Genomic DNA, 72,089 nt, shown 5'->3' on the forward strand with positions numbered 1-72,089 from the left:
TTGGGGGGGGGGGGAGTTGGCTCAAAGGGTCTCGTAGATCCCCCAAATCTGTTTGTGTCCATCATTAAAAGGTCATTTTTCTAGCAAAAAGGTGACAATTGAATGTTTAAATGGGTTGCATCTTCTTGCCTAAATACTTACATCACAAATATTATTAACATAATTTCATCTAGTTTCACCTAATTTTGGAAGCTAAGCAGGATTGGTCTAGCCTCCAGGCAATAATAGTAATCTCTTGGAGAAATTAGGGGTGGCTCTACTACACTCCTGGGATTTACAGTTTGGTAAGGCACAAGCACTCTTTGACAGAGGAGGCATTGAGTCATGGCAATTAAAGTGGTGTTAGCAAAGGCAAAGGTTTTCCTTTGGCATTATGTCTAAGCCGTGTACGACTCTGGGGGTTGGTGCGCATCTCCACTTCTAAGCCAAAGAGCCGGCATTGTCCATAGACACCTCCAAGGTCATGTGGCCGGCATGACTGCATGGAGCGCCGTTACCTTCCTGCCGGAGTGGTACCTATTGATCTACTCACATTTGCATGTTTTCAAACTGCTAGGTTAGCAGAAGCTGGTGCTAATAGTGGGAGCTTACCCCACTTCCCAGATTCAAACTTGCAGTCGGACAGCAAGTTCATCAGCTCAGCGGTTTAATCTGCTGCGCCCCAGGGGCTCAAAGTAGTGTTAAACTTTATTAATTTTACAGTTTAGATGAACCCTAGGAAACAACCCTGCCCAAAACTCTGGAAAGCTTTGGCTAGCCAGAGTTTGCAGCAATGGCTAGGAGCGTTCAGTGTAAGATAGCTTCCTGTATTTGTAAAAAAAAAAACAAAAAACAAAACCCAAACCCATTTCTCAAAACAAGAAAAAAAAATGAAACAGTTTAAATATGGCTTTTTGGCATATTTGGCAGTTAAAGAGAAGCAAGGCCATAAAACTGACTTCTGCTGATCTTCCCAAAGTTGTCCACCTCTGATATAGGAATTGCTAGTCTGGGAACACAGTCTTCCTGGAGGTCTTCAACTTTTAACTGGATGGGAAAAAGGGATCATTTTAATGCAGGTGCTCTAAATTTTACTATACTTTGAATGTGTTCACAATTAATACCTTAACTGAATTGTTTTAAATAGTTTTAAAATGTTTGTACATTGTTTTAGCTATATTTTGTTCTAGCTTGTATTTTAAACTGATATGGGTTCCATATTGAGAAAAAGGTGGGATATACAAATTAATTAACTAATTAAATGAATAAAAAATTATATTTTGTGGAAACATATAATGTCCAAAGGGTACCTAAGTGTGAAATCATGCAGGCATTTGATGGCACTCATACCAGGAGAGGAAAAATGGTAGCCTAACGTATATCCTTGACAGCAACATTTGTTCATCCCATTGATTTGGTGAAAGGTCAAAGACTATGTTTCATATTTTGTTTTTGTTTCTTACATAAAAATATTGCTGGAACCGCCCTTCTCTTCATCCATTCAATGCACGTATGTTGATATTACATAGGTTCTGTTATAAAAGCATCATCGTAACTTCAAGCCACCCAAGCCTGAATTTAAAACACTGTTTCTGCTATAAGAACTTTATAGTCTTCCTGTTTTTGTACTGTAGAAACAGAGAATGGGAGGGGAACAGGCCAAACTATTAGACATCTCTTTCCCACAGTCTCCCTGTGTACATAACACTAATGTTCATGATCTCTGGTACATACCAATAGAAGGCTCGCCCTCCACATTTTCAAGTGACACCCTCTGACATCAATTTCCCCACATAAAACTTGAAGCCAGCTACAAAATTTACATGAGTTTATTAACACAACACTATGGCTGTGGGGGAGGGGGAGGGGGGTATCAGTCAGTAAAACTCTGTGGGTTCCTGAAAGCTGTTTTGGCGTTAATCCACATTTTCTTCCTGTTTGGCTCTGCAGAGTCCCTATGATGATAAACCTTTCACCATGTGATTAGTGGTTTTAGGTATTTACAGCATATATTTTATTGCAGTATAGTACAATTTTAAAACATAGCTAGGGAAGAGAGATACAGTTTGTTTATATCCATGAGAGATTCTAGATGACTTAAGGAAAATATCAGACCCGATCCCTTGGGTGGAAGAAAAACTGTTCAATTGGACAAGCCTGACAACTAGGGTTCACGTCTCCAGACCTTGGATTACTATCATAACAGAGTCTACAGTGTTAGTATAGAGTAAGCCAAAATGCACATGAGACATATTGCTGGCATACAGGAGCTCTTTTGTCGTTCACATACCGTTTCATGCTGGGTGGGAAGAATACCAAAATTATTGGCTAGGAATTACTTAAAGACAGCAACTGAATGTACTAGCCTTTATGTACAGGTAGATATAGACATGTTCTCGACTGTCAATTGATTGATCACTTAATATATTGGATATAGACAACAAAGCATTTGAATTTGGACCAGCGCTCTACAGCTAAAAAACACTAGCTTAATGATATTACTACTGAATAGATTCTCTAAATCTTCAACATCTAGCAATGGCACTTCCTTTGTGACCTTCTTTTCTTGACAAGGCATGTCAGTGTCATACTGTACAGGTCCCTCATAGAGCTGATGAGTATAAGGAAAAATGATGGTCCTTATCCCATAATAACAGCAGACCAATCTGAAGCTGGATCTACACTGCCATAGAATCTATTTTCTTGAATACAGGTTATCTGCTTTGAACTGGATTATATGAGTCTATATTGCCATATACTCCAATTCATAGCAGATAATCTGGATTAACAAACTGAATTCTATGGCAGTGTAGATGGGGCATGAATTGGACCTGATTGAAGCTATCCAGACAGTCAAGAAGCTCTGAAAAGTCATGACCTTGCCCAAAGTGGGGCAAAGCCAGTTTAACCCTTGAAAACCTGAAGGACAGCCAGAAGTCAATACAAGATGAGACTGAGTTTGATTGCCCATGTAGATGCATCCATAGATCTAGGGTGCATTTACAGTGTAGGCTAATGAAGTGTGAAACCACTTTAACTGCCATGGCTCAATGCTATGGAATCATGGGAGTTATTGCTTTGCAAGATCTTTAGCCTTTTCTGCCAAAGCGTGCTTCTGCCTCACCAAACTACAGCTCCCATGATTCCATAGCACCGAGCCATGGTATGTAAAGGTGTATCCAACTGCAGTAATTCTGCAGTGCAGATACACCCTATGCCCACTTCCTCAGAAGCATGGAGCAATGGCTTAGGAGGTGGTATGTGTGAATAGCCACAGAATGATGAGGTGACAGTTTAAATGGTGGTTCCTGAGGGACACAGATGGACAGAAAGATGTTGCTAAAGTTAGGACGTGTGGATAACTATATGGATGGTGGAGGGAGCATTGAACTGAATATAGGATTTGGTACTGTCTGGAATTTCACTGAATGCTTTGGGACATGGACATGCCTTTTATGAATAAGGAGGGACTCCCATACAGTCAGCCCTCTAGTCCACAGATTCTGCATCCATGGATTCTATTACTAGATTTTTTTTAAATGCAAAAAAGCAAGCCTTGATTTTGCCATTTTATATAAGGGGCACCATCTTGCTATGCCATTATGTATAACAAAATTTGGGCATCCATGAGTTTTGGAATCCATTGGGGATACTAGAACCAAACCAAGGGCCCACTTGCATGTTTCTATTTGAATAGGGGATATTAAAACCTTCTAGCTTCTGTCTTCCAGGGTGCAAGAAAGTACTTCTTCATACAGCATGTAAACATATAAACCTTTGAATTAACTAGTTAGCACAAGATGTTGTGATGACCACCAACATAGATGACTTTAAAATGGGATTAGACGAACTCATGAAGGAATAGGACCACCAATGTCTGCCTACAAATCATGGTGGCTATATTTGCTTTAACAATCAGAGCCAGCCTGTCTCTGAGTATCAGTTGCAGAACAATAACAGCAGAAGAATTTGTTTTTATTCTTCATGTCCGGTTTGTGGGTTTCCCATAGAAATTTGGTTGGCCACTATAGCAAAAAGGATGCCTTTTGCTCTGATTCATTAGGGCTCTTTTATAGTCTTGGGAGGAGATATTAGATGAGTGGTTGCTTTTGGGTGGGACATCGTGCTGAATATTTTTACTGATGTTGTAATCTTTTTTGCCCTTTCATATATTACATTTTAAGTTCTGCTTTTCACTATATTATATTTCTTTTCCCCTTCAAATACATCAGTGGAAACCAATCTTGGGAAGTGAGTTCTGCAAGGACAACGGAGTTGAGAACAGCTGTGTCTTTCTATCAAACAAACAATATTTTCATTGATGGGTTAACAGGAGAAAAAAAATATTCAAAATCGTATTAGTTGTGACAAACTGACTTCTATGTCGTAAGGAAGTAAGCAAGCTCTGGTTTTTAGTTTGAACTTCTAAATTTACCCATCAAGGGTTCTGATCTCTATCCTGCAAATAGGTTTAGGACCTTGACTAACTCCTTTAAAGTTTGAACTAAAACCTGGAGTAGATTCACCACTGCACATCATTAAGATTCTGCATGATACCTTACAATATGTATTACATACGGTATAGACTCCATCTAAATATTAGTGGTATCCATATCTATACAGTGGGCTCTTGGTATTGCTGGAATTTGGTTCCAGGACCACCATGGATACCAAAATCTGTGAATGCTCAAGTTTCAGTATATATAATGGCATAATAAAATGATGATAAAATCAAGATTTGGTTTTCGTTTTATTTTTCTTCACTATCTTCAAGCCATGGATGATTGTATCCATGGTTGTGGAATTTGTGGATATAGGAGGCTGAATGTATAGCCTATTATTATAATTACTTTATTCACCCCATTCTCACCCCTCTCACTTTTAGTGGTTTGCTATTTATTATATCTCACACATCAGCTAGAAAGCAACCCCAGCTAAATATTTCATTTATGTGGAAACACATAAGACCAGCATTTATCGGTGCACCTCTGTTCATTCTAAGATTTTCACTTGAACTATTTTATCTGACAATTTTCTAGTTCACCAGCGGGCATCTGTTATTAACCTACAGGTAATGAGGAAAAGCCAGGGAATTATCATCTGTCTGCTCTTGTGATTGTGGGATTGCTACTCACAAAACATACTGTAAATTTCTCCTTGAGAAATTATTAGATGTTCATGCTGAGAGAAAATCAATTCATTTTCAGAAGAACAGGTAAGGAGACTACACCAGCAGTTTTGGAAAAGGATGATTATGGTTTTACCCTTTCACATCTAACTGCAAGCCAGTCTTTAACTCAGACAGTGCACAGACATAATTGATTGGAGTGTATGTTGGTTTCTCATAAGTGCAGAACATCTCCAAAAGAAATAGTCTTTCATTGGTATTGATTCCCAGGTTATTGCTGCTCTCACAAGCTGGAAAGATGGGATAAAGATGAAATATTCAGCCCTGCTAGTGACAAAAGAAGAACAAGGAACGTTCCAAGAAACACAGCTTAATTCATTATAGGCTGGTTCCCAAGTAAAAGTGAAGAAGTAGTCAGGAAGGTCTTCCTCTAAAACAGAGTTTCTCAAACTGTGCTCCTCCAGGTAATAGTAATAAATGTATTGATTAGTATCACAAAGGCTTGATAAAACATGCTTACACACCATATAGTAAATTAAATAAAACACTTATAACAATACAGTAAATAGATATGATAAAACTGAATATATACATCATGTTTCCATATCACCCCTACAATTTACCCTGATCAGCCCCACATATGTGGTTCTCAGATGTTATTATTATTATTATTGAACTTTGGAATATTTATATGTATTATCATTATCATTACCATATTTATTTATGCTTTACCTCTCCCCCCCCCCCCCCAAAGGGGACTCAAAATGGCTGTGTAAGGCAAGTTTTGACAATATCATGTGTATTGGTGGTAGCTGAGAATAAATTGAGAATTTCAAAGTTTAAAAAATACAATTTCATTGCATGGATATCTCGCAATTGCTTAGCAATCTCTTTACTTTACATTTTCTTACTATCTATCCCCTTTTTGTCCTGCCTGAAACATTACTCCTAAACACCATTAACATAGGGTAGGCTTAAGGGGCACTGTCATAGAAGTTGATTCTAGAAGTTCACCAGTATTGGATGATATTTCTATCTCTGCTGTGTTCTCTGTTCTGATGTTATGGGACAGGATCAGACTAACCTTACAGGCAACATGCTCTTTATAAACAGAAAACCTTTTAAATGATTTTTTTTTGCAAAATTATAAAACTGTATTTTCAAAGGATGAATAATTAAAAATGATTTAACTACTGATTAACGACAATCACTCACCTCACATAAGGCTATCCTCCTTTCTTCACAACCGTGGACAGCGAGTAGAGAGGAGAGGCCTGGTCTCCGAAAGGTCCCCTCTACTTTGTAGGGTTCCTCAGGGGGCCATTCTCTCCCCTCTGTTGTTTAACATCTATATGCAACCACTTGCTCAGCTGGTCCGAGATTTCGGGCTTGAGTGTTATCAATATGCTGACGACACTCAGCTTGCGTTAAAGATGGAAGGCCGACCGGATTCTGTACCCGACAATTTTCATCAGTGCCTCGAGGCTGTTACTGGATGGTTGCGTTCCAGCAGATTGAGGGTGAATCCAGCAAAGACGGAGATCCTATGGCTGGGTCGACTGGGCAGCGGAGATATCCAGTTGCCAACCCTGAATGGTGAAGCACTACACCCGTCTTCACTGGTAAAGAGTCTGGGAGTCCTCTTGGACCCTTCACTGACGATGGAGGCCCAGGTCTCCGCCATTAGCAAAACCACCTTTTTTCATCTTCGGCAGGCTAGACGGCTAGCCCCCTATCTGTCTAGGGACGACCTAGCTACGGTGATCCAAGCTACGGTCATCTCAAGACTGGACTACTGTAGTGCTCTTTACATTGGCCTTCCTGTGTCGGTGATCCGGAAGCTCAGATTGGTGCAAAATGCAGCTGCTCGGCTCCTTACGGGAGTCCCGATGAGATGCCACATAATACCAATCTTACTGCAGCTGCACTGGTTACCAATTGAGCACTGGATCACTTTCAAAGTGATGGTACTTACCTTTAAGGCCTTACATGGTCTAAGGCCGATGTACCTGAGGGACCGCCTCACCCCCTACAAACCCCAGAGATCCCTCCGTTCTGAGGACCAAGACCTATTGGAAGTCCCCAGTTTTAAGACCTTGCGTCTAACAACAACTAGACACAGAGCCTTTTCAGCAGTGGCACCATCTCTCTGGAACACTGCCACCTGAAGTTCGTGCCTTACGGGACTTATCAGCCTTTCGCAGGGCATGTAAGACACACCTGTTTCGGCAGGCTTTTGATTTCTGTTATTGATGTTTTTAAAAGATGCTTTTAGGATATTTTAAAGATGTTTTAAAGATATTTTTAAATGCTTAGATTTTAGCCGGTTCTTGTAAGCCGCTTCGAGCTCTAGGGGAGTGGCGGAACATAAGTTTGAATAATAAATAAATAAATAAAATCAAAGTTACACTTATCTGGGAAGCAAAATTTTACCAATGTGATGAAAATGACTATAGCTCTGAATTCAGTTCAACTGAAAGTCCTTGCTATTCCAATATATTATTCCAATAAAGCATTGGTTCTCAACCTGGGGGTCCCCAGATGTTTGGCTTCAACTCCCTGAAATCCTAACAGCTGGTAAACTGGCTGGGATTTCTGGGAGTTGTAGAACAAAACACCTGGGGACCCACAGGTTGAGAACCACTGCAATTATGTTTCTCGCCATTCCAGTATATTCCAAGAAAAGACACAAACCCAACAGGATACATAGTAAATAAAATGCAGCCAAAACTGCATAGATGCCATTATCACAATTATTTTGGAAAAGCATATTTTTGCCCTTTTGATAGAATCATTATGCTCATTGCTCATGTTATAGGACTCAGGATCTAAATTTCAGATAAAGAATGCAATAGGAATGGGAAGTTCGTGTAATAAGAAATAGTCCTTCATATGTTCTTGACAATGTAGTGCAATTTGAACTGCACTCAATGCACTCACCTTCTAGATGGATAGAAAAATAGTAGTCTTCTTGATAGTCACTGGAAAACCAGTGTTCCAGGATCCAAAATCCATGCATGCTGAAGTCCCATTTATACAATGACATAGTAAAATAGTGCCTCTTATATAAAACGTCAAAATCAAGGTTTCTTTTTTGGATTCTGACAAAAAAATCCATCTGTGAGTGGTGGAATACAAGGAAGCAGAATTTGTGGATATGGAAGGTTGACTATAACAGCTTTTCTCTTGGAGTCTACCTCCTATCTGAATTTGACAACCATAACATTTTCATGTGGATTTGGGACTGATTGGCAAACATTGACTTTATTCGGGAAAACTGCAGAAATTATAAGGAAAGTAGGTGGTGCTAGTGAAGCTTTCGTTCTATTCAAATCATAGGAAAAATCAACCTTGACTATAGGTGCATCTGCACTGCAGACGTAATGCAGTCTGAGATCACTTAACTGCCATGGCTCAAGCTATGGGTGTTCTGGGAGTTGTAGTTTTACCAGACCTTTTACCTTCTCTATCAAATAGTGCTGGTGTTTCACCAAACCACAACTCCAACGATTCCATAGCATTGAGGCATGGCAGTTAAAGTGGTGTCAAACTGGATTAATTCTGTAATGTAGATGCACCCTATGGCAGCTAAATTCTGTAGTATTCTCTCTCGCTCTCTCTCTCTCACGCACACACACACACACACACAGATAAACATGCATGCATACAAAATGGGACAGTCATTGTCAGGGCCGGCCCAAGGTAATTTTCAAGTGTAGGCGAACTGAATTTTGGCGCCTCCCCCCAAACCAATCACTGAAAAATAAAAGTGTTGGATAAGTGAAAATGTTGGATAATAAGGAGGGATTAAAGAAAATCCTAAATAAAGAACAACACTCTGAAAACAGGGGAAATCCAGACAGGAAACAATCAGGGCCAGCTAACACCTCCCAACCAAGGATGCCTCCAGGGAGGAAGCAGCCAGGCTTTGAATCTGCAAGGCCTTTAAATGCTAATCAAGCTGGCCAATTGCAACATTCACACTAGCCTCAAACAGACAAGTGTTCTTTCTCCCACCCTGGACTTTCCACAGATATATAAACCCCACTTACCTAGCTTCCAACAGAACCTCTGAGGATGCCTGCCATAGATGTGGGTGAAATGTCAGGAGAGAATGCTTCTGGAACATGGCCAGGCAGCCCGGAGATCTGGCCTCGAGGGAGAAGGCCAGAACAGGCCGAGCCTGGGCGGAGGCCATGCCTGGGCGGAGTTGCCTCAATGGCACTCCCAAGAGGATGGCGCCTCAGGCAACTGCCTAGTTCGCCTAATGGTTGAACCGCCCCTGATCATTGTGGAAAGGGACGGATGTTTAATCCCTTTAGAAGCCCACAGGGTTAAAAGTTCATTTTGTTAAGGGTGCTTCAATTGTTTAGGAAGATAAAGATTTCCATGTCATCTAGGCATGGATTTGATTATCTCTTAGCTGGACTCCTTCCTTGTTTGGATGAGTTACTTATTTTCAAGTTATATGTGCATATTAGTTAAAATAATTTTTCATTCATATTAACTCCTGTTTTCAATTTAGAATTTTGAAATATAGCTTCATATGTTATAACCAAGAAGGCTGGAGGTTATTTTACCACATGATGTTTTATATTGTGTTCTTTTAAAGGTATCCTGTGTGACCCTTTACATATGGAAATGCTACAAGGACTACTCTGTCTACATAGCTTTCTGACAGCACTGGGCAGGAACTTAATCACATCAGGAAAAAAAACCTGCAATTCCCAGGCAGTGTTCCCCATGTTGTTGGAATAGCTGCAAAATAAAATCTGAGAATACTACAGTATATTAGAAAAATCTCTAGACTCTTAATGTGGAGTAAGGACAGTATGGGAACAGAGAATATTTAAAAGTGTAAAAGAAGCTGCATTCTGATTACTCTTTCATCATCTCCAAACAACTTGCCAGTTCTAGCACTCAGCCGCAACATCTCCTTCCAAAGATTTCACGTTTCCCATTATTATCTTGCTCCTGCATGCAATGACAAATGATTATTGTATTCCTCATTGGATGGGGAAAAATCTCCACACTATTCTCCTTGTATCCAAACATAATATACTTGTTGCTGATGAATTAGCAGAATATAATTTTTGCACACCCAAACACATTTTCTGCACAAAACTCAGATTTTCTTTACACACGAAAGACTGTTGTCTGTGGAAAAAACTGGTTGTTTTGTTTTTTTGCACAGAATATTTGCTGTTTGCACAGAAAAAGCCGCAGACATTTCTCTGCTTGAAAATTCTTCTGCAACATGTTAGGATGTTGAATATTGGGGGAAGGTGTAAAAAGTCTCACTGCATTCTTCCTAATGGGAGTTTCTTGTTATCAGGAAACCTATTTTGATGTAGAAATGAGTAATTGGAAATAGTATCCCTGCCATGCATCACCACAAATATTTTAAAATAACTATTGCAGGACTATGGTGGTGAAGCATAGCTCCTCCAGGTCCAGTTCATCATATTTTCAAGTAGGGCTGAGAAAGGCATCTGTTTGAAACTGAGGAGCCAACATACATGTCCCAGCAACATTTCTGTATGAGACCAATTCAAGACATTATAGTCCTCAAGGTGGAGTTGCAAATGGCACACTTCTCAAAATCATGATGTGCAGTAGCTAATGGAAATCAAGTAATTCCATTATTTTTTTGCGACAAAACAAATCTAGAAATATATTTTTCTTATTTCTTGCCCATACAAATGCAACAACAACATTATATTATTTATTTTAATCTAATCATGTTATGCTTTTTCATATCACTCCAAATCAGCTGGCTGAGTCAGCCATACCTTTAAACTGGTAAGACAAGGGATAAGAGCACCAGGAAGGCACTGTTGACTCTGCAGTTGAGGATACATAGATACTGGGATATAGCTACAGGGGCAAATGAGGGCAAATAAGAATTCAAATCACCACAAGTGAAATTTTCCTCAATTCTCAAAATTTTCTAGTATCTCAAAGAGTGGGACATTGAAAATCAGTATAATCTGCTATGTCAAGAAAAAACTCTGTCTATCAAAAAGTAAAACAAAATCTTAGGTGAAGAGCAGGGACAGCCAAATAATGTTTACATTATATATCATCAGTCAGTAGGACTGTGCAAAATTCTTGTTAGTCATTGTAAGTTAGATCAAATTCATTAAATTTGTACTTATGATGCAATATCCAACATGTGAGCATGACCCATACCAAAAACTTAAGAATTGAAACTTACCCAATATTTTTTTGTTTGAATTTTGTAACCCTCTGAAGCCTCCCAAAGTCAGTTTAATTTTCAGCACAAGCAAGCAAAGCAAAGTCAAAAAGGTTGCAATTTCTCTTTAAATTAATGGCCTCTTGTCATTAGAAGAGGGAAGCAGCAGGGAGAAAGCAGAGTTCATTGGGAAAGAGACTGAGAAAGCACAGAATTCTGGGAAATGTAGCTTGGGAAGGCAAGGAGCCCTATGTTAGAGAATTCAAAAGGCCCTGCCCTAAACTACATTTCCCAGAATTCTGCTCAGCATCAGAAAGCCCCAATCAGGATAGGGGAGAGAGTTGTCCCTCCGTAGCAGCAGCCAGCCAGAAATTCAATAAATTGTTGAATCTGCAAACAGGAGGACTGACTGATACTTCTAGTAAGTAAATCTCTGTGCTGGGCTGGGAAGAAACCCCTAAATGAAAGTCCTGTTGGTTAATATGAGAGACATTCAATGAGATAGCTGTTGTAGCTTTTAAAAAATATTTTTGTCAAAATTTTTAAAATTCCCTAAAATCAGTAAATGCATACATGTGGCGAATGATCTCCTGCTATTTTGTGCCATTGTATAGAAAATTCAAGGAGATAGCTCTTGTAGTTGGCTTATTTTAAAAAAGTTGTTTATAAAAATTTTGAAAATTCCCCAAAAGTCTGTGGATTAGTGAAACATTCCAAAATTTGATGGGCTAACAGTGGTGAATGTGTTCTACCATTGTAACATGTTTCACCCCAATACCTGTAAAAATGAGGGAGAAAGGAGCCCATGAAATTTCCCCACTTGCACAATTAATATAACAAAAAAGTAATGAAATTTCATTACTGTCGTTATAGCAATGAAATTTTCACTAACGATGCTTTAGAAATACTTTAGAAATGAAATGCTTGTTTCCTCTAATTTTGTAATGAATTTTGGAAAAAAATCATTGATCGCACAGCCCTATCAGTCAAGGTGTTTGTTTACTCTCCAAAGTCTGTTTACATTTTTTCGTGTTAGGAGCAACTTGAGAAACTGCAAGTTGCTTCTGATGTGGGAGAATTGGCTGTCTGCAAGGACTTTGCCCAGGGAATGCCTGGGTGTTGAATGTTTTTACCATCCTTGTGGGAAACTTCTCTCATGTCCCTGCATGAAGCTGGAACTGACAGTGGGAGTTTATCCAATTCCTGGTTTGGATTCGAATAGGCAACCTTCAGGTCAGCAACCCAACCTTCAAGTCGGCGGTCTGCCGGAACAAGGATTTAACCCATTGTGCCACCAGGGCCTCCTGCATTTTACATGAGTGACTGTGAATCATGGCAAATCTGTTCTGTTTTCTTTCTTGTTCAAATTCTGACAGTTTGGGACAATGTTGGAAAAACACAGTCTTATCTCCAATTAAATGCAATCTTCACCCATCTCTAGAGCATGGTCAAATTTCAGTTTTGTTTGTTTTTCACCTTTAAATTTTGCAAAATTTTACAAAATCTTGATTTTGAAACAACAAACAAAGTAAAATTAAATTTTCATCTACTTCTACAAACTGTGCAAAGTTGAAAGTTCCCCTAAATATGATGACAATTTGTCCACAGAATGTTAACTGTTCAGGGCTGTTCATCTAGCCCAGCCCAGCCCAGGAAATTAAATTTGTTTCGCTTCCTGTCCAAACATGAGAGATTACTCTAAATCACCAGGAATTGTATCACAGAATTGGGAGGAACCTCGATGTTCATCTAGTTTAACTCCATGAGAAAGCTGGATGTCAAATACAATAATAGTCACACCTGCTATGCCAAAAACACTCTCTTTCAAAAAAGAAGCAGCGATCCATCATTTATTTGAAAACCACAAAGTACAGAAAGTGCACTATCTTTTGAAGCAATATCTTCCACAGCTTGTATATTTAGGAAGTTCTAAATCCCCTTTTTCTTGTGACATTTTGCCCATTGGTTTGGATCCAAACCTCTGAAACAACAAAAAAACTTATTTGCACTATCATCTATATGTCAGCATTTCAAATATATATTTTCATATCACTTTTTAAATGCTTTTTCTCCAGGCTGGTGGGCAGGCAGCTGCACTCACCAGATAGTATCTATGACACTCCAGTCTTGAACAGCATTAGCAACTCTTTAGAGTTCCTAGTACCCAACTAAAGGTGTGGTAAAATACTGTCCATTTTCATTCAAATCTGGAAGAAAATAGTTTGTGTCAAAGGCATACAATATGGAAATGGAGTGTCAATTGTACTTGTGTGTGTCACTGTTTGAGGGAGATAGAACAGTGAAGAAAATGTAAGACATTCAGACGCATAGGCAAGGCATATGTTGTGTAACTCACCACAAAAGCCAGGAGCTAGTTAGTTTATTTATTACCCATACTACTACTACTACTACTACTACTACTACTACTACTGCTAAAATCCTAAAGTGCAAAAATAAAATAAAACTAGAATTATGTGCCTAAACTCTATTGCCCTCATCTTGCTTTCAAGTATAAAGTAAGATTGGCATCCCTACTCTGGAACACAGTGTAGAAATATTAAAAGATTCCAACATCTCTATCCAACATGGCATTTTTTTCTGAGGTATGCTTTGTAGAATACAGAGATTAGATATATTTGACTAGCATGCTGCTTCAGAAAACCTATCAGTTTTTTACAGATGCAAATGACTCAAAGGGACAAGGAACATCAGAGCATGCTTAAGGTAGCAAAAGTAAGGAAACGCTGTAGCAGTTTGTTTTTGCCTATACCAACTGGAAAGGTGTATCTTAAAAGGTGGAACAACAGAGGATTAATTGGGAGTGTCCTCCCAAATTAGAATAGTTGGAAGGTATGAAAGCCTCCAAAACCTATGTAAATCCTCAAATAGCTGAATTCTACCTGTACACATTACTGCTGTAATCAGAGAGGAGGGGACCATGTTTGACTGCAATTCCAGTATAAGGTTGCTAGGTCAGGATTGCCCCAAGCCCTGAGGTTTAGACCTTTGACTCAATACCTTAGACCTTGAGATGAGCCCTAGTGATAGCCTTGTGGAATACATCAGGAGAGGAATTTTCCAGGGCGGCTCACTGTCACCACTGCTGTTCATCATTGCAATGGTCCTTCTGTCAGTAATTCTACAGAAAACAAACCTGGGCTACCAAACAGCAAGAAATTCACCAAAAAATTCCCACTTGCTATACATGGATGATCTAAAGCTTTACGGAAAATCAAAAACAGAAATCCAATCACTGACCAACACAGTCAGAATCTTCAGCACTGACATCAGTATGGAGTTTGGCCTAGATAAATGCGCCAAAGTGGCATTAAAGAAAAGGAAAATTACTCACAACAAGGGCATAGAGATGCCAAATGGACAAACCATAAAGTGCAATCAGCCTGAAGCCTATAAATATCTGGGCATACTACAGTTGGAAAATATCAAGCATGGGCATGTGAAAAATGTGGTCAGCAAAGAATATATCCAAAGAGTCAGAAAGGTTTTGAAGAGCAAATTAAATGGCGGAAATACGATCAAGGCTATCAACACCTGGGCCATCCCCGTCATTAGATACACTGCTGGAATTGTGAACTGGACACAAGAAGAGCTAGATGATCTGGACAGAAAGATAAGAAAATGGATGACAATCCACTACTCATTACACACGCATAGTGATGTCGACAGACTTTACCTGCCCAGAAAATCAGAAGGCAGAGGGTTTCTGCAAGTGAAACAAACGGTAGAGGAAGAAAAACATGCCCTGGCAGATTATGTGAAAGGCAGTCAAGAACCAACATTGAGGGAAGTCAACAGTAGTAAACTGCTTCAAGTGCAAAAGACCAAGACTGAATACCGTAAAAACACAATCCAGAGCAGAAGAGAAAATTGGCAAAAGAAGGCTCCCAATGGACAGTTCCTGGGAAAAATCAAGAGTCAAATTGACAAAGAAAAAACATGACTGTGGCTCACAAATGGAACTTTGAAAAAGGAGACGGAGGGCCTGATTCTGGCAGCCCAAGAACAAGTAATTAGAACCAATGCCATCAAAGCCAAAATTGAAAAGTCGACAACAGTTCCCAAATGTAGACTCTGCAAGGAAGCAGATGAAACAATAGATCACGTCCTCAGTTTCTGCAAGAAGATCGCACAGACAGACTACAAGCAGAGATATAACGCCGTTGCTCAAATGATTCATTGGAACTTGTGTCACAAATACCATCTGCCTGCGATGGTATTTGTGGGATCACAAGCCGGAAAAAGTTACAGAGAATGAGCATGTCAAGCTACTCTGGGACTTCCAAATTCAGACAGACAGGGTTTTGGAGCACAATACTCCTGACCTCACAATTGTGTTAAAGGATAAAATATGGATTGTCGATGTCGCAATCCCAGGTGACGGCAGGATTGAGGAGAAACAACTGGAAAAGTTGACACGATATGAGGATTTAAAGATCGAACTACAAAGACTCTGGCACAAGCCAGTCAAGGTGGTCCCAGTGGTGATCGGCACACTGGGTGCAATGCCTAAAGGCCTTGGCCTGCACTTAAACACAATCGGCGCTAACCATCTGCCAGCTGCAGAAGGCCACCTTACTGGGATCTGCACGCATTATTCGCTGATACATCACACAGTCCTAGACACTTGAGAAGTGTCCGACGTGTGATCCAATTCAACAGCCAGCAGAGTGTCTGCTGTGGACTCATCTTGTTGTGTTTCAAATAATAATAATAATTGGAGTGGTTCACATGGAGATCGAGCCCAAAAATCAAACAAATAAAAGCAGAACACAATAACAACATATAAAATTAAAATAATTAACAATAAAAACCTTCATAAAATACATCAGCGGATATCAGAACAAAAGGTGGAACTATTAAAAATATGAAGGGAAGGTAGGCATGAAATGAGGGGGTTGTCAGAAAATTAAGCGAATGGAATAAGAAATCGTTTTGGACCTCTTCACACCGGCTTTTTTTCAGCAGCAGGGGCAGGTTTTTGGCAGTTTTGCCACGAACCCCGACAGCTCCCATCACACCCTGGAGAAGTACTTCCAGGGTGGCTCCATGGCAAAATTGGCACTAAACCCCTGCCACTACCGAAAAATTGCTAGTGGTGCACAACGGGAGGCTTCCATCCTTCCATAAGGAAATATGGGTTTAGCAGGCTTAAAGAGGCTTCCCACCATGTGATGAGGTAGGGGGAAGCTGGGATGGTGTGGGGTGACAGGTCCCCACTCCCCCTGGGGGGGGGGGGCTGCCAGGATCACAGTGATTTGTGGTGATGCTAGGCGATTCCAGTGGCGAGTGTGAAGAAGTCCTTAATCTAGTCTACTTACTTCTAGCGAGATGGTGGATGCAGACAGAGGCGGTTCAACCGCCAGCTGAACTAGGCACTTGCCTGTGGCGCAATTCTGTTCTGGGCGCAGTTGAGGCGCTCCCGGGTGCGTGCGTGTGTGTGCACGCGCACCTCGGCCTCCTCTCGGCAGGATCCTTCCCTCCATGCCTCCTTCCATGCCTCCCTCTCTGGCTTCCTGCCCCCTTTGGCCCTCCGCCCCGTCCCCGCCTCTCTCTCTCTGTGCACTCCTCCTCCTGAGTTTGGAAAGGCTGCCTAGCTGAGCTGAAGTCCAGGCTGCTGGGGCTTGCCTCCTGGAGATGCTTTGGAGGGCGCTGGGGCAAAGGAGCCTCGCTGAAGCTCTGGGCGGGCGCCCTTTGGGACAAAGCAGTGCCTCTCTTCCCCCGTTTGGCACCAGATGAGAGCCAGGTTGGCCTCCTTGGACCTGCTTCGGCTTCCCTCCCCTTTGCCTTTACAGCCGGAGAGCCAGGGCTGCCTGCACATGCAAAATGGAAAGGCCGGGTGGATCTCTCCTACTTGCTCAGGATGGGCTCCCATTGGCTATTTGGCGCTGTTTCAGCCGATACTGGCCAATGGGAGCTCTCCTTCCTTTTCTCCCTCCCTCCCTCGCCCGTGCCTGGAAGCCACGCCCCCTCCTGTTGCTTTCCTCCATTAGCAGCAGCCAGGTGAGCAACGCGCGCCCTGCGAGGTAGGCTAGAAATTTAGAGCAGGATTTAAAACTGCTTTTTATTTGTGGGTTGCTGTGAGTTTTCCAGGCTGTGTGGCCATGTCGGGAGGCATTGTCTTCTGGCGTTTCGCCCATGGGGCAGGCATCCTCGGGGATTGTGAGGTCTGTTGGAAACTAGGCAAGTGGGGTTTATATATCTATGGAAGGTCCAGGGTGAGAGACAGAACTCTTGTCTGCTTGAGGCAAGTGTGAATGTTGGAATTGGCCAGCTCGATGAGCATTGAATAGCCTTGCAGCTTCAAAGCCTGGCAGCTTCCTGCTTTTTATTAATTTATTTATATCCCTCTCCTGGCGTTTTACCCACATCTATGACAGGAAGAGCCAGCTAATACTTCCCAACAAAGGATTCCCCTAGGCATGAAGCAGCCAGCCTTTGAAGCTGCAAGGCTGCAAAGCTGCAAAGCCATTCAGTGCTAATCAATCTGGCCAATGGCAACATTCCCACTTGCCTCCAACAGTTCTTCTACCCTGGACATCATTCCACAGGTATATATACGCTCCACTTGCCCCCACCCTCTCTGATTGACTTTGCAGCTGCAAGGCCATTCAATGCTAATCAAGGTGGCCAGTTGCAACATTCACACATGCCTCCAACAGACAAGAGTTCTTTCTCCCACACTGGACATTATTCCATACTTATATAAACCATTGAAAATCAACAAAACCTGGCAACCACCATCAAAACACTTTAAAACCAGGACAGTGAATAAAGAGCAACACACAGAAAACAGAGAAATTGCAGACAGGCAACAATCAGGGCCAGCTAACACCACCCAACAAAGTATTACCCCAGGGAGGAATAAGCCAGGCTTTCAGGCTCCAAGGCCACTAAGTGCTAATCAGGGTGACCAATTGACTATGCCACAGCAACTGGCTAGTAGAATCATAAAATGTTAAAATTAGAAGGGACCTTAATGGCCATCACATTCAACCGCATTTACACACGTAAAGCATTCCTGAAAGATGACCATCTTTCCCCAAAGATGGAAAGTCCACAACAGTCCCATACAATCAATTCCACTATCACACAGAATACAAACATTATTCCTAATATTTAGGTGCTTCATTTCCTAGTTTTAGGTGAGATTAGGTCATTGTACCTTCAAGCCATTCCTAACTTATGGCAATCCAATCACAGGGGTTGCTTGGCAAGACTTGTTCAAAGAGAGGATGCTGCTGCTTTCCTCAGAGGCTGAGAGAGTGTGACTTACCAAAGGTCACCTAATGGGCTTCCATAGCACAGCAAAGAATTTGAACCCAGGTCTCAAGAGCCATCGTTCAATGCTCAAACCACTACACTGCTGTTTTAGGCTTGATAATGGCCCCTTCTGCACTGCCATATAAAATCCAGATCATCTGCTTTGAACTGGATTATATGGCAGTATGGACTCAGATAATCCAGTTCAAAGCAGATAATGTGGATTATCTGCTTTGATAATCTTATATGGGAGTGTAGAAGGCCCCTTCTACACTGCCATATAAAATCCAGATCGTCTGCTTTGAACTGGATTATATGGCAGTATGGACTCAGATAATCCAGTTCAAAGCAGATAATGTGGATTATCTACTTTGATAATCTTATATGGGAGTGTAGAAGGCCCCTTCTACACTGCCATATAAAATCCAGATCGTCTGCTTTGAACTGGATTATATGGCAGTGTGGACTCAGATAATCCAGTTCAAAGCAGATAACGTGGATTATCTGCTTTGATAATTTTATATGGGAGCAATTGGTGTGTGTGGGGAGGGGCAGCACCAAAATTCGGGGGGGTGGGGCGCCAAAATTCTGTTTGCCTACTCTTGAAAATTATGTAGAGCCGGCTCTGGATGCAGAGTGGAGTGGAGAATGAGTCCTGATACCACAATGACTGGGAGGCAAGAAATAAGTTAACTAAAGTATTTGTAAGTTGTAGCAACAGACCAGTTAATCCTTGGACATTATAGTAAACTGCTGTTCTATCTCAGTTAGAAATTTGCATATGGCTCTTTTCATTTGCCTGGAGTTGAGATCACCACAAGTAAGGAATTTTTACCCTTGTTTCCCACCTGGAGATGGTCCATGAAAACTGAAGGCTCTGGGCCAAAGACTGAGATCTGGCAATCGTATTCTACTCATGTGTGAAAATTTACCCTTTGCCCATCCTGGCTGTATAGCAAAGAGGTTTATACTTCAACAACTAAAGCGACACCTGTTTCCTAGATTGGAAGGAGAGCTGTGTTGTCAATCCAGGGTGTTGGCCACTTAAGTGTAAAGTTGCATCCCACAAAGCAGATGTCAGTTCCTGTCTTGAGAATGAAGATGACTATTCCATGTTACCCTCATCTTTTCTAATTTTTTTTGTCTAACCTCTTCAGTCACAGCGTTCTCTCCCATCCATGCTATCCTGTTTCCTGCTATTCTCTCTCATTACACTGAAGTGTGGGCTTGAATGAAAGAAAACAACAGGCCCATCCGGACTGTGGCTACTGACCTTGACTCGCCTTTCCTAAAAAAAAATGTGGGGAGGACTAAAAATAGTGCATCATTCTAAAACAGGATAACATTCAACCCACAGGCCTTTTGGGTGTGGGAACCTGAAAAGCTTTCCATTGCCAGTGGAGTCTGTAGCATTCTTGACAAAATTAATATATGGATAAATGAAACAAAACCACCTAACATGCTGTGCATTCTGCTGCAAGTCTCAAATTGTAGCATGCGCCTTGAGCCCTGAATCCCAAGTCTCAGCAAGCACTACAGATGATCAATTAGAGATATTTCATAGATCTGTGCTCATGCCTTTTATTCTCATTGTGGCCTTCAACAGGTCCTCTCTTCTTTCAAATGAATGTTACTGACTGCACATGATGTATAGGGTGGTTGGATGTCTGTGTGGGATGAGATGAAGTAGAAAGCAGCATAGTCAGGTGGCTTTGAACAGCAGCATCTAAAGAGGTTCTGGAACTTTTTCTGTATCCTCTTTCATTCCACCCACTAAAAACAGGTGGCTGACAGGACAACAACAGAAACTGCTCAGACAAGTTTAAAATTCTCAGAAGGCATTTTTAAAGCATGATTTGCTTAGGGTCACCATAAGTCAGAAACAAATTGAAGACACACAACAATAATGTACTTCAATATATCTTTGAAATAGAGCACACTTGTTTCAACTTTTAGGTCACATGGATGTGCCTATCTAGATAATATATTCTCTATCTGGCTACCCTTAGCATATTAAAAATCTTATATCTAGAAATTTTGTCAGCAAAATAGAAATCATTAGTAAAGTCAAAGCTGGTGAAAGAAAAAAAATCTGTCTTTTTTGAAGAAGGGTCTCTAGAAGGCTCAAAATGTTTTTGTTTACTTATGCAAGACTTCTCCATCTAGGTTGTTTCATTTCACATTTTACACAGAATGTTTGCTGAAAAAGAATGCTGTTCTTTTTTGTGTGCTACAGGAACCTATCTCTATTCTTTTTATGTCGTTTCTTCTTCTGGTACCCATCCATCTGTTAAAGACCAGAAACGGATCTGCTTCATCTTTATCAATGTGGTGAGAATAGATACAGTTGAATTTAAATAAGAAGGTAAAAAACACACCAAAGATGCTATGTTTTAATGGCTCTTATAGCATGAACATTCATGGAAGGCCAATGGCTCAGGCGCTTTAGAGACAATAGCTATAGTTGATCCAATGCTGCAGCTGGACAAGTTTTTGAATTCCCTCGGAAAGAGGGGGTATGGGATGGCCATTGTTCTTCCAGTGACACCATTTCCTATTTCTCAGGGTGCAATAGTTGGTCTTTTAGTTGCTGTTTGTAGCTTGGAATTTAATTTCACTCAACCCAAGTTAAGGAAGAGGACAAATATGCTGGAAATCCTTCCGTTTCCGTTAAGTGGCCCCAAATAATTTTCTTGTATTTTCTCCCCTTTACAATACCATTTCAGAGAGAAGGAACAGAGAGAAGGGGGAAAGCTCCTGACAATAAAATATATTCTCCTTTGTGCATTCAACAGGAGAAAGGCAATTGCTTCAAGATGCCTTTATATATGGCCAAAGCTGGCCTTTATGTTTCCAAAGCAACAGGAAGTGAACCTTTGAACAATAACTAATCACCGGAGGTTCCTCGCCTCCCAAACAGATGCTTATCTGCTTCTCCCAGGCTACCAGATGAGGCTTCCGGAGTTGGTAGAACATTCAGACAGATTCGTTCCTTTGCATGTGCGTGCGCGCGTGCGCACACACACACACACACACACACACACACACACACCTAGGCCCACCATGTGACAGTTGTTCAGTTGGTGACTATTTTTAGAACTATTTATCAGTAAGATTTCTTTTTAAAAACTTCCAGAGGGAAAGCTGCAGATGTTGGAAATGTTACTTTTTTTGGACTGGAATTTCTGGGAAATTCTGGAGTTACAACTCCCCAAAGTAACTTTTCCAAACTCAGGGTAATTGTTTCTGTGGTAAAGAGACAAAAGTCTCTTTAGTGACTTGGCTGTATCTACACTACAGAATGAACACAGCACTGGCATTGCTTTCATAGATGCCAGGTCAGATGAATGGATGCAATCCTAAATACATTTACAACAACAACTACTACAACAGTAAAAACTTTGTTTATATTCCACCCTATCTCCCCGAGGGGACTCAGGACATTAAATCCCACTGAACTTATATCTGAATGACCAGGTTTAGTGACATGTTACATGGCACTGAAGGCCTTTTGGAAAAGCAGAATAAGCATAATCTCCAAGTACAGTAGAGTCTCACTTATCCAACACTCGCTTATCCAACATTCTGGATTATCCAACACATTTTTGTAGTCAATGTTTTCAATATATTGTAATATTTTGGTGCTAAATTCGTAAATACAGTAATTACAACATAACATTACTGCGTATTGAACTACTTTTTCTGTCAAATTTGTTGTATAACATGATGTTTTGGTGCTTAATTTGTAAAATAACCTAATTTGATGTTTAATAGGCTCTTCCTTAATGCCTCCTTATTATCCAACATATTCGCTTATCCAACATTCTGCCGGCCCATTTATGTTGGATAAGTGAGACTCTACTGTACTTGCAATAACTTGGCAATCACATCTAAAGCAATGCACAGGGCTGCAGCTGAAGCTCATCTTGCAGCAAGAGACTGTCCATATCTGGATCTGATCCAAAACAAACTGATCTACTATCTCATCACAAGGGCAAAATTGCCCATCCTATGACAGTTTGATCAAAAACATCTGGGGACCCCAGGTTGAGAACCATTGCTCTATATTGACTGGGTCACCCAAAAGGGCAATTGTATTCTCCAGGACAGAAAACTGCAGAACCAAAGTGCTGTAACCTTTCTTAATTTGTGCATTTTTCCTTATTAATCACACTTTGCAACCCTGGCTAGGCTACACTTTCATGTTAATTGGTCACACATCTCTCAATTTTCATTTGTGAAATATTGGAAACTTTGGGGTGTAGCTAATGAAAATTTATGTTAGGTTCCTTCTACACAGCCAAATAAAAATCCAAATTATCTGCTTTGAACTGGATTATATGCCAGTGTAGACTCATAAAATCCAGTTCAAAGCAGATAATGTGGATCATCTGCTTTGACAATCTGGATTATATGGCAAGATAGAAGGGGCTTTAGTTTCCCATATGGTTTCTTTGTTGTGTTAGTACATGCATTTGTGACGTATGGCCTACAGGACGTATGCAATCCAAAGGGATTTTTAAAAATTTAAAATGTTAGAGAGTTTTTGTTTAATTGTGTTCTTGAAGGCCTCTAGGAATTGTGGTTTTGTTAAAATGGACCATGTAGTTCTCAACCCACCAAGAAATGAAAGAATTCACGTTCAGACTAATCAGATGTTTTTTCCACTATATTGTTCTTGCACTTTGTAGCAGAGGACAACCACACTAGATGCTAAGATTCAATTTGCCATCCAGGCCACAGGATGCTGCCCATCCCATGGAAGAAACAATATATAGCCTAAGTAACAGCCATCAGACAAGATCATCTCTATTTCAATAAAGATATGCCATTAGAAGTATCGCATTAATCCATGAGCTACTGGAAAAATCAAGAATGTGACACAGATAAAGGAAATATTTTGAGCAAAATAGCACCAATTCATTCTTTCTTGCTCTAGCTGTGACTATCACTGATGACTCTAGCTCTGAAAAATAAAGGAAATATTTAGTGTATGAATCATTTCCCAGAGACAATAACCAAGAGTACATATCTGTCTCTTTGGATCTCGCTCTCCACCTCCATTTTAAAAAAAAATCTCTCTCTCTCTTTTTTTTAAAAAAAACCCTAAAAAATCTCTTTGCATCTTCTAGGACAGTGGTTCTTGGTCTGGATCCTCCCCTGTGGCCACTCCTGGGAGTGCAGGACTCCAGTGGTTGTGCCCGCAGGTTCATTGGAACACGCAAGCCCCCTCACCACGCCAAGATGACAATCCATCAAGGAGGAAATCCACTTATAAACCCACTTCATACCTTCTTCTACAACACTCAAGAAAGTATTTAAATTGGTGTGACTCTGGTAATGGCAACATAAGTCACCAATAAGAATTTGGATTGGGTTTTCAGGCTGAATAATAGGGAGGATTTTTGTTTGTACAACAACAATTATTTTTAATGCAAGTTCTTGGACCAAAGATACTTAGAATCTCTGTCCATACTTTGATTACTGGGAACTGCATTCATCCTGAATGTCTGATATGTATGTTTTGAATAAAAATCTTAGGATTGGCAGTAGATCTACAATAGAACCTCCACAAATAAAGAGAAGAAAGGCCAGATTTAGTCAAAGCCTGCCCACCAAAGGTCAAGTCTAAAGGTGCTAGGAGTTAGAGATTGGTTTACATGGAGTCCAAGATGAAAAGAAGGGCAACTAGAGACAAGGGAAGACAAAGATTAACTGGTTAGGGAAAGTTTCCTAATAATTTATTGGTACATTTGGAAGGTGTCAGAGCCCCATTAACCTGGTTGGCTTCATTGACTGCTCTCTAATGCCTCACTGTCCAAAGTACTTAACTATAATAAACAGCAGCACAACAAAACATCAATAAAAATCATTAAAGCATAAGCTTCATAATTTAGCACATGGCGTAGCCTCTCCATACTTGATGTGCAGATTGTTGACTGCGATTTATTCCACCCATTTATGGTTGTCGCAACGATGGCATGTACAAGATTTATTACTGAGATATTCCATCCATCAACACTCCAACTGTTATAAATGGACAGTTAGTACCAGAGATAGATGCTCAGTATTTAATTTAACCTTAATTTTCAATAAATGGGATGTTTGCCACTCCATATATTTTAAATATTTTTAATTGGCAATTTTCATTAAGATTTAAATAGTAGCATATTGACAAGTGTCTTGTAGTTGACAAACAATAGATTTTGACTCAAATGTATGATGTTCAAATGTCATTGTTAATATGAACCCATTAAAAGTGGATCTAAATGTCATATGTTACAGTATGGAGAAAAATAATTCTGAATTGGAACAGAAACAAATAATGACCACAGATTGACCGTGATATATGGGTGGAACAACTCTGGGTCCAGGACTAGGATAAGAAAAAGTGCGGACTAGGATAAGAAAAAGTTGGACACTTAAAGCTTTCACAGTATTAAATGGCTCAGGAGGCTGACGTGTTGTTTGATAAGTGTTTTCATCTCGTAACTTTGTCATCACTACTGAAATTATTTGCTTTCTTTCATAACATTGGTTTCTCCATAGATATTCTTGATTCATATCCCAGGAACTGGGTGTGTGCTTGTGTAGCAGCTGATATCATCTAAAGATCTCCTGTAAACGAAAACGCCTCATCTTGCATATTTTTTTTTTAGAAATTCTCAATATATTTATTTAACACATGACAATAATCTATTTCACTGACTAACTTTAATAATAATTTCCAGTTATTTTTTCCTAACCAGATATTAACCTCATGCCTTTGTTTTTTTTTAACCTACAGCTTACCAAGATATATGATACTGCTGAAAATGATGTGACAAAATCATTGACTCTGTTTTATACACTTGGGGTGAAGAACTTCAGACTGCAGTCAAATCCCCTCCTATGGCCCTAAATCCACAATAATCCCACCTGCTTGGTAGTTTTTAAAAAGATTTGGTTTGTTCAGTCCCGCCTCCCTTCTAACAAGTGGAAATGCCTGCTTAAAGTTTAGTTATTGGCAGTGAGTGCTCAAAGTATGTTTGTATTATTGGTTTCATCATTTTCCTTTGACTCTGTCTGCAACTGGGAAGAGGTATCTGAGAACTTCTTTGTAACTGAATTTGGCCTTTGTGCTGAAAAAATATTCTCCCCCCCCCTCCCCCTGGTTTAAAAACAAAGAACAAATTCAGTTTATTTGGGCAACAGAATCTGCTGCTTTGGACCAGCCCTGGATTTTGCCTTGGTGCTCACTAGAGCTTTGCAAAAATCTGGATGTAGGTCGTAGGTCATGATTTGGTAAATCTGTATTTATGATCCATGTTACGAAGCCAGCGCCATGCTCCTCCCCCAAATAAATAAAAACAGCCATCAGTGGAGATTTCATAAGAAGTTCATTAGTTTTGTAAGCTGCAGCGAGTCAGCTTCTTCTTCTACTGAGTGGCGCAGGCAAACTTGGTATGTTACATGCTCTCCTCAGCCTATCACTGCTGAGGGAGAGGGCAAGGGAGGAGGTACTCCTCGTGTTTCCTTTAAATACAGGAGCCACGTTGCCTGTGTTGCCATTGCGAGCGAGCTGGGAGAGAGGTGGAGATCTAGGGTAGAGAGACAGCGACTAAGTAGTTAGTGGATAGTAGCTAGGCGCTGAATTTGTCCATTCTCGAAGACCTTTGCATTGTGCCATGCAAGCTTAGTTTGCCTCAGCTTAGGATTCCTTTTAGGATCGCCACAGCAGAGTTTATTAGCCTTTTAGGATAATTTTTCTTTTCATGTATGTATTTACATTTAGGATTCATGCTGGGGAGTTGGGGGGTTTCCATTCATTTTTTCCCCTTTGGGTTTCTTTAATTTAAAATTCTACAATCTCTTTTCTTTATTTTAGTCTATTTCAGTTGTATTTTAATTCTAGTCTGGTCTTCTTGCTTTCCTTTCTATTCATTTTAAAAGTATTATTCAGTTCTGCAAAGTGCAGTGTATATGTGTGGCACTTTAATAAATCCTGAGTGCCCAGAGTGCTACTGATGTTGCTCTTGATTTTTTTGAGGGAAACTTTTTAAAATCCCCTAAAAATCAGTAGATGTTTGAATCTTTCTGAAATTTGATGGGCCTTATGCTCTGGCTATGTTGTGTCATTGTAGAGAAATTCAAGGGGATGGCTCTTGTAGTTTACTTTTAAAATGTCGTTTGTAAAAACTTTAAAATTTCCTGAAAATCTGTGGATGAGTGAAACATTCTGAAATTTGGGGAACTTACAGTGGTAAATGTGTGCTGCAGTTGTAGCAAGTCTCATTTTGATAGCTCCAGGAATTGAGAGGGAGAAAAGCCTTATTAGTGTCCCCATTGGTGCGAATGGGCGAATAATGTAACAAACAACTTTTGGAACTTTGTATTAGATACAACATGGCAATAGCAAGAACAGAGCTCTCAGTGTCCAGTGAGACTGAAAACAGTTTGGCCCCATTGGACAGTCATCTTTACCATGTTAGTTGCTTGTCATTGTAGCGGCAGCTATGGCTCTTCAAAGAACCTGGACCCATTGCTCGGTGCCTTTGCTGATGTGAGCAAAGGCAGCCATGTGACTCAAAGGGGGGCAGGGAGAAAGGAAGGGGCAATCCCTTCCCTTGTCCAAATCATACAGACATTTTTCCTTACCCCAGCAAGGACAATAAGTGATGGTCATAAGATCTTTAAAGCTACAGGGCCATCACTTGCTAAGGTTAACTGCTATGGTGACAAGCAATGAACAAATTAAATGTGACTGTCTAAGATGGAGCCCCTGATAGCACAGCGGATTAAACTGCTGAGTTGCTGAACTTGCTGACTGAAAGGTTGATGGTTCAAATCTAGGGAGCAGAGTGAGCTCCCGCTGTTAGCCCCCTCTTTTGCTAACCTAGCAGATCGAAAACAATAGGCACCGCTCCGGTGGGAAGGTAACGATGGTCCATGCAGTCATGTTGGCCGCATGACCTTGGAGGTGTCTACGGACAACACCAGCTCTTCGGCTTAGAAATGGAGATGAGCACCAACCCCCACAGTCAGACACAACTAGACTTGATATCGGGGAAAACCTTTACCTTTACCTTAAGATGGCTGAACTGCATTCAACCTCACTGGACAGTGAGGACTCTGCTCCCACAACTACTGCAATTCATGAACAGAGTAGTGTAAACATAGAGGCAGATTCCAGGGCTGGTCAGAAGCAACAGATTTTGGTGGGCCATGTAGATGTGCCCCTAACGATCATAACTTGAAGAATTATTTTGATTTTTTTTTTAAAGAGAGGGGGGAAAAATTTAGTATCACCCTGTACTCATTGTGCCACCAAGTGCAGGCTAACCAGAATAGTGGTAGTGGCCTGTGTGATCAGTTGGGCTGGTTTCAATTCAGAACCAGCCCAGATGTTCATACTACTCTAAACAGTGGAATGCTCCAGAGCTTTGAAGAAGCTCTGAAGCACAATCTGACCTTGACTAATGCCGCATACAATCATTTTAAGCCAATGTGCCCTAGGTTGGGGACAAGATGACTCCTTGCATCATGTAAGCACATGGTGCTGATTATCACTCTCTTAAGGTTATAGTGCCCATGTAGATATGTCCAAAGTAACCAAATGGCAGTTTCTACACCAAAGGAGGAGTTAATAGCAAGCTTTGCAGAACCCCAGGTTTTGTACATATGTTCTGAATGCTAGAGTGGGAAGACCTAAACTGTGTGTGTGTATAGGAGCACCTCAGTGACCCAATGAGGATGGAATATATACCAGTAATTGGGGATAGAATGTTGATGGTGGGCAGTAGGTTATGGAGGGTTGAATGTCCTGGAAAATATTCATGATGGCTGTAGCCTTGAAAAGACTCCACATTTCAGTATTTTGTTTCAGGGCTTACTCTTCTACTCACTTTGAAAACAGACCTTTCTTGGGATGAAGCAAAAAGTTATGCTAAATTGGTCGCTTGCTGTTTTCTTTATTAATAGCAAATGCCTCCTCTGACTTTTTATCAGGACTGCAATTCCCTAAATTTAAAAAAGTTACTTTTGAACTATAGCCCTCCAGAATTTCAGGACAGTTGGGAGCGATTAGAGAACAATAGTTTAAAATGTTTTATACCACCTATTTTTCTCTCCACCAGTGAGATTGTGGGGGGAATAACTTAAACCAAAAAATGTGACCAATATCAGGTTTATTCAGTGATTGAAAATTACTCCCCTTTCTACACTGTAAATAGTGGCACAAAGCCTAATTCTGGCAATGGCAATGTAGAATGCGGGAATGGCAATTGTGGGCATAATTTATTGCAACAAAATTAACACAATCTCACATTCCTTCTGAGAAAAATATTTACTCTACACCAATAATTTTTCATATGAACAATGAACCAGGGTCAGCAATACATAGGAAGTATATTGTACCAGCCACCTAGGTTTCATTTTCTGGGGCTGTGCTCTTCTTTCTGCGGTTTGGTAGTGTTAGAATGAGGATTATATGATACAATACTTCCCTCTTGTGGCAGGTATTGCTATTATTTCAGTTTTCACTATAAAAGGACTCATTAGGCAGCTTTCCACAAGTGGCCACAAGAAGGCACGATATTAAAATCACCTGATCACCAATGAAATTAATTTGGTTCTAGCTTTGTTCAGCTTCATGATCTTACCTTGGAAGGCTTCTTGTATTTAATCATGACTAAAAAAGCTTTCAGTGATAGGGAATATTATGTTAACGTTCTACTTTATTTGAATCCTATTGTTATTTCCAACCATAAGAGACTCGTTGCTTCAATGGGATTTATCTATGTGTTAACTCACAATGCAACAATTGACTTATTGGACCTAAATTAGATGATGCTAATTAACAGTATTCAGGTGATTGTCTTATCCGTCCCTGGTGTGCATTTAGACATTCAATATACACACATGGAATAATAAAAGCAAATGAAATATTACTATAAATGAATTATTTAATTGATTTAATTAAAAGAGAAATTAAATATTAATTTTAAATGTCAACAGTTCCCTTTAATCTGCCTGGTTTCAGATGGTGAACTTTATAGGTAATGCCTGCTTCTTCTTAAAAGCTGGAAAAGCAGAGCACATTTTCTAAAAGGAAACAAATTTCAGACAACAGTTAGTTTTATTTTGCTTTAAAAGAAGTATCTGTTTTAATCTTTGTAGGGTACTTTGAGTAGCAGATTGGGAAAGAGGTTGGAAATAATAACAGTAGTAATAATAATAATATTAATCATCATCATCATCATCATCATCATTTTCCTTTTCCTTTCCTTTTTTTCATCATTTTAAAATGTATTTGTTATGCAATGCTTTTGACACAAAATAAAATAAATAATCATCATCATCATCGCCACCACCACCACCACCAACAGAAGTCACACAATGAATCCAGTAGAGTCATTGTTAAAAAATACCAGAATGTGCTTTATGACCCAGGGTCCACCATTGCAACAGGGTAATTGACCAATTAGAAAGAATCACAGTAATGGAAGAATGCTTGTCTTTCCTTAATTGGGTGTCCCAAAGGGTAGACCACCAATCAATAGTTAAATCTTTGAACAGAACCACTGAACAGTATGGCAGATGGCAACAGACAACAGAAAAAGCAGATGTCAGAGGCTGTTGTTCATCTTCTCCCTATTTATATCCTTATCCTTTTCCCAATCTCTATAATCTAATCTGAATCTAAGCCCCCAACAATTGGAGATCCCCTTTCTATTAAAATGTCATGCCCAGTTTTATATAAAAGGGGAATCTATGGGAGAGCTTTCACAAAGACTCAACCAATGAAGTCGACTGAATTGTACTTGGTGGTTGATTGATTTACTGTTGCATTAACTCTTGTTTTACTGTCTTACTGTGTTTTATTATTTTTTGTATATTGTTCAATGTATTTATGCTGCTGTTTTTGTAAATTGTGCTAGTTGGGCCTTGTCCCATGTGAGCTGGCCCGAGTCCCTGTGGGAGATGGTGGCGGGGTATAAATAAAGTTTTATTATTATTTATTATTATAACCTCGTTCCTGCTGCTTTCTTACTACAGAAGAAACCCTCTCATCTCTTCAGTCTATAACACAGAAGGGTAGGAGAACTGCTAATATGAGCAAATATCTAAATAATTAAAATAAAATCTGAACCTTAGTTTTTCAGACCTTTATGTACGGAAACAGCTGGCAACCTTAGATATAATGAAAAGCAAGGTGTACAACAGCTCAAACCATACAATGCTGAAATCATAAAATGCTACCAAATATAAAGTTGATGCCCAGGCAGGGGTTAGCCTGTTCTGCCATGAAAATTGACCTTCCATTGTTGTAATCTGCCTGGATTAGGATGAATGTAAAGCAAATGTTATCAATGGTTGATAAAAAAGAAACTGTAGAGGGTGCTAGAGTCCCAGCTAAAATAACATTGACGCTTTCTCTTCTTAAGAGCTGAGATTCTCAAAACTATTAGGGAAAGCATATGTTGGCTCTAACAGTCTCATCCATAATACGTAGAGCATTTAGAGTCTTCTTTGGGTTGAGAGAAAGTAAAGTATTTTTATTAAAAAAAACCTTTTCATTTGTCTTCTATGTTTGAGATTGCTGAGTTAGTGAATAAGAAACAAGGATAAATTCCCAGGAAAAAGAAATCAAGGCTTTTGTCTACATTTAATTTAAGACTGTGGAAGGTTGAGTTGTACATGTAGTCCTCTTGTATATATATAGTTGTGCAATGCTGCCATTCTATGCAGTGGTGGTACAGCACAAATAATGCATAATTCTGCTGTGTGGAATTTTTTGCTACATAATGTAAGAGCTTAGCTTGTCATTTAGCTCACTCCTGTCTGCTTTGACTGGTGACAATGGTTTTCATGTTTTCAAATAAGGTTGGAGAGACTTCTTACACTTTCTCCAACCTTACTTGAAAACATGAAAACCATTGTCACCAGTCAAAGCAGAGAGGTTATGTAGAAGAAGGAAATTCAGCAGGCATTGCTCCTTCCATTATGGAATATACTACACAGTTCTGGATTTGCTCCCACATGCAGAGATTTTGTCTTTTGATCGCAGCTATAATACTAGAAGACACACATTATTAATCTCACCCACCACTCAAAAGCTCATTCTATATAACTCAAAACACATATAGAGATCCTGCACAGTATCTGTGAAAAGTATCTGTGGACCAGATATCTTAAATCACTCAAACAAGGATGACTAATATGGAATAGGTGTGTGGGTGTATTTGGATTCAGGAACTGAAATCTAAGCAGCATTTATCACCAGTTTCAACTGTAGAAACTGCTCTTCACATCTTAAATGAGCAATCAGTGAGATTCTGAACATGGAGAAAGAAATAAATCCTTACAAAATAAGAGGAATGCAGTGATAGTAAACCTCTTGTCTCTAAGAGGACAGTTTGAAGAGATGGGTCTTCATCCCCTTCTTGAACATAGTGAGACCAGCACCATTGCAACCCTAAGGGAGTTCATGAAGAGGTTGCTCTTGCACATTTTGCACACATACAGGCAAAGCCATCTACCCATAATCATCATCATCATCATCATCATCATCCAATGAATCATTTGGGCCACATAGTTGTGCCTCTGTTTGTAGTCTGTCTGTGCGATTTTCTTACAGCAGCTGAGGATATGACCAATGGTTTCGTCGGTTTCCTTGCACAGTCTGCATTTTGGGTCATCAGCTGATTTTTCGATCTTGGCCTTAATTGCATTTGTTCTGATGGCTTGCTCCTGGCTGCAAGGATCAGGCTTTCTGTCTCCTTCTTCAGTGTCCCATTCGTGAGCCACAGCCAGGTCTTCTCCTTATCAGCTTTTCCTTCAATTTTGTCAACGAACGTTACATGCAATGTTGTGTTGTGCCAGCTGTCAGCTCTAGTTTGTAGTGCGGTTTTCTTGTACTGGTTTTTTGTCTGCTGGGCTTTGAGGAGTTTCTGATTTTTTACTTCAATCAAAGCAGGTTCTTCACTTTGCTTTACATATTCTGCCAGAGCATGTTCTTCTTCTTTGACTGCTTGTTTTACTTGTAAGAGTGCCACCTGATTTTCTAGGCAGATATAGCCAGTCAACATCACTGCAAGGGTGCAGTGAATGAATGGTCATGCGTTTTCTTGTTTTTCTGTCCAAATTGTCCAGTTCCGCCTGTGTCCAATTTATAATGCCAGCAGTATATCTTATGACAGGTATGGCACAGGTGTTTATGGCCTTGATGGTGTTGCCTCCATTGAGCTTGCTTTTGAGAATTTTTCTGACCCTTTGTGTGTATTCTTTGTGGACCACAGTTTTCACATGTTCATGCTTGATGTTGTCTAGCTGTAATATGCCCAGATATTTATAGGCCTCTGGCTGGTGACACTTGATTGTTTGGCCATTAGGCATATTTATGCCCTCTCTTTCAATGATTTTTCTCTTCTTCAATGCCACTGTTGAACATTTGTCCAAACCAAACTCCATGCTGATATCAGTGCTAAAAATTCAGACAGTGTTAGTCAGAGACTGGATTTCAGTTTCCATTTTCCCATACAGCTTCAGGTCATCCATGGACATCAGCTGTGAAATTTTGTGAGATTTCTTAGATGTTTGATAGCCGAGGTTTGTTTTTTGTAAGACTCTTGACAGAGGGATCATGGCAATAATGAAAAGCAGAGGGGACAATGAGTCTCTCTGGAAAATTCCTCTTCTGGTGTTGGCAAGTTGTCAGACCCCTGGCTGCTGGGCACCAATAACCGTACACGGAGGCCAATCTCTATCTAATATCTTTATTAAGGAAATATATAAAAGCAATAAAAACAAGTGAAGAATATAGTTCAGAAGCAGACATTTCAAATGAGGTCAAATATAGTCCAAAAATGTATTGTCCAATAAATGATATTAGAGTTCAAAGTTTTAATCCACTTGACCGAAACACACACTTTTGCCAAGCAATAGTGTGGGGAAATGTCAGAGTCTTAGAGTCCAATGAAGCTTGACAACAAGGCTGGAAATAAACTTGGTTCTTGGCTAGGTCCGTGACTAGAAACAAGGCAAAACGTGAAGCGTGGAGCAGGGTCCGTGGTTAAACAGCAAGGCAAGGCAAAGGCTTGAAAGCTTGATCCGGGAAGCAAGGAACTGGGGTTACGAAGTCCACACACGATCTCTCTCCTGAAGCTGATCAATTGACTCCGCAAAAAATCTCCCACGCCAAACACCTATATTGGGTCTCGTTTTCCCGCCAACAATCTCTTTCCCTAGAGAACGAGAAGCGAAACCCAACTCTGTCCAGATGCATGACTCCTTAGAATTTCCCAAGGGAAGCAGGTCTAATCAGCCTGTTGTTTGGCAGCGATCCGTAAACTTCTCCGATTTGCTTCTCTAACTCCTCTGTCTCTAGAGTAAGATTCCTTCCTGGGAAACGGAGGGGAGTACTGTCCAAGGCCTGTTTTACTGAATTCTTGAGGGCAAACATCAACATCCGGCAGGTGAAGGGACTCCGGCTCTTGTTGAACCGGCAAAAACCCCATGTTTTCATCTTCATCTGCCACAATAGTACTAGGAACAGGACTACAAGGCCCATGAGGCATCACACAAGTCCACAGCTTTCATTTCCAACAAACAGTTCAGTTTTCCAGTGCTCCATCATGTTTTCAATAAAGGTGCCAACGTTTCTACAAATCCCGATGGCGTCCAGGCACTTGATGATCCAACTGTGTGGGAATGAGTCAAATGCCTTTTTGTAGTCAATCCACATCATGTGAAGATTAGCTTTTCGGCTTTTACAGTTCTCCAGAATCATTTTGTCAATTAATAACTGGTCTTTTGTGCCCCTGCCTTTCTGTTTGTTGCCTTTTTGTTCATCTGGCAAGATGTTTTTTTCTTCAAGATAGTCTTGAATTCTGTCAGCTATGATGTCAGTCAGTGTTTCATTGGAACGTATGCCTCAAGTACCACCTCCCAGCAGTAAAGAATTGGTGGGATCACAAACCTGCAGAAGTATTGGAAAATGAGCTCGCAAAGATACTGTGGGACTTCCGAATCCAGACTGACAAAGTTCTGGAACACAACACACCAGACATCACAGTTGTGGAAAAGAAAAAGGTTTGGATCATTGATGTCGCCATACCAGGTGACAGTCGCATTGACGAAAAACAACAGGAAAAACTCAGCCGCTATCAGGACCTCAAGATTGAACTTCAAAGACTCTGGCAGAAACCAGTACAGGTGGTCCCAGTGGTGATTGGCACATTGGGTGCCATGCCAAAAGATCTCAGCCGGCATTTGGAAACAATAGACATTGACAAAATTACAATCTGCCAACTGCAAAAGGCCACCCTACTGGGATCTGCGTGCATCATCCGAAAATACATCACACAGTCCTAGACACTTGGGAAGTGTTCGACTTGTGATTTTGTGATATGAAATCCAGCATATCTATCTTGTTTGCTGTGTCATATAATGTTGTTGTGTCAATAATAATAATAATAATAATAATAATAATAATAATCTTTATTTATATCCCACCCCATCTCCCCGATGGGACTCCATCGACCTATCTACACTTTTTTGCCATTCCTTTATGGCAGGTATGGGTGACCTTCTATCACCACTAGTTATACTGGCCAGACTGTCTGAAGTTGTAGTCCATGTACTGATGAATGGTATTAAAATACTGATGAATGGTATTGGGGGCATCAATGTTTAGAGAATATGTTTTTAATATTTAACGAGTTTTTTGGTGCCATTCTCACTGCATTTGGGAAGGGGATGAAGACATCTCTTCAAACTGCCTGTTTGTTCATTACTTACTGATTTTAATGGTTTTATTTTTCAGTTTGCTTTCAGTGATGGTTTTCATGGTCTCATTGTTCATTATGTTTTAGTAATGTTGTTAGCTGCTTGGAATTACTTTGTTAGGGGACAGGCAGGATAGAAGTGAAATATCAATCAATGTGACTCCTGCAAAACAAAGGATCTTAGTACAAAATAAGACATCCTTCATAAATACAACCCATCCAGTTTGGAAACCACTGAATTGTTTTGTTTTCATATTTACATCCCTCAAATAGCTTTTTTTATCTTGAAGAAACATCTGATTGAGATCCTGCATTAGGAGGCATACCGATGGCAACATCTTGTATCTACATCTTTTAATACCCCAATCTTCCATTAAAGTTGCTCAGCATCTTCCCTGCCCCCATGATGCAGGCAGTTATAGGAGGACTTACCTCCTGTTTGACTGCAATGTGGAAATGGCTGTGCTGTGGGAGATAACAACAACAACAACAACAACAATCCCAAGAACAAGCCATTAGAAATTGGAAAATGATTTGGTTATGAGATAATGACTCAGCATTTTATTTGGTTTTAATCTGTTTAATTGATTGATGTATGTTTTAATTGCTCATGTTTTAGATTGTTGAGATGCATTTTAATGTTTGTAAGCCGCTTTGAGTCTCCTTTGCGGTGGAGAAAAGTGGGATAGAAATGAAGTAAGTAAATAAATAAATAAATAAATTAGAACAAATGCCATCAAAGCCAGAACTGAAAAGTCCAGGACAGATTCCATGTGTCGGCTCTGCAAGGAAGCAGACAAAATGATGGATCACATACTCAGCTGCTGCAAGAAGATTGTGCAGATGGACTACAAGCAGAGGAATAATACCGTTGCTCAGATGATTCATTGGAACTTGTGCCACAAATACCATCTGCCTGTGACAAAGAACTGGTGGGAGCACAGCCTGAAAAAGTTACAGAAAATGAACATGTTAAACTACTCGGGGACTTCCGAATTCAGACTGACAGAGATTTGGAGCACAATACTCCTGACCTCATGTTCATGTTAAAAAACAAAATATGGATCACAGGGTTGTTGTATGTCTTTCGGACATACAAAATAAGTATGGATCATCAATGTTGTAATCCCAGGTGACAGAAGAATTGACGAGAAGCAACTGGAAAAGATGACACGATATGAGGATTTAAAGATCGAACTGCAAAGACTCTGGTACAAGCCAGTAGAGCTGGTCCCAATGGTGATCGGCACCCTGGGTGCAGTGCCTAAAGACTTTGGGCTGCACTTAAAAACAATCGTCGCTGACAAAATTACCACCTGTCAGCTGCAAAAGGCCACCCTACTCAGATCTGCACGCATTATTCGCAGATACATCACATAATCCCAGACACTTGGGAAGTGTCCAAAATGTGATCCAATACAACAGCCAACATAGTGAACTTGTTTGCTGTGTACTAATCTTGTGTATCAAACAACAACAACAACAACAACCACCTCCACTTTAATTCTTACCTGCCTCTCCTCATGGTTACAACATTGCTAAAACACACAATTATCTAAAAACATTCTGTAAAATACACATATTAAAAATATTTCTACAAAATAAGTATTAAAATACACAGAACAAAGATTAAACATAAGACACAAGCTTAAAATTTGTGATTACAACTGGCTGGGTAGGCCTGCCAGAAGAGATATGTCTTCAAATGTGTTTTAAATTCCGACAGCTGATCTAGCTGTTGGACCTCTTTGATGGGCTTTAAAGATCGATTGGGGGCCTTGGGTTGTTTTGTTTGCAGGGCCAGCCCTAGGTATTTTTCAAGTGTAGGCAAACAGAATCCCCCCCCCCCCAACCAATCACTGAAAAATAAAAGTGTTGGATAAGCGAAAATGTTGGATAATAAGAAGGGGTTAAGGAAAAGCCTATTAAACATCAAATTACATTATGATTTTACAAATTAAGCACCAAAACATCATGTTTTACAACAAATCAACAGAAAAGGCAATTCAATACATGGTAATGTTATGTAGGAATTACTATATTTGCGAATTTTGTACCAAACATTGAACTGGGATATAGGGCGGACTCAGATAACCCAGGTATTGTGGGTTATTCTGCTTTGATATTCTGGGTTATATGGCTGTGTGGAAGAGCCCTGAGGGTCCCTCCACACAGCCATATAACCCAGAATATCAAGGCAGATAATTAAAAGGCCACCGAAAGGGAATCTGGCCCCCAGTATTTAAAAAAAAACCTCTAAAATCAGGACAGTAAATAAAGAACAACATTCTGAAAACGGGAAATCCAGACAGGAAACAATCAGGGCCAGCTAACACCTCCCAACCAAGGATGTCTCCAGGGAGGAAGCAGCCAGGCTTTGAATTTGAAAGGCCATTAAATGATAATCAAGCTGGCCAATTGCAACATTCACACTAGCCTCAAATAGACAAGAGCTCTTTCTTCCACCCTGGACTTTCCACAGATATATAAACCCCACTTACCTAGCTTTTAACAGACCTCACAACCTCTGAGGATGCCTGCCATAGGTGTGGGTTAAGGTGGGCCTGGCCCCGGAGGCCCAGGGCCATGCCCTGAAGGTGGCCACAGGCCCTGAAGGTGGCCACAGGCCCTGAAGGTGGGCCCATGGCCGAAGGCGGGCCCATGGCCGAAGGCGGGCCCATGGCCAAAGGCTTGAAGGCGGGCCCTGGCCCCAAGCCCGAAGGTGGGCCCAGGCCGGAGCGACCCTGGATCGAGGAGGCAGGGGTGCGCGCGCACACATGCACGCATGCGCGCGCACGCGGGAGCACCTCAACTTCACCCCCTAGAGGATGGTGCCATAGGCAAGTGCCTAAATTGCCTCGCGGTTGAACCGCCCCTGTTTGTATGCAGAGACCCACACAAGTTAATTGCAAAGTCATAAGGTGCACATGTAAGATTGCAATTACTGAACAGGATGTCAGGCATATATGATTTCCAGAAGAAACTAAGAATGACAACAAGAAAGTTTTAATCTAACCATGTCTGTATCTTTCTTTTTGATTATTGTTTTCTTAAACCAGGAATGGAAAACTTTGTGATCAGTGGGCTGCAAGTGACCTGCTGAAGTCTCTTCTGTGCTCTTGCCAACGTGAAAAATGCTGTTTACTGCAGTAATATGACCAGTAATATGCCCCTAAGGTCAGCAGAGTGTGCATTTTGTGATTTGAAGCTTACCCCCCCCCCCCCCCCCCACACACACACACACCACCACCCTGGAATCCTTTTGTAGGCTCAAAATATTCTTTTTCATAGTGGAATTTTAGGTAAAGTTTCAGACATTTTGTTTCTGGTTCTGAAAAAAAGAGATGGGCATGACCTTCTGAGATTCAGGGCATGCAAAAGAGAGGAGAATATTCTCCAGACCCACAATCTTCACTTGCCCCTGTCTTAAATACTATTGACTTCTCTGCATTATGTGCCTGACTTAAAATGCATTAGTATTATTGATTTTAGAAACAAAATAGAAATCAGATCTAGTAAATTTGGACAATTGTATTAAAAGATATTCTAAATTCTCATGTCAAATTTAAGTTTATGCTGTTCTCTACATGATATGTGCAAGAAGTCATAGATTGAATACAGCAGGTCAGTACTACTCTGACAAAAGAAAATTGACCCAGAGCATGAATCAACAGCACTCTTCATGATTTTTGCATGTGTTGCAAGCAAAATCAAGCCACAGATTTGATCTGGACACACAGATGACTAAAGATTTTATCTTTATGAAGATGTATGCCACATTTACATATTGATGCCTTTAGTAGCTCTCATGGTTCACAGGTTGTCTTATGGTTCAAACTATTTTATGAAGCTGAATTTTATTAAAAAAAATACACATAACTCTCCATATTAAGGGATGTTGTGTATAAAAAGGCATATGGTCTGGTAAGTTGTATATAAAAGGCATATCCAAATCACTATTTGAAGTTTCAGGATGGCTCACTTTGTAGTATCCCTGCTTTGACAAACATACTTCAAAATGTCTCTGAAGCATCCTGTCTGGATTTCAGATTCAAGATTCATATAAACTCACAGCAAACCACTACCATACACATATACAGCTCACCTTTTCTGGACACAGAGAAAGACTATAAGCAAGCCTACTACATAGAACACCAATCTGGTGACTATGCCCTATTTTTTCAGCTCAAGTCAAATAGAATTAGCATTAGCTGGTTTAACACCATAGGCCATAATCAGCTGATGCTCACAAATCTTTTATATCTATCTAAGGGCCGTTCCACACAGCCATACAACCCAGAATATCAAGGCAGATAATCCACAATATCTGCTTTGAACTGGATTATCTGAGTCCACACTACCATATAATCCAATTCAATTAAGATTTTATACAGTTGTGTGGAAGGGGCCTAAGAATCTACAATAACACCATGTAACAAAAATAAAAAAGATTTTCTGTTCCTGCTTTGAAAGTGTTATTTCCTGTTTAATTCTGTGGTACTTACTTTGAAAATAGTTGTTATATCCAGAAACTTCGTTTTTGTCACAATATGTTGAATTGGTTGAGACTCCATGAGATAGTCATTGAAAAACTATAGCAATATCTGCTGTTTAATAAACCTTTCCTATGTTTTGATGATAGAATTAATTATAAAATGACATTTATAATCCAGGAACAAAGGCTGTATTACATATTGTAATCTATCTAAAAATCTACAAGGGAAGTATCACATCTACAAAGAAATACATATATAACAAATCCTCACCCCTGCTCCCATGATATACACAAACCACCCACAGAATGCTACTACACTGTGTGGCTTATATAGTATGGGAAAAGGGATGCTTTATATAGGAAGGAATGCTTCAAGATCCAGTTTTACCTTGTGGTGATACTCACTGTGAAGTAGACTGGCATCTGCACAGCATTAGCACAATGTTTCCTCATCTTCTTTGTTTATATCATGGCATGTTGTCAAGAAAAGTCTCACAAAAATTTTGTATGTTTTCCATCCTATCACTGCCGGGAGCCATGAAAAAGATGATAGTGCTGCCAAAATCTATAGTCCATTGCAGTCTATTCACTCTGGACCACCCATAGCATTCTGGGATATGATCCAAGAATTTATATGTAGCTGGAAATGTCCTCAACAGAAAAATTTCTTTCTTGGTTGTATAACAGCTTTTATGCTTTTGATAAAGCTGTGGAAACTATAGAGCTATACCAGGGGCACACTGACCTTGACCTGGAGATCTCAAAATCCTTGCATTTTATCTGTGTTTGGAACTTCTGGTACTTCTTGTGGTGCTGGTGGTACACCATCTTCATTAGTAGAGTTGTTGTTGTTGTTGTTGTTGTTGTTAAGTTTACTCGTATTCTGCTGCTTCCCCAAAAGAAAAGAAATAGGACTCTAAGCAGCTTACAACTTAAAACAAACTGTTAAATTAAAAACCTACAAAAAGATTTTTCTTCTTTTTTATATAAATATGGACACTTAGCTTTGTTTTTGGTTTTTTTTCTCTCTCTCTCCCTTTTTGATCCTTTTTTAATCTCAGTTTTCCTACTTTCTATACAATCAGGTGTTCTCACTCTTTTGATGTTAATTTACTCTATCTTATAAGGTAAAACTTCAATAAAAATATTAAAACAAAAAAGTGAACATTAAACTAAAATTAAAATATTCACAGTATTAAAACATTTCAGTTCCCAACTAAAAAGAATAAAATGCAATTATAAAGATAAACATTAAAAACATTAAAGTTTAAAATAATACTTCATCACTTAACCTGTTCTTTAAAAACTTAATGTATTTAAGGCCTCTTGGAATTAAAAGGTTTTAGGCTGCCAATGGAAAGAGTACAAGGAAGTGAACATTCCTGCCTCTCTGGGAAGTTTATCTAAAGGCAACCATTGAGAAGTTTCTCTCAGGCAATGTTGCAATGGTTGGGTGGCTGTGAGAGGGGCTCCTCTTGATGATCTCAGAGCCCAGGCCTGCTGATACCAGGAGATAAAGTCTGCCAGATAGCCTGGATCTGAAACATACAGGGCTTTATAGGTCATAATCAGCATTTTGAATTCTGCCTGGAAAGAAACTGGCAGATAGTGGAGCAGTTTCAACTGGAACATAGCATAGTCTCTGCAACCTGCTCCAGTTAACAGTATGGCGGCAGCTCTTTGGACCAATTGAAGTTTCCAAAGACTCTTCAAAGGTAATCCCTAACAGAGTGTAATTTGAATGGAATGCAACCCGGGTGTGTACCACCGTGGTAAAATCTGATGTCTGAAGGAATGGATGCAGTTGGTGCACAAGCTTTAAGCTTGCAAAAGCATTCCTGGTTACTGTGGAAGCCTGGGTCTCCAGTTTCAATGCTGAGTCCAGGAGTCCAGCCAAACTATGAACCTGTGTCTTCAGGAAGCATGTAGGTGCATCTACCACCAGCTGAATCATTCCCAGATCTATCTTTCAATTGGTTTATCTCTGTTTGGAATGTAGTAAACTATTTTTCCTACTGCACAACTACAAGTCACATATAAAAGTCATAAAGGACCTTATTACAACATTGGGATTTGTCACAGGTCGTGGTAAACCCATGGGGTCCCAGCAAGGGATGTGGAGAACTCAGCGCCCCAAGCCTCGCATCACCTGACTTACTTTTGGCCCCATCAACAGGGGAATGTGTCCGCCGACCAGCATCCCCTTAGTGTTGCAAATGCAACATGGGAAGCCTCCCCTTTTGCCATGGAGCCCTGCCAGAAGTAGATGTACATTGTGTAATGGGCTCCATGGCAAAAGGCAAGAGGAATCAGCATACGATGGGCAAATTAGCCTGCATGATGAGGTCATATGTTTGTAGTATAAAAGCAAACATAAGTGCAACACTAGCATTTATATTAATGTGAAATCAGTGATGGAGATGCAAACACGATTCTTTTAAGAAGTAAAAAGGTAAAGGTTTTCCCCTGACATTAAGTCCAGTCATGTCCGACTTTGGGGGTTGGTGCTCATCTCCATTTCTAAGACGAAGAGCTGGTGTTGTCCATAGACAGCTCCAAGGTCATGTGGCCGGCATGACTGCATGAAGCACCGTTACCTTCCCGCCAGAGTGGTACCTATTGATCTACTCACATTTGCATGTTTTTGAACTGCTAGGTTGGCAGAAACTGGAGCTAACAGCTAACTCCGCTCCCCGGATTTGAACCTGTGACCTTTTGGTCTGCAAGTTCAGCAGCTCAGCACTTTAACACACTGTGCCACTAGGGGCTGCTTTTAAGAAGTACAAACTCATAAATCCCTATGCTGATATCTGTTAATTAATTAATTACACTGTATGCTCTAACTGTGCTGAGAAGTGAGTCTGTGCCAGATTTTGGTCTGAACTTTCAAGGTTTGTATTATATTTCAACACCTTGAATAAGCTCCTTCAAATTTAGACTGCAATCCAGAATAGATTTACCACTCCACTAACCTTGTAGTGAGCAGATTCTGTTGGTTAAATTCAGATTAAAATAACATGTGAATATTAATTGCAATGAAAACTACAGGATAGCTATAACCTGAGCAATAGCTGCAACTTATTGTCTTTCCTTAATGTACAAAAGCATCCTTAAGAATATATGTCACCTGCTCAGCAGTACCAAACACCTTATACTCTGGCTGCCTGCCCTTTATGAGCAGTGACTGACCTTTTTCCAATCCAACCACTGAATAAAAATCATTTTCTTGAATAACCTTCTGAAAGTCAGAGGACATACGAGTCTCTTGCTTCTGATGAAGAACTGTGGTGGAAGAATGTAGTCTGTTCATTTAACTTGTAAATGCTGCAGACTGCAAGAGAGTTTAATTTAATACAGCATGCACACTTACAAAGGGAAGAAAGTGGCTGAAAAACCTAAGCACTTGAACGTGCTATTGCTTGTAACTGATCATTAGGCCTAATTGGATAGTCTGAGGCATAGTCAGAAAAGTAACATTAACAAGGATTAAGGGGTGAAAAATACCCCTCAAATTCCATCATTCAAAAGGGGAAAATCCCCTCCAGCTGTAGTTTATTTAAAGTAAGCAGAGTCTAAAGGCAGAGGCAATATCTTTCAGCAGAAAAGGAAGCAGGGTTGTTCTACAACAGATTTACTGTCTGGAATAGCTTTGCTGTGAAGTCACTAACATTTAGAGTACAACAAAATGGTGTTTATGTAGCTGCACTACAATGAATGACAGTCTTTATGGACCTTGCAAGCAAAACTTAGTAGAAGCTGACAGTACTTGAAAGGAGAGAAATGCAAAGTTACTGCCATTGGCAGCTCTATGGGGCACCATGTTTTTTCTTAGTGCCAAGCTGAGCCTAATGCCAATGCAAAATTGTTAAGCTGGCTGTCTTTTCAATGAGCCAAATTTCTACTGATACCCAGTTTTTAAACTGGCTCTACAACCCCAAAGCTTCTGTATTTTTAAAAGAACTAATCTAATAACCCCCCTACCCAAATTTGCATATTATGTTACTTCCTAAGAATATGGAACAAATATGAGAACTGCCGTCTGCGCTAAAAAGAGGCAATGTAAGCCAATGATCACCTTTACTGCAACATCTCAAAATCTGTCTCTATATTTTTGGTGTGCATGTCCTTTGTCATGTTGCTGTCAAGAGAATAGGAGTTACAAGGTACAGTAGAGTCTCACTTATCCAACATAAACGGGCCGGCAGAATGTTGGATAAGCGAATATGTTGGATAATAAGGAGGCATTAAGGAAAAGCCTATTAAACATCAAATTAGGTTATGATTTTACAAATTAAGCACCAAAACATCATGTTATACAACAAATTTGACAGAAAAAGTAGTTCAATATGCGGTAATGCTATGTAGTAATTACTGTATTTACGAATTTAGCACCAAAATATCACGATATATTGACAACATTGACTACAAAAATGTGTTGGATAATCCAGAATGTTGGATAAGTGAGTGTTGGATAAGTGAGACTCTACTGTACTTAGGTTTGCTATCTATTTTACCAGATGGTTGCCATAACAATCTACAGTTTTGGGAGACTTCATCATTGCTAATTAGTGCAACCTAGAAACTTACATCTTTTTAGTTGCAAGCCAAGGCAACAACATTTCCGTGCCTCAAGCAGAGCACAAGATGGCACCTCCTAAATACTGGAGACTTTGACTTCAACCCAGGCGAGGGGAGAGTCCCCTCTACTGTGACTGAGGATGGCAGGCCAATTTAGAGTACGCAAGACATGCAGCCAGGCACACGCAGCTCTGTGCTTCTACACCTTGATCTCCATTCCTGCCCCCACAGCATCTGCTGACTGAAGTGGCTGCCTCACTTGTTTCTATCTAGCCCTGTAAAACATGGCAAGTATTTTAACAGCTTGGATCTGTTCTCTGTCACAGAGTGAATGGATAGGCTTGTGCGACACAAAGTAGTTAGCTGCTACTGTGGACAGACATTGCTGGAGGACTTTGTTGTTCCAATATATATTGTACAATGATGCAGGATCCCACAGGGCTCCCTGCTTCTGCTTTTCATGCCACAGCTTGTTAGTGGGAGGGGGCTAGAGCTGACATTCTTCAGTGCCCCACTTGAAAGCACTGCTGAACTCCTCCACCTGTACCTGTTAGCTGTGAAAATTAAGGTGATAATATTAAATATTAGAAATTGGGGGAAATTGATTCATTACCATAACATTAGTAATTGAAATGGGATAGTATCCTGTTATGCAGTTATGATGAAGTGAGCTAGTTGCGTAACCTTGTAATTGTTTTCTATTGATATTTATGGTAATGACACCATTGCCCACCTTAACAGCCAGGCAGCTGTACTAAGTGAAACAGTACTGTGGCGCTATTGAGCAGAGCACTGGAGGATGATATATCTGCCTTGTCACCATTGAGCCACAGTGTGATGAGGAGTTGCAACAGGACCCCATGGGACTCCCTTTTGATGCTCCTCATGCCTCAGCTGCTGTACTGGACACAACTTTTCATCCTGTTTTTTAATCACAGCCATTTAATATACAATTTGGGTAAGACTTGTTCAGAACACAATGGGCTTATTAGATACCTGTTCATTTAAGCTGCATCTGAGAACCCTGGCTCCTCCATGCAAAACATATCTCTCTGCAATAGCCATAGTTGTTGATTGGGAATGGGTTGTGAGGCTCCACTGATTCAATTCTGCTGTTCTGTCTATGCTCATATGGTGTCAAAAATTTATGATTAAAAGTTCTCCAGTTTTGATCCACTGCCAACATCTGTAGCTATTCCCTATTTGTTACACTTGTTGTCAGGATTGCCAAGTTAAATATAGAACAGGGCATCTACATGTTTAATGGTTAACAGATCCTGAAGCAAGAAGACATAATGTAAATTTATGCCAAGCAGAACATTTCCCCACCTCAAATCGACATTTTAATGGCTACCCTTCCCAATATATAGGTAGATGTTTCTTTGACATCCCCTCTGTTCAGTAAGAGACATCGGGTAAAAAAATAGACCTCCCACTGAATGAAAAGAATGAGGAATAGCATATAGACATCACAGAAGAAGCACTTGAAGTAACAGCTGCTCTCTCTTTCATTATAACACTCCTAACATGCAGGTATTATTTATTTTTACTAATGTTGTCAAGATAGTCAACTTATTTAACTGACTTTCTGCACTTAAAAAGAAATCAATCAGCTCCCTCTCCTTTGATTATCGAAATGAGAAATGTGAAAGCATTCAAGCCTTCTGTTGGATGACCTGAAAAAAAAATTATGTGGCTGTGATAGCAATAATGAGTACATTACCGCTGTTTATTTATTGATGTGCTTGTATATTAGCAGCATCAAGCATGGCTACAGACACCTTTCTGATGGCACAGAAACCAAACAAGAATTAATAGGCACAGGCATGTATGTGTGTGCATCTGTGCATATGTCTGAATCTACACATGCATCACAGAAAACAAATAGAGCCAAATAAATCAAAGTATAGGAATAAAAGGAACCAAAATCAAAGTATAGCAAGACAAATGGAAATCCTTCTTAACAGAAAGAGACAGGACTTCCTAACAAAGGAGTGTTGGTGCAAGGGGGTTAAACGTAACCTGAGACTTTGAAAGAAGAAACATAGATTTAAAAGCTTTATTGCATTTTTATTGATTTGTTTATTGCTAGCGTTCTTTATTCATTTGGTTTATGAATCATCCTCCAGCAATAATTCTCTGAGTGCCCTTTTGTTGTTCTGTTCTATTTTTCTGTATGCTAGTTATGAACTCTCTCCTATCTTCCACCTTATCAGACGGCTGGTGGTAAAGTGGGTGACAGTGTGGGAAGTTGTGGGGCCGCAAACCATCTCATTGTGTTTCCTACTGTTGTGGTCAGTGGTATACATTTCCCTGCTGTCACCCACTTTCTCATTGGCTCCTCTGCCTTTTTTGGATGAGGAGTTGGGTGTACATCTAACTTCTCTCGGCTCTGCTGCCACAATGTTGCTGGCTCTGAGCCTTACGGAGCCCCACCGGAAGTAGGGGAACTCCATGCCAGCAGTGGAGAGAAGTGGGGAGAAGATGCTTCTCTCCCTGCATCTGATGAGGTCCTTAGTCCACTCTTTTTGATCAATGGATGATTTTTCTTATCTTTCTTCATAGATTCTCCCTTTATTATGAACCAAGACAGACAGAATTTCCAGACAGTTGTTTTTAATATCGCCCATTTATTAGCCGTTATTTTTTCCCATCCTTTTTTCTTCCTTCCCATGAAACTCTTGACCTCTATTTTAGGATGCCATCTGCTACTGTTCACTCTTGCTTCCCATATAAATGTGGCTTGCACTTATTTTTTAAAGATCACCTAATTTCTAATCCCCCTCCTGTTCTGTTAATCTGAAACTGACTTTAATGGTTCAATGCAGGCACATGCATTTCTACCCATGATGCATCAGCAAACATAAGGGTGGCACTAGCTAAAGGGTAAGAAATAAAATACAAACAAAAACAATGTCTTTATCAAGTAAAATGGGACAAGGGAAAATAAAGCCATTCCAGACTACCATAATTACTAGATCACCATTCACATCTGGGACCGTAGCACCAATAATTGCATCTGGGACTATAACAGCAATAATTGCATTTGAATGATGGAGGAGGCTATCGTTCCAATGACCCCATCTTTTTAAGAAAGTGTAGCATTCACAGGGCTAGCTTTGCATCTGGGGACACCAGATGGGAACCAGGATCCCAATGAAGTTAGCACTGCTGGAGGAGGGGAGCATTTGTATCGAGACCAGGCATGTCATCATAACTACCAAAGCTACCATTTCCTGACCAGGACTCTCTCACACTCTCAGCTTCACGGGTGCCAAAATACTGCAAAATAATAAAAACAAAACAAATGGTGTGAGGCCATAAAAACAGGTATTTATTTCATGTTAAACTGTGTGCGGAAGAACTGAGATAGATTTAAAAGGAGAGTTAATTCAGGAGAGAAGATTAATATCCTTTCCCTTAGAAAAAGTAAACTAGAGGTGTCAGGAGCGGTCAGCACTATCTGTTTATTTATTGATTTGATTTATTTCCAGGCTTTCTCTCTGCCCAGAATCCAATGTGGACTTGGGTTCACTTGAGGCTCCTTGACCATGCTTTGCCTCTCCTCCTCCGCTAAGTTGGTATGATCCTGCGCAATCTTGGGAATACAGAAAAAGGTTAGTTGTAGATGTAAAGTAAAGTTCAACATCCACAGAATTTGTAAAAAGATGCCCCCCAACCTTCAGCACATTTCGGCAACTTAGACTCATGCAAATGATAAGAAATTTCAGCAGGATGTAGCTACAGAGTTGTATGTGCCCTCTTCAAATAACAATTCTGCCCCCTCATTTTTTAAAACTTTGCCATTTTTGAGCATTTCAGAGAGAAATAAATTACAATTAGAGAGTGTATTGAAGCAACCAAGATAATCACTGGAAACCCTGTCAGAATTATCTGTATTGAGCTCAGAATCAGAAGACATCTCTGTTGGCCTCTTGGGGTTCATCCAGCCTGCTTTACTTGAAAATGTGGGTGCTACTGTGAAGATGGTTCTGGTTTGTATAGCCACCCCTCTACCCTGATGGTGATGAAATATGAAGCAGGCCCTCTCACTCATCTAGGAATGTTTCCAGACAAAGGTTGTAGTGTGCCATTTTATCTTACTTTGGTCTTGAAATGCATGAAAGAAACAGCATAATCTTTCTTGGACCACACACATGTTTTTCTCACTACTTCATCTGTTCTCATCTCTCTTTCTAACCTCCACAGCACACAAAATTAGGTAATAGAAGAAAGACTGAATAGCCACACAATGTCTTTTGATTGACAACACTTGGAGATGTGTGCCTGGAAATATTATTAGTGAGTGGGTAGTTGTTACAGGTGAAGGTGATTTTTAAATCATCCTTGACTTTGATCTAGGGCTTGGAAAACTTGCTTATGACACTACAAATCTCCCCAGCCAGCATGGCCACAAGTTGCTCTGGTTGAGGATTCTAGCAGTTGTATTCCCAAAATAATATTTGAAGCTCTGATTAAAGCATTTAGAGCAGGGCTGAAAATCATAAACTTCCAGGTGCTGTTAGACTGCAAATCCTAAAAAGCAATAGCTTAGCAGAACAAAAGAGGAATAGGGGAATTGCAATATAAGACCATCTGGAGGCCACATGATTTGTACCCCTGATATAGAGCTTTAAAAGCACTTTTATCTATACCTCCAAGCAAACTGAAAAGCAGTTTAGATGATGTAAACTGATATTATGTACATTATGAAGAAACATTTTCAGTGCTAGAACGTCTTGGACCATCTGCAGTTTCTGAACAGATTTCAAAGACATTCCTGTGTAATGTGCATGGCAGTGATCTAACTGGGATATTATCAGGGCATCAGTAGCAGTGGCGACCACTTGTCATGATACAAGTAATATATTCTAATTCTATGCATATGGTCTTTATGGAATGTGTAAGCAACTAATTTGTACTGAATGTGTACCTAAGAGCTTAGGGCTAATCCAAATATGTATGTACATCACTTTGTATTTCATCACTTTGTGTTTGATTGCGTGATGACTCTCAGATCTGGCATATATTCTTCAGAGGAAAATGCAAAACTGAAAGGCACTGTGTGACAGCAGGAGATCATGTAAAGTAGTGTAAAGTTCTGTCTTTGGTGTTCAAAATGTGATCGCTATTCTACAAATGCATGTTACTGCCTAGTCTTGTTAGTGAGAGTCAAAACGGATTATACTTTAGTCTCATATTTTGAAGTGGTGCTTTTGTAAATGATTAAAGACATCTGATTGTCTTGGCATATGCTTTCCCTCACCTTTGTATCTTGCTTTGACTTTGTTTTGTGCCTGGTTATTGGAAGGTAAACATAAACTTAATTTGCAAGTCTGATAATGAAGCCATGTTGCCCAGAGAAAAGCCTATTAGCGGAAGGAAATAAGTGCTAATTGTTGAAAAATACACATTTACCGTAATGTCTAGGTTGATTGTGACAGAAGAAAATAATATAAATCAACTCTGAGACTTTTAATATCTCTTTTAGTTTACATCTATTTATAATTAAAGGTGAATTAACTCTATAGTATAGATTCTGTGTGTATATGTGATTTCAAGTTGTCTTTTGACATATGGCTAGCCCATGCATTTTTCATAGGGTAATAATATGTGTGCGATAATATGTCCACTGTTTTGAAAAATTAATACACAGAAATTCTGAGTGTACAAAACCTGAATTCGCAAGAGATTGACATAGGCACAGGAGTAAGATCCCACACTTTGTCTTATTTCTGTTTACTATTTTTTTTTAAAAGGTGGACAAATCAGAATATATCCAGTGTCTATATTATTTTAAAACCACTTTTAATAGTTATCTCCTCAGCTGTTAGAGACCAGATGAAGTTTAACTGGTGTATACCACTAAATGCTAATGTATAATCAAATAACATCATCTAATCTGGTAAAATATATAGATGGTAGAATATAGAGCCCTACATTCATGAGAGTATCTGCCCGTTTTCAATAAGCTATTCTTGCACAATGTGAAAAATATGCAGTAATTTGGTCTTTGGTGACAAAGTCTTCCCTTGCCCAATGATAGTGCATGGGGAGGGGGGACAATGCCCTCAAACAGAACCCCATGCCATGCCCTGCTTAAACAGTGAGAAGGGTGAGCAGGTGGAAGTGCCAGAGACTGTGTTTGAAGCAAACAACACCCAGAAGCCACCAACCTTGAAGACTTCGCAAGTTGCAGTGGTTGAATCGGAAGCAAGCATCTTCCAGCAGGTTCCAAAAAGCCTAGACATATGTACAGTATTGCAGGTACATGGAAAGGGAAGGGCTCAGGAGATCATGACGCCTTTATGAGAAACACTGCTTAATCAAGGAGGAGCGGAGGAGCTGAACCCAAACTATAAATCAAGTAAATGATTTCTCTGCTGTAGACAACTGGTCTGTTTTGACCTGACTTTCAACACTTACTCATAGGCCTCAGACTTGTAATCATTGTTCTTCTGGCTCAACCCCAAATGGATTTGTTGATTTGGTTTTCTCGATCTCAGATTATTTAGGCCTTGACTCGGCTCACCTGTCTCCTACTTTCTGGTAGTTTGTTTAGTTTGGACAAGCCGCTTGAACTGCCATTGCGATTTGGGACTTCACCAGATGGAGGTCCAAAAGCCGGGGGACAGTGAGGGATAGTGGGGGAAACCATGAGGCAGTGCCCAGCTTCATTCCCTTACCATGGTTGGTCGTGGGCTTCCATCCCACAATGTTTCCTGGCTGTCCCCAGCTTCCTTGTATGCATGCTGTCCTTGGCTTCTCCAATAATATGGGTAGTCACTCATATCCTTAGGGCTCCCTCTTTGCACACTTGTGGCAGGCTGCTGAGATGGATTCCAATGGAGCCCTGGGGGAAGTAGTCCTGCATCATCTGATGGGCTTTGGCGGACTCCATCCTGTCAGCATGCTGGCAGCGCATTAGGACGGAAAAAAATCTCAGTCTGATGAGGTCATAGGACACCACAGAACATTGGTAATTCAGAAAGAAGCACAGCAGAATGCCATGAGTTTAATGTGCTTGTCTGAAAAAACATCCTTCTCTTTTGCCATGCCTTATTGTATGGTGGGAATAGAATGTCTTGCACAGGGCCTCATTGTGTATCATAGAAATCTTCTAATGTGGTTATACATTGTGCCAGTGATTGAATTCCTTCACTGTAAAGCTGCACATCATGTCCTATGATAGGATCTCAGCCATTGGTAAAGCTGACTTGCATGGTAATGTTGGGTAGAATTAATGCAGTTTGACACCACTTTAATGGCCAGGGCTCAGTTCTATGGAATCTGAAACTTGTAGGTTTACAAGGTCTTTGGATTTCTCTATCAAGGAGTGCTTTTGCCTCCACAAACTACAAATCTGAGGATTCCATAGTATTGATCTGCTAAGGACCATAGTTGGTGCTTGATTCTTCCCATGATTTTTGTCCAACATGCCTTCCCATTTCACACTCTTTGCCTTCTTATGGTAGATGAAATCAATTCTTAGCTGACAAACACAAATGCCTACAAATCATCTCGTTATATAAAAGGGAAAAGGAAGGGGATGTGGGAGAGAGCTTTACCTTGTTGACGTCTCCAGATAAAAGAAAGTTATTTTAATAGACAAAAAGAAATAGCTCAAATCCACATTAGTAAGTAAAGTGCAAAGGCATGGGACATCAACAGTTAAACAGTAAGTGGAAGAACTGCTTATAAAATGTAGGCTTTTAGGGAGGAAATTATCACAAAACCTAGGCACAAAAGGATGGTGACACTTGCATAGTCAGTCTCCACTTATATAGTAATCTGCATACATAAAACCCATTCTGCTGGAGTCTTTTGAATCAGCCTCTAGTCCAGCACCTTCCAGGTTAAGTGAGACCATCACAGTGTGCCAAATATTTTATTATAACAGGATATAGACTTTGTGAATGCTGGAATAATTTTGCAATAAAACAAAACATTCAGGGCCTGTGCTCTATAATGAGACATACAAAGTACCATTAACTTGTCCCGTTCATCTGGCTGCCATCTATCTTGATGTCCCATGGCCTTGAGGTTAACTATATTTGCAGTGGGTGAATATAATAGGCACATTAGGAATACCCAAGGTAGAATAAGGCTCCCCAGCATAATGAAGAATTAATGACTCCTAATTTGTCCAGAGATACAGGATGGATGTCAGATCTGATAGATGCTGGCTGGGTGAAACAAATTTGTCCTTCCTTTGCTCACATTGGCACCTTGTCAGCAGCTAAACAAGATTAAAATCAGACTGGTACCAAGCACCCAAAGCAAAACAGTATATATTTTATTGATGTTAGTGTTCTGTGTTCAGTACAGGTTACTGCAATGAATAGATATTGGCAATGTATAGCTTCCTACAGGGAAAAGGTTAATTGTTTTGGTATATAACCTGACTCAAGGGAATGTGTTGCTTGACTCAGTTGGAAGTGCCACAGCTCATGATGCAACTGAAGGCTAGATAGGTGTTTCTTATATGATATAACCATCATTGATTCTAAAACCTGGGAGCACCTTAAACAAGTGACCTTCTGTTTAAAAAGTTATTGATTTCTGTGAAAAAAAGTGAATTTTATGCAGAAAATCCCCAATTACGGGGGGTGGGGGGGTGGGTGGGAGTTGCATAGAAAACAACCCTTTAGTGCATGAATTAATAATTCTGCATTGAAATACCAGTTTTCATATAAACAATGCTGTTTCCCAGACAGTAACGACCACATGCAAATTTTGCACAAAACAATCCCCAAACTGCGAAGATTTTCATCCATACAGGATTCTTTTTATCAGGGTTTTACAACGCTTGAAAAACATGAGTTTCTATCATTTTTCAAATATTTTTTTAAATATGCTATCTACCCCAAATTCAGCCAGTTATCAGTCACTCTCATAAAATTATACTTTCATTCGCTTTCAACTGACCCATTTCTTTATTATATTTATTATACACCACATAATGCAATTACACTTTCAATGTGTCGTTGAAGGCTTTCATGGCCGGAATCACAGGGTTTCTGTGAGTTTTCCAGGCTGTATGGCTATGTTCCAGAAGCATTCTCTCCTGACATTTCACCCACTCTATGGCAGGCATCCTTAGAGGTTGTGAGGTATATTGGAAGCTAGGCAAGGGAGGTTTATGTATCTGTGGAAGGTCCAGGATGGGAGAAAGAACTCTTCTCTGTTGGAGGCAATTTTGAATGTTGCAATTAATAGAATAGAGGGGTAGCATTTAATGGCTTTGAAGTTACAAGGCCTGGCTGATTCCTGTCTGGAGGAATCCTTTGTTGTGAGGTGTGAGCTGGCCCTGATTGTTTCATGTCTGGAATTCCTGTTTTCAGAGTGGTGTTCTTTATTTACTGTCCTGATTTTCTGCAGGAGTCTACCGTATTATACCATGCAGCTGTGAACTAGTCTACATAGAGACCACCAAACACAGAAGCATTGCCCAAACACAAATCAAGGAACATGAAAGGCTCTGTAGACTAACTCAACCAGAGAAATCAGCCATAGCAGAGCACTTCATGAACCAACCTGGACATAGCATATTATTACACAGAAATGCTAACAAGCACTATGTCAGACTACACAGAGAAGCCATTGAAATCCACAAGCATGTGGACAATTTCAACAGAAAGGAAACCATGAAAATGAACAAAATCTGGTTACCAGTATTAAAAAACTACAAAATCAGGACAGTAAATAAAGATAAAAAAAACTTCTGAACAGCATTGCAATACACTAATGACAAAGAATATAAGGTCTACATTTTGCAAAATGTTAACAACAGAAAGAATGATTGAGAGTGAGAACTGACTGAGATGGAGGTTGGAAATTACACAGAGAAGTGTGTAGGGGTAACAAGGGGACATGAAACAGTATTTTTGCAAAATAATGTAAGGGCTGGTAACACTGTCAATGTGAGCATTTGTGTGAAAATTACTGTCTATGCATTAAAAATTACTGTCTATGCGGAGACCTCTCGGAAACCATCCCTCCCCTCACCACACACTGTCTCCGATTCTGGAGGAAGGAGGACACCCATTTAAGAGGTATCCCCCTAATCCCCGTCATGGCTAGGCGGTGGGTCAATAGATTGTGATCAACCATATCAAATGCTGCTGTGAGATCCAATAACACGAGCAGCGCTGATCCCCTTGATCCCTTTGGCAGCGAAGCTGATCTGTGATGGCAACTAGCACAGTCTCTGTCCCGCGCCCCCTATGGAAGCCAGACTGGAAGGGATCAAGTCCGGCTGTGTCATTAAGGAACTGTTGCAACTGTTCCGCTTCTGCCCTCTCAACCACCTTGCCCAGAAACGGAAGGTTCGAGACTGGGCGGTAGCTAGAGGGAACCGAACGATCTAAGTCTGATTTCTTCAGCAGGGGAGATATCATCGCCTCTTTTAAACCCTCTGGAAAAACTCCTTGCTCAAGGGAGCTATTTATTATATTCAATAGAGGTTCACGTAATCCCTCCAGGCAAGATTTTACTAGCCAGGAGGGACACGGATCGATATTCCCAGTGTGGACTGGCTAAGGCAGAATAGAGGGGTAACATGACTTCTCTGGAGCTAGACACTATACAAGAATATCCTCTTCCTTTGAACAATGTAACCAATTCACCAATCTGCAGTCCCATGATTGTACTTCTACATACTCTTATAATCCCACCTTCTTGCATGTCTGTTGCTCCATATTTTTTAAAAAAAATATTAGAACACATTTTAAGTTTCACAAGCAAATACCAACAAGACAGTAAATATAACTGTAAAATATTAAATAAACACAAGACAGACAACTTGGATAGCGAGGATTATGGGGGAAAGTATAAGGGGATGAGAATCCTTCCCCCTGATGGCACATTACTGGCAGCATGCCATCATAAAAGCAGAACGGACCCATTTTGCAAGAGGTGATGGAAACATTGTGGAGTTGCGAGCTATGGATGGGATTTGGACATCAGTAGCATGAGACTAGTTAATCACAGGGGGAAGAAGGCAGACCAACAGCAGGATGTTCATGGCATCATATGATAAAGACTCTCACCAAAGGTGACAGTCCACCTTCAATGTCTGTTTGTCTGCCTCATTCGATGATGTCTGTAGATATTTTTTCTTGGATTATGGTTCCCATTAATCACAGATAAGATGACAAAAACATCAAAGTTGATAGGTCCTCACTGTTTCTGTATAAAAATGCTGCTGTAGATGCAACAACACCAAACAGGGAAATCAGCTCAGGAAATATGCTATCATTTCTCTCATGCCCCCCAGTTGCTTTCTTCTTTGTGTTAGAAAAGAGAGATATACACATTTTTTTCTTTGCTAGGCAAAACATACCTGGGAGATATTATAGCAGAAAAATTGCACAAGGGGAAAGAGCTAAGTATACTCTCCCCACTATACACTCACTTTCCACTTTAGGTTTTAGCCCCAGTAGCTGTATTTAGTAAAATAAAACAAACAAAAAATTGCCAGAAACAAAACAACACCACACTAAGTGTCAGGAACCCTGAGCAGCTTAATTTCAAAGCCCTGGGCTATTTTTTTGATTGCGTCTTATTTTTACTGAAAAATATAAAGCATATGGCTAGGGGGTTTCCCGTTGTTCACTTGAAAGGAAATAACACTTTTCTGTTCTAGGAGACAGCAAAGGATGAAAATGATAATAAAACAAATGTACCTTAAAAACATATTGCTGCTTTACCCCCTTTTTCACTTCACTTACCCCAAACACCCACCTGACTATGTTAGCCTGTTCATTTTCATGTACAACCTCATGTTGAAATGAGTACAAGCATGGATGTGGCATGCTCTGCTGCACAGAGACCTGGAGCCCATTTCCACCAACCTTGACCTGCTGTGAGCCATCAACCTCCTGTGAGAAACAGCTATGCTACATATATTTGTACTGCAGAGAGAAGGGAAACCCAGAAAGTATGTTTATTTTTCCTTGGGGACTTACGGATGGTTTGCCCCATTGCCACTCCAAATAGAAACAGCAATCCATTCCATCCCATTGCCTTCCCATCTCTGCACATTTTGGGTACATTCCTTTTCTCTCGCAAATACACCCTGTTACCTCTGGCAAAGCTGTGAACTATTTTGATAGAATGACTTCTTAAAAGACTGGAATGAGATGGGAAAGTGCCAAGAAATCATCAAATTATGCCTGTACTTTCTGGGCATTTGTAAGTACTAGTTAATAACATGAATCTAAATTTCTGCACGATCTGCATTTGATGGGCCTTGCTGTCTAATTCCACCCATATATATTTATATTATACTATATTATACTATACCATACTATACATATTTATGAAATCCCGAGTGCTACTTCATGCAGCTGATGAAGTGGAATACAATCCAGAAAATCTAGTGCTGTAATAATTTTGTCATTTAAGAAGGCTTTCTTTTGTTGGAGTCAGTGCTATACACAGTTGTGGTGATAGTGGGAGGGCAGAGAACTTTCACCAGCCCTTTCACACCACACAGTTATGTCACTATGACTCCACTTTAACTGGCACGATTCTATTCTATGGAATTCTGAAGTTTGTAGTTTGGTTTTTATAGTCCTGCTTGCATAGACTAACAGGTCTATACGACCCTGGTTGTAGTTTAGTGAGATGCTAAGACTCTTTGGCTGAGAATTTGAAATATACCTCCCTAAACTACAAACACCAGGATTTTATAGCATGTTGCTTCGGCAGTTGAAGTGGAATAACAGGGTTATCATTGTGCAATGTGAAAACCCTCAGGAATAAATAGAAAAAGAACATTTACTGCCTTTTTTCAAGTGAATTTGACATAGTATGATTCATGGACCCATGCATTTAATCAAACCACAATGAATGAAGATATCATGCATGCCCATATAAATCAATGTGTATAAGTCAAAGGTACATTTTGAGGCCATAATTATGGATTTTGACATGACTCACTGAGCATCATTCTGCAGAGATGGAAAAGCACCAGTGTTACACCACAAGAACAGCCAGCTCTGATGATGCCACAGCTATTTTCCTGGCTAGTGTTGTGGCAGAGAGAGGCTGTTGCTGCTGTTTTGAGAATCTCCTGGAACTGACTAAACTTTCGCTATTTGCCAGTCTACTCAGCGATGGTTCTTTAAAAAAAAAGTATGAGTTAGGATTCGGTACTTACATTGACCTATGGATAAGTTGACCCAGTCTAGGTCTATTTTTGGACTATATTTCTAGACATACATGCGTAGAGTAAGCAGTTTTGCTAGGCCGGTATTAGGATGTGCATTAAGAGGAAGAGAGTGTCTCTGTTGCTCAGGAGAGGAACTTGAGAGGGTGAGAGCTGTGCCACATATTGACAACGGTGACTTGCCTGGATGTCAGGGGATTTCCTGTTTTGCACATCACAGACAATTCGGGGCGGGAGGGGGAGCAGAAGCATTTTTCATCTTCAAAAGATACAGAAGAGAGAAATGTCAAAAGGTCTGTAAGGGCAGTATATTTTAATTCAAACAGAAACAAAAGGCACAAAAGCTGCCTTCTTGAAAAACAATAATATCCTATTTCCAGCATAGCCTCCAGTAAATTCAATAACAAACTTTAATAGCAAGCAAGGGACAAAAAGACTCAGTGGCTTTAACACACTATAATGACTGCTGCCATTCATCATCTTGCTTCTTACTTTTCCATTGGTTGAAGGGTATCATGGGCCAATTGATTTACAATTCCATCTCTTTTTAGTCAAAAGTAAAAGGAAATTAAAAGTTTTGCAAACTTGGGAAATAATAAAATTATATTCTGTTCAGACTGGAATCTAGCAAAGCTCAGGCTAAAATAAACCTTTTCAAGTTGAGCACCCTTATCCAAAATAAGGATACCAGAAGTGTTTTGGATTTGAGGGAAAAGATTTTAAAATACCTGTATTTGCATATATACACATTTGGAAACAATAGACATTGACAAAATTACGATCTGCCAACTGCAAAAGGCCACCTTACTGGGATCTGCACGCATCATCCGAAAATACATCACACAGTCCTAGACACTTGGGAAGTGTTCGACTTGTGATTTTGTGAAACGAAATCCAGCATATCTATCTTGTTTGCTGTGTCATACAACGTCGTTGTGTCAATAATAATAATAATACTTCATTTATATTCCACCCTATCTCCCCAAGGGGACTCAGGGTGGATCGCAGTACACATACATGGCAAACATTCAATGTTTGACAGAACAGAACAAGACAAACAGAAGGAGGTATGTAGTTTTGAAGTCCAGTTCTCTGGTTCCTTGGAGGTTGAGGTTGTGCTCAGATTCAGTCACAGGGGTGCTGCTGCTTCATTCTCTAGACAAAGAGCCATCAGAACTTTGTCCTTCCACCTTCCTCTCAGTCACCACATTTCTGGTCTTGTTATTTATGGTGTCGTAAAATACATCCCCCACAACTTGCGGTACCTAATTTCTCTACTCACAGCTTATAAGATGTTTTCGAATTGCTTAGGTAAACAGTGAGCTGGGCTTGAAGTCGAGCGCTCACTCTGACCGGGCTGTGAACTGGCCACCTTTCAGTTGATAGATCTTATTACTGCTGGTGATTTACCAGCTGTGCTACAGCCCAGCCCTATACACATAGCCTGAAAGTAATTCCATACAATATTTTAAATAACATTGTGCAAGAAACAAAGTTTGTGCACACCGAACAATCAAAAATATAGGTGTCACTATTTTAGCTGACTATATGGTCAGTTTTGGATTTTGGAATTATGAATAAGGATGCTCAGCCTACATTATTCAAAGTTTTAGACTTTTTCTAGAACAGTGAAGTCCCTCCAAAACTGTTCTACGTTTAGTTAGAATCCTATTGGGGTGTTATTCAAATGGCTTTTTAATACACTTGCATGAGGAGGAAGCCAGTACACTTTCTACAAACAATTTTCTATTTTTACTGCAGTCCAACAGGCATTTGATGGGCCTTGCTGTCTAATTCCACCCATATATATTTATATTATACTATATAAAAAAGAACTAAAACTTGTGCGCCAGCTGCGCCCGTACCTTGAGAAGCCGGACTTGTTCACGGTGGTCCATGCTTTTGTTACATCCCGATTAGACTACTGCAATGCACTCTATGTGGGGCTGCCTTTGAAGACTGTTCGGAAGCTTCAGTTAGTCCAATGGGAGATTGTTAACTGGAGCGGCATACAGGGAGCGCACTACTCCTCTGTTACATCAGCTCCATTGGTTGCCAATTAGCTACCGAGCACGATTCAAAGTGCTGGCTTTAGCCTATAAAGCTCTAAATGGTTCCGGCCCAGCTTACTTGTCTGAACGTGTCTTCCGCTATGACCTACCACGTAATTTAAGATCTTCAGAGGAGGCCCTACTCTCGGTACCACCAGCCTCACAGGTGTGGCTGGCGGGGACAAGAGACAGGGCTTTCTCAGTGGTGGCTCCTCAGCTATGGAACTCCCTCCCTAGTGACATCTGGCAGGCTCCATCCCTTTTGAGTTTTAGAAAGAAAGTGAAGACCTGGCTATGCGAGCAAGCATTCAAAGAATAAGTTTCATTGGCTTCAAGTCGGTCTGGACTAAGGTTTATGTACAATTTTTTGTGGATGAATGGCTCAAGTATTTTGTATTATTTTAAACCTGTATTTAATTGGTTATGTTTTATTCTTTTGTATTGTTGTGTATTGGCACTGAATTCTGCCAGTTTTGTAAGCTGCTCTGATGTGATGACTCATGGGCCATGTAGTCCTGTTCCTAGTACTGTTGTGACAGATGAAGAGGAAAACTTGGGTTTCCCACCGTTTCTGCCGGATTTGGAGCCCTTGCAGCTGCAGGATGTTTGCCCACAAGAAGTCAGCCAAACAAGCCTTGAGCAGAAATCTCCCCCATTTTCTCGCCGGCTTTATTATAATCAAGATACAAGCGCTCGGGAGGCGACTCGCCGGAGCGCCAGGATAGCTGCCAGACAATTAGATGATTAAGTCTGTTTCCCTTGGGAAAGTTTAAGGAGTCATGCATCTGGACACAGCATAGGTTTCGATTCTTGTTCCCCAGAGAAAGTGTTCTTTGGCGGGAAAACAAGATCCTATATAGGTGTTTGGCCGCAAAGGAATCCTTGCGGAGTCAATTCGTCAGCATCGGGAGTAGATTGTGTGTGGACTACGCTACTCCAGTTTCCAGGACCTTGCTCCCGTTCCAGCCCTGCCTTGTTCCCCGGACCTCGCCACGGATTTCGCCACGGACCCTGTTCTTGCTCCTCGCTTCTTGTTGCCTTGAATCAAGCCTTGTTTGCCAAGAATCTAGTTTGCTTCCCAGCCTTGCATTAAGCTCCATGGACTAAAGGACCTTGTCATTTCCCCTCACTTTGCTTGGCAAAGTGTGTGTTTCGGTTATTGGATTACAACTTTGGACCTTAATATCTCATATTGGACATTGTTTTCCTGGACTATATTTGACCTTTCCTGAAAGGTCTACTTCTGAACTATATTCTACACTTGTTTTTATTAACTTTATATATTTCCTTAATAAAGATATTAGTTAGATTCTGGTCTCTGCGCATGGTTATTGGTGCTCTGCAGCCTGGGTCCTGACATCTGAGTCCCTTAGGGTGAGAAGAGCGGGATAGAAATAATGGAAATAAAATAAATAAATAATAAATAAATGCTGATCAGCTGTGCAGTTAACAGTTCTATTCTCTTCATCTACAATCGCCATTCCAAAAACCCACAATATCCACTAGAGCACTGGCAGGGATGTTACTATTATGAGAACATAAAGCTCTGCAAGATACCTAGACTGCAGGTATGAGAAGTCAAAGGCTCCCTTCTACCCACAGTGGTAGCAATTCGCTATCCACAGGCACCCCTAAATACAAGCTGTGTGAAGTGGGATGGGTGGCAGAGATACATCTTGGCACAATTTGGCTGCCGTTAAACAGCCAGGAAAAAGTGTTTTGCATCAAGGCAATTGATATTTCATTGTGGAATGTCAAAAAAAAAAGAGCTAGTGTAAATGACCATCATGATTACAGCTACCAAATTCACAATTTCCCACAAAACTCCCACACATATTCCTCGGTATCAATATTGTATGTATGTATGTATGTATGTATGTATGTATGTATGGTTTTCTATGTTCACAGATCTCTCTGATCAATTATGAAGATGATTCTCCACCCACCTCCAGTTTAAAATGTGATTAGGATTAAACTGCCCACAAATAGATTATCTGTCACCATTTTGATATATTAGAAGCCCTAGAGATTTACAAGGTTGCTAAAACATCTGTTTTATTGGAATTATTCATAATCGCAATGCTTGCTTTATACAGTAGGATTTAGGAATAGATAGGAGTTCCCCCACCCCTGAAAACTTGAATTAATTGTTTGAATTGCCAAACTGGAAATCCATAAGAAAAGAAAAATGTGGGAATAATACTGAAACTTATTTTTTACAGGTTCAGAAATTAATGCAAGAACATTTCTTTATATGAATGAAGAGGCAGAAATGGTGTCAGCAATTACAGCTAGACAAAGACCAATCCTTCTGAAAGCTTATTTTTCCCGTGAGGCCTTTGAACTAACCTCTTAATCCTAATCCCTAAAGAACGCATAGAGGAAGGGCATACCAGTGAGGACAGGGTCAAAAGGAAAACAGAGATATTCCTTCAGTCCCAGGGTTTCAACCCCAGAATTACTGCACAGTCTAGAAAAAGTATTTTTTTTCTGAGCTTCTACAATTCCCTCATAGTTATGTGGCAATGTGACCATGTCAGTTTAGGAGATTGTGAGTCCTAATTAATGGTCATCACAAATTGTAAGACAATGGAAAAGGCCAGAGAAATACCGTGTCTACCTTACTGTGCCCAGGGACAAGATGGCAGTTCAGGATATTTGTTTTATTTCTGAATCTGGCAGGTCTATTCCCACAGGGAGAAAAGAAATATATCTGGTTTTCCCCATGACTTATTTTTCCTTTTCATATGCTCATCTTCTTTTTCTCTCTTCTTTTCCATTCCACATATCAATTCAGTTAGAGCTCTTGTCAATTTGGACATTTATCATTCCTGTACATTCCTAATGCAGGGTGTCATGATGTCATGTTTCTGCCTGCTATAAACAAATATAAATAATTCTGTTTTTCAATGTCATGGTCTCTGGTACATTGACTTGCATTTAGCCCTCAGGGGAAAAACAAGATAACTTCTACTCCATCCACTTTTCATTCTGATCTATCAAATTGGGGTGTTTTCAGGAATAACTGAGCTGTATAGCCATTAATCCCTTCCTTTACATTGTTCCACCCTGCACATTTATTGTCCATCTTGGAATTAATACCTACCTATATATGCACACACATGTATGTACATGCACACATGCACACACACTTACACGTTCCATCATTGACAGAACCAGTGATGGTGGACAAGTGAAAATGGTGTGTGTAAACTGAAGCATAGAGGAAAAAAATGGGGCAGAATTGAGTCATTCTTGCAAGTTCTACCAAGAAGGCCCAGTTCAAGATAAAGTTGTATAAGGCCATCTTTGTTGCATGTGTTTCAATACTGTATTCAAAGTGTGTTGTCATGAAGAGATTTAACGAAGCAGCGGAGATTCCAAAGGTACATGAAATAGTTTGGAATTTTGGTAAAACATGTGAGCAAAATTCATATAGGTTCTTGAAAATCCTGAAGTAGGATTCGTTTGTATTTTTTAACATCTGGAACAGAAACTCTTGTACTTTGGAATTGTGCAACAATTCAGCCTTTAACTAGATATAAGACCATTAAGACCAAAACAGATCACTGGGGGGGGGGGGGGGGGAACCCTGATCCAATGAGAGCATCCAGCTGCTTAGCAGTAACATTTTATAGTTGTCCAATTCAACATTAGAGGGGGCAGGGGGACAAGCACATTCAAAACATACTGAATGAGCTGCACTCACTCCTTTTTGCTCCCAACACAGACTGGTGATGGTTTTGAATTGGGGAGCCTCTGATATCTACAAATAAACCAGCACCTTGAAGAATAAGGGTTCTGGTTCATGTAAACAGTTTCCATGCAGAAAACATTCACTATAGACTCACAATTCTCTGCTCATAAGAAGACAGTAGAATTGGGAAAGTAGAGTGCTAGGACAGAGCTATTTGGATAGAGTAGCACTAATATCCCCTTGGATGATAATCAGCACTCAACCATCTTCTCAACAGACATATACTGCTTAGTTTTTAAAAAAAGATAAAACAAATACTGGAATTCTGTTAGTGACATATGTGTGTATACTTTCTGGATTATGGTGAATGGGGGAACTCAACACCTCCAGCCATCCCCTTCTTACCTGTTGCCAGGCTGGGCACCCCTAGTCCATGTTATTGGCCATGTGGAGGAATGGTAGGAGAGAGGTTCGAATATTGTGTGGACTTATTCAAAGCTCACTGCTCCATTTTGTAATTATGTGCCTTCAAATTATTTCCAATATATGGCAATCCTAAAGTGAATCGATGCCATAGTTTTTTTTAGCAGGATTTCTTCTGAAGAAGTTTGCTACTGTCTTCCGTTGAGGTTGAGAGAGTGCAACATGCCCAAGGTCAAGCAGTTGTATTTTCATGATTGAGCAGAGATTCAAAACCTTGTCTCCTTGAGCCCAAGTTCAACACTCATATGATTATACCATACTGGCTCAGTGAAGGGACATGAAATGCAACATGAATGCAAGTGCAAAAATTCTTTTGAGATAAGGAACAACTGAAAACAATTGATCAAGTTGCCTGGGCCCCAGAACTCAGCACTGATTCCCATTGTTGTTTTTGTTTTCAAGGTTTAGAACAAACTCCAAACCCTCTTTCCTTGCTTTTTGTTGTCACCATCTAAACCTGGCAGCTGTGAAATATTAATCGTCTCATTTGAGGCCTGTCATAGCTGTCAGAAAACATCACGCTGGCATTCACTGGGAGCAAAGCCATTTCCAAACATGATGCCGAGATCACCTTTTGTATCCAGGGAGGAAAATTGTGACTTTGTTTAGAAACCTTCATTTCCTCCGTTCATGCCTATGTGCAGCCGAACTGGCCTGGGAAAAACATATGAGTGAGAAGGGGCATTTAATCACAGCTGCCGTCAAAAGCTGTATGAAGGCAGTTATGATGCTGTGGCAGGAAGCCAGCCCAGAAGACTTTGCCTTCTGGGCAGCTTCCAGGGAGCAAAGGGTCCTATTTATTCTGTTTGCTGCTCTCTCCAGCCACCTTGCTGTGAGCACAGCCAAGCATGACAATGACGGCTGATGAGCCCTGACTGCTACAGAGATTGTCAAGAGCCAGGTAGTGAGATATTTCTGGGCAAAGTCAAGAGTGACAGGGACAACTTGCCGATATAACCTGATCTTGCAGTGATGCCAAATGACATTTGTATGTCAGAGATGTGCCATCTGGGAAAGGCACCGAAGCAGAATGGTTTTTGCTTACAAAACTCCTGCGGATTGCCTCTCTGTTTTGCTCTTGGATCTGTGTGGAACATACTTATAAATCAAAAACTGTTGATGCTGAAGTTGAAATTTCAGGCGAGAGAAGTGGTTCCTTAGCAGATGTGTGTATTTTCAAATAACAGGACATACAAGTACTGCTTGGTTTGCTAAGGTAGACCAGTGAGGGAATTAATGAAATTCCCAGACTTCACCCCCTGACTTTCACCATTGTAGTCAGTCCATCACTTCCAAGTTAAGTTCCTCAAAAAAGCAGTTAAGGTAAACCTAAAAAGTAAGGCATCCAGGCTGCTCTTGACCCACTTTCCACCTATGATTTAACATCAGAGCAGGTCTAAGATGTTTCACCATCTAAAGGAAAGTAAAATAGTACTCCAACCCCTTTCTCACAGTTCCATGTGTAGACTTTGACAGGACAAGCATCTGAGTTTGAGACATCATTTTCTACTGAGGCAGCTGGATAGATTTGTGGAAATGGCATAGAGTTACTTTAAGGATTCAAAAGGAATGGTAGTGTGGATCTGCCATCTGCAGTATTTGCTGCCTGAGGCAGTCACTTTTCTTTTATTGATGGAAAGACCTGTCCTGTACTGCTTGCAAAAGTATTCTAAGGTGTCTTGTGTTTCTTAGACTTCAGGAATTAAAATTATATGTACTCTACAGCCTAACTAGGGATATATAGGATGTTTCAATGTCAAAGTAGTATATTTCACAATGGCAACATGTTACAAGTAAATCTCTGCATATACTTAATCTCTGCATGATATTTCACATTTGGGGAGTTTATGTGAAAAGTTTCTTTGCAAAAAGTTATTTGAGATTTTGCAAAATTTTGCAAAAAAGGAAGAAGCTTTTTCACAAATTGATTATTCAGAAAATCTAAAATAAAACTATAATGGGAACGAGCCATTTTCTAAATAGGGTGTTTCAATGTGTTAGGATACCCTTTCTCATTCAGAATAATTATTTGCACAGTTGCATTATGTAGCATGATTTTTGTTCCTGGGTTGTACATGTCATTTCCTTATTGGTGCTATCATAAAAATATGGAAAAAGTTTATTAAACTGCAAAAGTTTTGTTTTTGCAGGACATCTTGCAGCACATTTTGGTACTGTTTTTCAATGAATATCTCATGGAGTCTCAAACAATTCAACATAGTTTATGGCAGCCACAAAAACGAAGTTTCTGGAGTATAACAATTACTTTCAAAGTAAGTACCACTTCTTCCTATTTCTTTTGCTTACGTTGTTGGGTACATTCTCTATGTGTGATGTTGATAGGCCACATTCCCCACATTCTGTTACATGCCAAAAGAAGGCTGAACATTACCATAATAAAGACGATGCATTATGAAAGCAGGTTATACTATGTGATGGCCAGAATCTACAATGGTGAGATTTATCAAAACAAATTTACCTAAACAGTACAGATATTAGCTGGACACTCTTTCTATTTGAACTTTTTAAATGAGTTCCTCAACCTCTGCTAATGAATATTAGCAACACACAATTCTACAGACATGTATGTGTGGGTTTAACACCTTCCCCCATTGTTTGCTCATGGGCCTGGAAGATATTTCCACAATATAAGCCTTCTTACTCTCAGCTGCTTTCAAGAATAATTAAACCCTCAGTCTGCCCTGAGAGGATTCCTCATTTCTTTCTTAAGTGTAATTTAAAAGCAGATGACAGTAAGTGTAGGACCACAGTGCTCATTTGTTTTTCAGGAATTTTTCATATGCCACACTTTCATACACCAAGATGATCTCTCTGTAGGATAAAAGTATGCACCTACTCATAAATCAGGCATGAACTCATCAGATATTATTGAAGGAGAGATCCCAACATGGCTCATTATGGGCTTAGGTGGCTAGGGAGTAACACAAGTTCATCATGGCCTATGCTGCCCATCTCTGTCATATATAACGGGCTTATTTGGTCAAAAGTACATGGGATCTACAGATTGAATGCACTGGTTGTATGTTGTTTTCTCTACTATCTTTACATAAGATGACAGAAAAGCCAAGAATGAACAAGGCAAAACCTAGGGAAATGTATGCATTTATTGAACTAGCCTGTGAGATCTATGTGGGATGCCGAGACACCAAGTAACTAGGCAGGAAAGAGATTGAGTTGTCTACCTAGGCTTGTGGAGTAGTGGTCATTACTTGGGGTCCCATTTGAAGTCACTCTCCCTATTTGTTGTTTGTTTGTTCAATTGCTTCCAACTCTTTGTAACCTCATGGACCAGGCCACACCAGAGCTACCACAACTAAACTGGGTGTTTCAGGTTCATTTAAAAGGCAATGCATATTATATCCACAGATCATACAGTCACCTTCCACCTCCCAAATCTATACTATACCTCTCTTACTTGCTCATGCAGCCAGAAGTGGGTGACAAGAGGATTTAAGGTTCACTGCTACATGGGTAGGAGTAGTCATTCAGAGCTTTGCCATTCAATAGTTCCCTAATCTGATGAGAAGAAACAATTATTGTTAATGAGAAGAAACATTGTCAATGATGTGGTTGGCTCTCTCTATATGATACAGTAGTCTTGAGGACAAAGCATCTCACTTACATTTTAAATGTATCTCAGAAATGGAGAAAACATCATGTGTTGTGACTGCGCCTTCGCGGATTATGGATGATGGTGGTGGGATTAGAAGAGGAAGGAAAAACCCTCGCGAGGAGGGCTCATTGGAGGAGTTGCGCAGGAAACGGATTAGAGAGCTCAATGGGGAATCTTCTGAGGAAGATTCAGATGGGGAGTTTGGGGAAGAAATGGATGCTGGTGAACAGGTGGTGGCTGGGGAAGTGGGCACTGAATGGGCACAGCCACCGGAGATGTCTGGGGAATTGGGGCCTATGGATACTACTGAACCTATCTTCAGGAGCAGATCCCACTTGGGCTGCTTGGAGAGGATGGTTCTTTAAGTATGCATGGGATTGAGTATCCTGCCCTGACCCTGGATCACCCTGACGACACCTCTTCGCCTTTCCTTTGGAGCTCCTGGCATTATCTGCATCGTAGAAGCAGTTTGCTGCAGTTTTAGTTTATTTGTTCTCAGACCAGTTTGGTGATTCTTTTTAGAACTGTCCCTTTAATTCCACAGAGCCGGCTGGCTGCCACAATAAGGGCTTGGACCCAAAGTGCCTTTTGCACCGGCTCTAAGTTTGTTTTTTCTTGGCTTTCTTTCCCTGTTCCGGGTTTAAGCTACTAATTGTAGCTCTTGGAAGGTTTTTGTAAGGTTCCAAGTCCTTGTTTGTTTTGTCTATTTTTATAAGCCAACTCAATTTGTTTTTGAAGCTGAATTGAAGCATCTTTTTAGTTTTATCTAAATACTTGCGTGGATAATTCAGTTGGCTTGCTAAAACATACTTTTGATATATATTTTTGTTTGGACTGCTTTTTAAACACTGATAGTTAAGTGTTTAAGGCTATCTTCTGTGTTTATGTTTACTTTTTGGCCTATCTCCTGAATAAACTCTGTTTTGTTTGTTAATTGGCGTCTGACTCTTGACATCATGGGAGAGTTTGTTTAGCACGAGCTTAATTTTGATTGCTGCAATATACTCTGCATGGAGTGCCTTTGGAAATTGTTCAGAAAATGTAGTGGGTCCAAATTGTTGCAGCTGGACTGGCTGGTCACAAGAACATACTGTATACCTTCCCAGTAAAAATACTAACTCTAGCTACTGGGGGAAAGTCAAAGTGCTACTGATGACTTATAAAACTCTACATGGCTTGGGTTCAGCCTATTTGAAAGACAGTACAAAACAATCTTCCACAGACACAGAAGATACATTTCTGAACTTACCATAGAAACAGGAACCGTGGATAATTGCAAACCTTGAAGTGAATGATTCTGTTGGAAGTTTCCATAGAATCATCATGGAGGACCTAGAGATATTTTGCTGGATGTGGGTAGGTGGAATCGCAGGTAACGGCCCCACATGTATGGGCGCTGCAATGCTGCTTCTGGCCTTTTTGAATGCTTGGGTGGGAAAATGGTGGCGGCAGTGCTTTGGCACTTTCCTTTAAAGGACCATGGAGATGGTAGAACAGTTCTGTGCTTCTTGTAAGATCGTCCAGGATTGAGAAGCTCTTGCCTTTCACCATTCTACTGAGAGAAAGCATGGGTCCTTTTTTGATGAGACAATACTGTATCTTGACTTTCATACAAAAAAGGAACAATTCCCTCTTCAGAGCATCATGGCAAAATGATTCTTTGAATGCACGGGCAGGAAAATGGTGGCACTAACTGGCACTTTTCCCTCTCTGTGGAATGATCCTTGACTTATCCATAAGCCATATCAAAATCTATAATTTTGGCTTCAACACCTGTTCCCAAATTATACACAAAATTAACTTATACACAAGTATATGATGCTAATCTTCAATTACTTATCTCTTATCTCTCTGTAAGACACCTAGCCACATAAAATTGAATTTAGGTTCAACCAAGGATATGGAAAATGCATAATAGATAGATTCCCTAGTTTGAAACAGGCCTCTACAGAATGCAAACACTGTGGTGCAAGCCAGTCAAGATGAAGCCAGCTGTTTTTGTTAAAAGAAAATTTCCTTGTGCTTGGCATCTAGTAACCTCTCCTGCCAGTTGACTTTGTTGCTGGAGAGACCAGTGAATTGAGTAAGGAGATTGTCTCTCGCAGGGTTTTTTGTTATTTTGAGACATGAAATATTCAGTATCCCAACATTACCTGGGGGAAAAATGTTGCCTTGGTAATGGCAGGAGTTATGAAGAAATTGTATTTTTATAAGCTGGGACTGCAAAGCTCACATCTATTGCGTTTTCTGAGTTCAGAGGCTATGGAAGTTATTAGCTGAAGGAGTCTGGATTTTTCCTCTCTTGGCAAAGGTTACATACTGATTAGAAAACACTTAGATATTTTGTTCAGTTGTTTTTGTTTGAAAATAGCTTTTTTACTATAGAAATTCATAATTCTCTTTTTCAACCCATTTGCTCTTTTTCTGCTACTTCACCCCATAGGTTCATTTGCAGTATTTATTTATATATGAAACTAGCTTTGCCCGGCCACGCGTTGCTGTGACTTATGGGAATCATTTGTTGGCCAAGTGGAATAGCAGTGAATAGCCTTGCAGCCTCAAAGCCTGGCCGTTTTCTGGAGTAGCTGGAGTAGCACCCTCAATCAAAGAGCTGCTTTGAAGCCTGTCTACTTCCTTAGTAGGGGAATCCTTGTTTGGTGAGCTTGAACTGCACTGGATAGTCTTGCAGCTTAAAAGCCTGGCTGCTTTCTACATAGGGCATCCTTTCTAGGCCTGGTTGTATGGGACAGAGTAGCCTCATGGCTTCAGAGCTTGGGGTTTTTTTTTACCTAGGGGAAATCTTGGTTGGCTAGGTTGAATAGCACTGAATAGCCTTGCTGCTTGCAAGCCTGGCCACTTTCTACCTTGTGGGATCCTTGGTTGGCCAGTTTGAATAGCAATTAATAGTCTCAGTGTGGCAGGTATGAATGCTGCAATTAGCCACCTTGATTAACATTTAATGGCCTTGCAGCATCAAAGCCTCTTTGCTTCCTGCCTGGGAGAATCCTTTGTTGGGAAGTGTTAGCTGGCCCTGATTGTTTCCTTTCTGGAATTCCCAATTTCCCTGTTTTCCGAGTGTTGCTCTTTATTTACTGTCCTGGCTTTAGAGATTATATTGTTCTGTATTATTATACCACAGTAATTATTTCATATTATGGTAGAGTCTCACTTATCCAACATTCGCTTATCCAGTGTTCTGGATTATCCAACGCAGTCGGCCTTTTAGTAGTCAATGTTTTTGTAGTCAATGTTTTCAATACATTGTGATGTTTTGGTGCTTAATTTGTAAAATCATAACATAATTTGACGTTTAATAGACTTTTCCTTAATCCCTTCTTATTATCCAACGTTCTGCCGGGGTGTTTATGTTGGATAAGCAAGAGACTACTGTATATTTATAATCTTATATTATCTGCTTAGAACTGGATTATATGAGGCTCCTTCTGCACACTGCATAAAATGCACACTGCAGTGGATTATATGGCAGTGTGTACTCAAGATAATCCAGTTCAAAGCAGATAATATAAGATTATAAATGGGTAATATAGCTGTGTAAGGGCCTTGAGTTTACACTGCCACATAATCCAGTTCAAATCAGATAATCTGTATTTTATAGGCAGTGTGGAAGAGGCGTGATTGAAGAGGCCCTGGGCACCATTAAATGGCTGAGTGGGTTGTTAGGAGATGAAGTGGGAGGAGCTTACCCTTCTAAATGGCAGCAATTAGGACTTTATTTTTCTTGTTTGTTTGTTTTTTATGTAGAAACACAGACCGGATGACTATGTCTTTTGTGGCCAAATTTGGTGTTATTGGGTCCAGTACTTTTGTTGTTTAAGTTAAGGGAAAAACTATCAGACCATATATATATATATATATATGAGATTTCTATCGGGGCCTATGTAAAACAAAAATCTTAGAGGTTCATACAATAAAATCAACTCCACCAATTGAGAACAATTAATTTATATAAACTGTTAGCAGTTTGAACAAATTAACAAGTTAAAATTTAGGACAACGATGCTATCATGTATGTCTGCTGAATTAAACAGGTAAATTATACATTTTCATGTAAATCTATAAAAACTCCTATCACAAAACAGGGTAGTAGTTGGCAAGTGGAGAAGCAATAGATAAATGTGTCAAATGAATAAAATAAAAACATCTACACAAACCCCCTAATTACTCTAAAGCAGTGGTTCTCAACCTGGAGTCCCCAGATGATTTTGACCTACAACTCCCAGAAATCCCAGCCAGTTTACCAACTGTTAGGATTTCTGGGAGTTGAAGGCCAAAAACATCTGGGGACCCCAGGTTGAGAACCACTGCTCTAAAGGCACTTGAAGACGGCCTGCAAACTCCAACTAGTCCAATGCTCAGCAGCCAGGCTTCTAACTGGTGCTAACTACAGGGAGCAGTCTACCAGCCTGTTTAAGGAGCTCAATTGGCTGCCATTCATCTTCCAGACCCAATTCAAGGTTCAGGTGATCACCTACAAAGCCCTGAATGGTTTGGGATCCACCTACCTTTGTGACTGCATTTCTCACTACGAACCTGCACGATCTCTTCATTAGTCGAGGGAGGCCTTCCTCTTACTTTCGCCTCCGTCACAAGCATGGTTGGTGGGGAC

Source organism: Anolis carolinensis, chromosome 4 (assembly GCF_035594765.1).
Source record: "Anolis carolinensis isolate JA03-04 chromosome 4, rAnoCar3.1.pri, whole genome shotgun sequence".
Lineage (NCBI taxonomy): Eukaryota > Metazoa > Chordata > Lepidosauria > Squamata > Dactyloidae > Anolis > Anolis carolinensis.